Source organism: Haliotis cracherodii, unplaced genomic scaffold, assembly GCF_022045235.1.
Source record: "Haliotis cracherodii isolate W230 unplaced genomic scaffold, xgHalCrac1.p SCAF_14, whole genome shotgun sequence".
NCBI lineage: Eukaryota > Metazoa > Mollusca > Gastropoda > Lepetellida > Haliotidae > Haliotis > Haliotis cracherodii.
In genome coordinates this window covers 8882401-8953422 of record NW_027266269.1, presented here as the reverse complement: position 1 = coordinate 8953422, position 71022 = coordinate 8882401, and the positions used below count along the sequence as shown (strand labels likewise).

The window sequence follows — 71022 nt, the reverse complement described above, 5'->3', positions numbered from 1 at the left end:
CTGATATATTATTTATGTATGATATTCCTTTCACGCACGCACGCACGCACGCACGCACGCTCGCACGCACGCACGCACGCACGCACGCACGCACGCACGCACGCTCGCACGCACGCACGCACGCACGCACGCACGCACGCACGCACACACACACACATACATACATACATACATACATTATTGAGACTTTCAGCTAGCAATTCATAACCATAGAGGATACTTTGTATAGTACATGTACTTCCAGCTGTTATAATGTTAGTGAACATGATATTTCTGGGTATAATGTAATTGGGACATTCAGGAAAGAAGTGTACATTGTTTTCACATGGATTTCCAAAAGAGTAGGACAAATAATCAGATAAATTTACTTTGAAAAGATCTACATTCGGGGAACTGTAAGAGTGTCGTAGACGTGTATGTAAAGTGTTAGCTCTTCGGTTGCCGGTTAAGTAGTATGGAGACGAAGCTGCAATAGTTATTTTAATCATCTGTTCAAAATTTGACAATGTTGTTGTACTTCTGGGTTCAAGGGGTAACTCAATCCATAGATTGAGGTATGAATGAATGCTGTATGTAGGAAGGGTTGGTCTGTCAAGTGAATATTTAAAAGTTCTTAACGTCCAGATGTTTGTGTGAAATAGATGTGGTAAGAGCGGTATTGTTATAAATATTACCTGCATATCGATTTTACAATGAGTGAGCAATATAAATGTTGTTTTCAGGAGGATGCAGTGACTGCAAACTAATGATAATACGCAGTTTTCCGAGAACAATCGCTTAAGTCTGGATATAGATGTAACTGTGGTTAATAACAAGAAACAACAAGAAAAGAGAAAACCCAAAACTAAAGAACTTCGAGAAAAGATTTCAGCTTTACGAAACACAACCGGTGGTGTTCTGTTTATACATATCCGGAGAATTGCCGCGGATGACAGGTCATTGCACTATCTGAATGAATACATTGATCCAATATTGGAAGCACTTCTTAATGAAGATGAACAATTTGCTAATGATTATACAAAGAGTTGGTTAGATGACACTGAATCTGAACATAGAAATGCACATGAATTTGTGGCACTGAAGGTTGAAGCTACATCCATTATTTGCACAGCTGATTACAATACCTCAGTGAATACTGATTTCAGCATTAAGCCCACACCTCAAAGTGTGATTCAGGATTTACTCAACTCTGGTGACGCTCACTTTGAGGGAGGACACAAAGATAGTAGAGCAAATGCATCATGTCTTCAAGAAAGTAGATGCTTACAATTTAAGAAGTTGGAAACAAGACAGCTGATTGCTTCGTACCTGTGGAATGACCTTAAATTGAAGAAATATATAACATCCTTAACAAATTTGCCTGGAGGTGGTTCAGTCATATTTGGGATCGTCGAACGATATCCTGCAATATCACTGCGGGGGACATCTGAAATGGGCTTCACACATTGAACCCAAGTGGGAATCAAACCTGGATCTTTGGCGTGACGACGGAACGCTTTAACCATTAGGCTACCTCACCGACCATCAGGCAAAAGAAGAAACACTTACGTGCAAACAGTATCAGTGTTCAAAACTACGTTAAGAAATAAAAGGTACCCATGATCGGTACACAAATATTTATCATAAAAGCTTTGTGTATTTATTCCTTTAGATATTTGAACAACACGTATCACTAACTCATGTTCAGCAGCTGCATATTTGACTTTTGCTTCAGACGTGAGTCGGAGGATGCTGAATGTTCAAACCTGGCCTAGCAATCATCCTTTCCTTCCGATCCTGAGACAAAAAGATGATTCCTTCAGAAGGATTCGGGACAGTTTCCTCAATACAGGTCCGTTTCCATCTATACTTAACAAAACAGTTAGGGATCATGTTTATTTTGTGCAATAATTTTATGAAATTGCGTGCTCAGTCTTCGCTACAAAAATAATCCCCCAAAATATTTCTGATCCCCAACTTATTTTGTTCAATTGTGTAATATGTCGTCAAACAACAAACAAACAAAACATCATATGAAGCTAGAGAGATATTTTCAAGCCATAAGTTTGAAATAATCAATGACATTGGCCATCCAAATATTTGTATAATATCATGTATATGCAACATGATTTTAAAAGATGATTTCTGTCATTACTAATATTTTTCAGGGCTTACTGTTCGGTATGACAAAACATCTGTTCACCAACAATCAAAGGGACGTTTGAGACATAGACTGGAAACAACATTCAAGAATCAAGGAGATACAACGGGTTTATTGTACATGACTAACTCGCTTTCAGAACTACTGAATACAGAGACAGTCTCTGACGTTAAGATACCTAACAATCTTCTGTTTGAAGCCCTGTATGTTTCTTCGAGTCAAGCAGTGACGCTGCTATGTGTTGTCAAACACAAACATGAAAAAGAGGGGGAGAAGCAAAAGTACATCCTGCAACTGACGAGGAAGGTTACAATGAGGATTCGACAATTTACAGATGAACATATCATCTGCATATACGGACTTCTTGACGATGATGATCTTGCCAGTGGTGACACGTTTCATAAAGATTTGATGTCCATGGAGAAGAAGGCCCGCGCATACAATAACCACTTCTCTTTGAAAATGACCCGAGACAAATGTGAGAAAGTGCTCAATGCCTTCATCGTTGCTGTTGGAACAAGACAGCTTGTCCCTGGTGAGAAGGATGATGTAGAACTGTGGCTCCACTCAAAAGAACAGTTTTATGAGCGTATTGAAACTATTGAACGAATGCAGGATCGCTCTGAGGAGAAAAGCATTGAGCTGGAACAACTCGGGTGTAAAGTCTCTTCGCAAATAACTCTAGACAAATGTGAGAAAGCATCCAATGCAACCAACGTTGCATTTGGTACAAGACAACCGGTCCCTGGTGGGAAAGACGATGAGAAACTGTGGATCCCCCAAACCATTGAAGGAATGCAGGATCGTAGTGAAGAAGAAATCATCCAGCAAAAGAAACTCTGCCAGCAATTTTCAAGGTGACCATGAGAGTGAGTGAGTGAGTGAGTGAGTATGGTTTTACGCCGCTTTTAGCAATATTCCAGCAATATCACGGCGGGGGGCACCAGAAATGGGCTTCACACATTGCACCCATGTCTGGAATCGAACATGTGTCTGACTAGGCCACCAGACCGCCCCGGTGACCATCAAAAGGTCATTTTGTCTCTTAAGCAGGGGTATAAAGATGTCTCGTAATTTCTTTGGGGAATAAATGTTGTCGAGGGAGTGAGTGAGTGAGTGAGTTGTGAATTATGTTGTTTTGAACACTATTTCGGTTACATTGTATATCCCAGTTATTGGGACATGGAGCAAGCAGAGGCAATTCTGAACAGCAAATTCAAGGACATAAGTGTGTTTAATCCCCATAACAGCTAAATGGCAACTTTTACCTATTAAAATGAGCTAATTTAGAAGAAAACCTGTGACCATCCGTGTGTAACGTTTGGCAGCTAAGGGTAATGTTCTTTACCATGAGATTATATATCTATGTGAGAAGTGGTTAAACATATGTATAGTTAACCACTTCTCACAGAGAAATGATTCTATGAACGCATCAAAACTATATGTATATGATGATTTCAACACTTATTTTGTTTTGCAGAACGTTCATGACAGGAGACACTAATGTTGGGGACATTAGAGGCAATATGAAACCGAGACTTTCACAGGTATGTTAACATTATGTACCTTTTATCTATCGTCTACTTTACAACCAAGGTCATCTGACCACTGGCTATAAATGTAAGCACCGAGAGACAAGGTGCATGTGATTGTTGTCTAATTTCAACTTTGATTCAGCGGGAAGAAAACAGAGGAAGAAAATATCCTCGCAGTGAAGTGGAAATGGTAAATGCTCTTCGGGAGGAAACCTCACGTAAACTGCAACAAGACCGTGATGTCAACTTCCAGATTCAAGAATGTAAGAAACCTACAAAGATGCCGCTTTTCTATCCTTTTCTATCCAGAGTTCACGTGGACCAAATGACCATTACATTTGCTCAAATCATAGTTTATTGCCGATCCATTTGATACCTCAAAGTCATCAATGATCACATCAGAAGTGAGTCACCTCACTCTAATCCCACAAAATGTTCATTCCTTGAAGCCCATTTCTGGTGTTATTGCTGGAATATTACTAAACGCAATAATCACTCACTATAAATGATGCTGAGCCAAATAACAGTTCATCAATGCCGTTGACAAAATATGTTGTCTTTTCAGTCTGTGATTAATAAACTTTATTTAATCAAGTATTTTTATAAACCAAAAATAAGATTTCTATATGCAGTTAGGATTCCATAACATGGTTGTGAATATATTATACGCTCCAGTCAAAATTAGAGATGACTTTACAGATTTACCCTTATCTTTTACAGACGTTCCGGTTCTGAAGGCACACACCTCACTACAGGCAGCTCCACTGTGAAGGTGGAGACTACACACAGTGCTACTCAACGGTAGGTGTTCCTCTAATTGTTCTTGATAATCCGAAGGGGCATTCCTGTTCTGAATCACCATCAACCATCGTTTGCTGCAGATCAGTTGGAATATTGCTGAGTGTGCCGTTAAATATTAGTAACAGACAAGCATTAGCAGAATATAATTGATCAGCCATACGTGTCAGTGAGACACATCAGTGCCTCAATTGGCATTTACATCAATAACCTCCTGTTTTATCACAATTAAAGGATGTGACAAGAAAGAGTCAAAGAAAACGAACTCCCGATGTCAAAGGCTCCAGGGTAAGCCATTTTATTTAGACAAGTGAATGAGTGATTGAGTTGTGTTTAATGCTACGTAAAGCATCATTTTAGTGTCGGATTAATGTGAGAGCTAAGCCCGACGTGATGGAGGTCTCACGCGTTATTATGACATGTAACAGTAACGCTGTGAATGGAAATTCATTAGCTTGGGACAAAAACAATTCCTCAATGCCAACATTCAAATATATTTCCACCACTGAGCCTTCATGCCTGGTAGGTCATTGTGTAGATTTTCAGAACCATATAGCCATATTCCTGTACTCACTGGTACCTTCCGGCACTCTGTGGTCAAGGGAGTCAAACCCATCACTGTTATATGTGAATATAACATCGCCTTTAATTCAAGCCCATACTCTATGAATATATATGTTTATGGCATGATGTAATACATGTCCAAACATTGTTTCCTGTACCTGTTGCCTTATAATTTAATTATGAAATATAACAACCTGAGATTATACAGAGGTATTTTTTAATTATTCATGGATAGTATATGCAGATGACAATTTTGCTGATAACCACCTTCCAGTATTGTTTTCAGGGGTCAAGATCTACACAAGGCCGAAGATCAATCCCTACCTATGAGATCAAACCACGGATCCTAGATAGTATATGTATACAGGTGTATTAATGTATTTTTCCACTCATATTGATCTTTCAACTTTCCATTGAGTCTGAGAAAACAAACTTGGTATTGGGTATCTTCAGGAAAAGAAATACGGAATATATTTTTATCAAAATGAATGTAACAAAATAAAAAATAGCTGTTTCAGCCTTTGTTTCGCAACGTTTGTGCAATGCCGACAAACAGGACATGTTTTCGTCTCGATCCCTTCACACCACTTTGTGTCATCTGATGACATCAAAGCCGCCTTGCAGAGTGCAACCACGAGCCCAAACAAGTGTTTTTAATTGTGATTGGTCAGTTGGGACTGTCTGACTCAGAATTATGCGTAGGGCTTTAACAATATAATTATGTCTCAGGACGTTTCTGTGAGTTTATGTTAACGCAGGATCTCTGGAATGTATTGAGGGAGACGTATGCCAATGATATTCCTGTACAAATATAGTCTCATTTGGTTGTATGAGACATAGTTACTATCATTATGTATTTAGTCGTGTGGCAAAATTAACCTTTCGCTCGCGTGTCGTAGCACCTTATGCGACAAGGCCACTCCTGTGCTGGTGGATGAACAAATAATTTAAAGTATCAGATTGATTTACGGATGATAAATTGACATTCAATTAACATCAGTACACATAAACCTGATGTGTTTTTTTGGCAGAATATCCTCATTTTATATATTGTATAAAACAATTCGTACAGGACTTTTTGAACTTCACATTCACAAGTAAGGTCCTGAATCAAGTAATCATAGTGTCCTGTGTGTTTAATATACGTATTACAATCTTCTAATGTTAGTTGATACAGTTGTCTTGGAACATGAATATTTTACTTTTGATCTCTTTATCTTAATCCTTCTGATGTTTGTTCATACAGTTGTCAAGGTACATGCGTGCTTTAGTTTTGATCTTTTTATTAAATCAGTCTGATGTTTGTTCATACAGTTGTCTAGGTACATGTGTGGTTTAGTTTTTATGTCATCACTTCATCCTTCTAATGTTAGTTCATGCAGTTGTCATGTGTGAAGCCCATTTGTGGTGTCCCCTGCCGTGATATTGATGGCATATTGCTAAAGGCGGCGTAAAAACATACTCACTCACTCACTCATTCACTTACTCATACAGTTGTCTAGGTACATGCGTGTTTTAGTTTTTATGTCATCACTTCATCCTTCTGATGTTAGTTCATACAGTTGTCTAGGTACATGCGTGTTTTAGTTTTTATGTCATCACTTCATCCTTCTGATGTTAGTTCATACAGTTGTCTAGGTACATGCGTGTTTTAGTTTTAATGCCATCACTTCATCCTTCTGATGTTAGTTCATACAGTTGTCATGTGTGAAGCCCATTTGTGGTGTCCCCCGCAGTGATATTGATGGAATATTGCTAAAGGCGGCGTAAAAAGCATACTCACTCACTCACTCACTCACTCACTCATTCACTTACTCATACAGTTGTCAAGGTGCATGCGTGTTTTAGTTTTTATGCCATCACTTCATCCTTTTGATGTTAGTTCATACAGTTGTCTAGGTACAGGCGTGTTTTAGTTTTTATGTCATCACTTCATCCTTCTGATGTTAGTTCATACAGTTGTCTAGGTACATGCGTGTTTTAGTTTTTATGTCATCACTTCATCCTTCTGATGTTAGTTCATACAGTTGTCTAGGTACATGCGTGTTTTAGTTTTTATGTCATCACTTCATCCTTCTGATGTTAGTTCATACAGTTGTCTAGGTACATGCGTGTTTTAGTTTTTATGTCATCACTTCATCCTTCTGATGTTAGTTCATACAGTTGTCTAGGTACATGCGTGTTTTAGTTTTTATGTCATCACTTCATTCTTCTGATGTTAGTTCATACAGTTGTCTAGGTACATGCGTGTTTTAGTTTTTATGCCATCACTTCATCCTTCTGATGTTAATTCATACAGTTGTCTAGGTACATGCGTGTTTTAGTTTTTATGCCATCACTTTATCCTTCTGATGTTAGTTCATACAGTTGTCTAGGTACATGCGTGTTTTAGTTTTTATGTCATCACTTCATCCTTCTGATGTTAGTTCATACAGTCCACAGCAAATTAACAAGACGATTTATGATATTATTTCGTGAGTGTATGAAGCGCACATAAAATCCACCTGTTAAGAGTTAATGTTTGGAAGTCTTCTCCAAATTTCATCCTGCTTTAATGAGCCTCAAGATTAATGAGATGTATTTACAAGTACACCACACTGACAAAATGTGTTGTGCACATTGATGCAAGTAAATCTAACCGGCATGAGGACAGCTATTAGAGTTGACAAAGGAAGGTGGAGTTTGGAATCAATTCCCAACACACAGAGTTACTTCTCCTCAACTAAACCAGAAACAAACGCTTACCAAAATGCTGTTTAAAATAAAACCTTATATCTAAATAACACATTAACGTGAACAAAAGCAACACATTAATACAGAGGTTGCATTGTCTGAGATCTTTGAGGGTTCTCGAACTTGAAATACAGAAAGCATCATTTTGGGGGTATCCTAAACTAAACACTTTTTGGAAACTGAGTAGGGTGTACTTGGAAAAAGTCAGGTTCATAGATTTCTCTGTTTTTCACAATTATAACTCTGCTATCCAGTGCTGAGTGTTTACTCTAAAATTGTCTCCCCTGCGTACCGAATGAAATCCACATCTTTATGCTGCCTATAGAGCAAATATATAAAATTCTGTCTCGTTTTCCTTGTCAATAATCTTTACAAAGAGTGAACTGATAAATGCAGTGTCATCAACAGTGACAAATTTGCATGTTTGATCGGAAATAGAATATATGTTGAGTTATGTTTACAAGAAACCTGATTGAGCTGAAGTGCATGCAAGTAAAAATGATTGGTCAATAGCAGGGCCGTGTGCGAAATACGCATGGAGACGGAGAGCGCACGTAAAATCCCTCTCCCTCAGGGTTAGATATAAGTGAAACCTACCCTGAAAGGACTTTGATTCCCCCAACCCTCCCCCATTGATGACTGTGGTGAAGTGTGGGACAGACGTTCAGTTGACGGGTGATGTGCTCTGGCTGGTCGACCGGAAGAAACATTGAAACACAAGCGGCAGTCGGGGAAGAGTTGAAGTCACTTCAGATGAATAGTACTCCGGGAATAAGCATGGACGACATTTTGTTTTATTGGAAGAGGGTTTCTTTTGATATGGTTTCTAGTAAATAATATTTAGGTGTTTAGTGTTATATCTAATATTGAACATATGTGTGACGTAGAAATGTCCCTTTTCTCGCCGCTGAAAGTTGTCACCTACGAGGTCCACACTTCTACACATGTAGCCACCTTCTCCGCATTCTCACCCCCTGTGTCGTCTCCTCACATGTCCGAACTCACTTCTCACATCTTCAATTAAACTCAAATCTTAAACATAATATATTCCATAGGTCAATGCTGAAGTCCCTCAATGTGCCACTCGACCCGCAGACATAAACAATATTTCTGTTAAGAACGCTGTCAAATAAACCTACACCACCCTCATTATTGAACACTGCCAACACTCAAGAGCACAAGCCAACCCCCACTTAACATTACTGGCGTCCCAAGTCCCTTATCTCAACTACCTGTACCCTCACCCCAACTTTACCCAATAAAAATGTATATTCTTTTGGGTCATTACCTTTCAATATCTCTTAAGGGCCATTATGACTTTATATAATTCAGCCTACATACCTACCTACCAACCTACCTACTAGTATTGAACTGGCCCGACCCCAAAATTAGATATGCTAGAACCACAGCAAAAATACCTTCCCATTTTGGATCCGGCCCGGATACCTTCCGGAAACCTTCCGGAAACCTTCCAAAAAAAATGTCAAAATTTGGGGGGTGCATTTTGTTCACTTAAGTGTGAAACACATAAAAAAATTAACTTGAAAATACCAAGCAATTTGAAGGTTGTTGAAGGCATCTGGAAGGTTTCCGGAAGGTTTCCGGAAGGTATCCGGAAGGTATCCGGATGCAAATTTTCTTCATGACTTGCTTCTGGTAAATAATGTTAGCCTGTGCATTACAGGTACCTGTTGTAATATTCTGTGTTATTTTAATGGTAAATATCCTCCTAAAACATTTTTGGAGAAGAAAATTGTTCAATTTCATATTTTGTCCTTTTCGGATGTTAATGGTATTTAATGAACAAACATCAGTTCTTGTATAATGATATCCTTAAATTTCATGTCCAGACTTCCAGCTTGTACTGAGAAAAAGAAAAAGTTACAGGTACCTGTTGTAATATTCTATGTTATTTTAATGGTAAATATCCTCCTCAAACTGAGATATGTGGGCATGCATTGTTCACAAGTTGTTTTGCGACATGGGTCCAATGTGTGAAGCTTATTGCTGGTGTCCGCCACCATGATATTGTTGCAATATTGCTAAAAGTGGCAAAACAGCATTCTCACTCACAAAAAAATGGAAAGTCATTGGCTATGTGCTTTGGCATTTGGCCCTGGTGAGATTAACAGATTAGTTTGGAACGGTATCAGTACTTGTTATATCGGGACAGTGTAGTTTCATGGGAATATAAAACAGAATACAATTGTCCCAAATTGGTGCATAAGACTAATGGCATCCATAGAAAACACCTAAATAAAGTACAGAAAAAATAGCAATGCCATTTGTCTACTAAGGTGGAACTACAACTTTTGTTAAGTATTTATAGTAGGAAAACATTCAGGGCATTAGTACATTTCATATTTGTTCAGCACCTATGTTATGGCTGATCAGTATTATATATCTTTATGCTAATGAAGCAAAACAAATCATGTTTTTGGAAAAAAATATTATTTATTGATTATATGGCATTTCATTGGTACATATCACAAATTGAAATTTGATCAAGCAAGAAGAGGAACTAGCATAAAGTAACCAGTGGTGTTTGCAAGGCCTTACAGAACAGATGCTTCAATGCCATTTTCTAAATAAACAAATTAGTCAAATCTCAGAAGAATTTTATTGAAGAAAAATATCTAAAGTCAATTATGTTTCTGCAGTAAACCACAAAAGTCATTCAGATTTGTATGGTCAGCATCGGTGTACACAACCTGGACATAGTCACAGTGCTTTGGCATAAATTCATTCAGACTCCATTAGTGTCATAATAAACCACCTACAGTCACACTGATGTGGCATTATTCATTCAGAATCATCACTTTCTGAGGTGAATCTGTTGGTTGTTATCAGGAGTACTGTTCATCTTCCGGCGAGTCCCTTGTCTGAATTGTGTGAGCAAGATCTTCTTAAATGTAGCTGGTGTGAGATTGTGAAATCCAGGTACCTGAAACATTTCATAACATCTTTAGAAACTTGTTAGTCAAAAGTTATGAAACACACACATATTTACAAATGTTTAAAGTTGTTTTCTCAAACAGTGAGGTATTGACAATTTATCTTGCAACTGATATTTAACCAATCTTTGAACATGTAAATAAGCCATTGCAAACAGTAAAGTGTTCAGAAAATACAAAAATGTATCCGGTCTTCTAAAACAATACCACAAGGTTCACCTGAATTTTGGTTGAATGTTTGCATTACATCAAAATGTAAGGAAGGGTAAACAAGACTATGCAAAACTAAGTTACATAGGTTCTTATACATAAATACATAAATGCAACTATTCATAATTATCAAAACACATGTCATGTAAGTGATCTCAAAATACAACATAATGAGCGAGTGAGTTGGTATAGTTTCATGCAGCTTGTTAGCAATATTCCAGCTATGGGCTTCACACATTGTACCCATGTGGTGAATTGAACCCGGGTTTCAGAGACTGTTTCACCCACTAGGCTACCCTTGCACACCAAATACAAAAGAAAGTATATTAGGAATTCAGACAATAGATATTCTCACCAAATTCATTAATTCATTAATGGAAGCTATATTGAAATTCAAATTTTGACAAATTAGGATGAGACTGTAGAAGCATTTATCTAAGTTATTATGGATATTAAATATCTACCGTTAATTGGTAGTCCATCATAGACAGTGATAAGAAATTCAACTGAAAAGTACAACCTGAACCATCAACTAAAAACTATGTATATTACATTAAAGGGGCCGGTCATGTATTACCGGTATGTTCTCATTCATTTTTGACACAACCCTCCCTGAAAGAAAATGCAAAGCACTTTATATTTTATTGTCCATTTTGTCAAAGGTCTCCCCTAGAGACTCTCACATTTTAGGGTGACCCTCCCTGTTTGTTCTGATCTGAATTCAAATATTCATGACTCATTATCATATTTTATCATTCATCCTATCTTTTTTGAAAATTAACTAAATAAAGATTAACTATAACATGCAAATCTGCCAAAATATTGGCCTGGCAAAGTTTAAATTAATCATAATTACTGTTATAAAGTTTTGGATCCATCGTCTGTTTCTAAATACAGTGAAACCCAACTTTGACTTGTGTGGCATTGTTGAATCATCTACCCAATGTTCTTTATGCATTGATTTGCATCTGCACAGAGTGGTCAAAGTCTGTGTCTGACACATAGTGTGCTACAAGGGAGACATCAGTTTGTGTCTAGCCAAACTGTCTGATAATCTCAAGGGCTGCCTTGGTAGCATCAAGGGATGTAGCTAATCCTAAATAAACATAAAACAAGTGACATCATCTCTTCTACAGAACACATGATCAAAGCCTGCCCCACCTTTGATGTTTATTACCTTGCTACTCTAAAAACAGCTAATTAGCAAAATGAACTCAATGTCAACTCTTTGTGGACTAGGGATTAACAGGGCAATTAGTGTCGGGTGGGTATTAGTACTTGCAATTGTCTGTTAATTACTTAATTGAGTAGTGACGGCTTAGTCAGTTGTGCCTTTACAATTGTTATTCAACTTATCGAGTCAGTTTACTATGTACCATGCTTCTTGGGACCAAGGAAATGTATCTTGCTGGATAACAGTTTTTTTCTAATTTATCAGAGATCAGAAATAATAATAATGACGTTTTTGATGTGCATTTCTTTGTTGTGTTCACTAGGATGATGGTGATGGTGTTTGAATTATTAGACACTATTTATTCCAAAAGAGGAATAGGGTTGGTGAAGAGGCAAAGCTTATTTGAACAACATATATATTGATATACAGAAACTGTACAACAAACAGATTAACTGTATCTACAGTTGAAACTATCATAATGCAAATTTTCACTGAATCAAAGTCATATCTTTTCAAGACTCAGATCAGGTTGTAGTGATTGAAGGTCACATTAAACTTGCTAATTTCAAATCATTCATCCCACACTTATGATTTGGTTTGTTGTTTTATGCCGCACTCAAGCAATATTCCGGCTATATGTAAATAATCGAGTCTGGACCAGACAGTCCAGTGATTGACATCATGAGCATCGATCCACACAATTGGGATCAATGACATGCATCAACCAAGTCACCGAGCCTGATCGCAACCTGATGGCGTTAGTCAACTCTTTAGACGAGCATTGTCGCCCGTTACGGAAAGTATTGGGTTACAAATATCCCTTGTAAAACCTTTCAACATGTTCAAATGACACATCGAAAGGCCATTGTGAAAAATTGCACCATGTTAGGATTCTTAAATACAGTTTCAGCTTGACATTGAGTACTTTAAACTTTAAAGTGAAAAATACATTCACAACAGTCGGTGAGTAAATTGGAGTAGGGGAATAATTTCGAAGGTAAACTTGTTTCAACGTTTAACAACTACATGCATTTGTGTTTGTATGAGACGATGTGTGTTTAATTCCATATATTTTACTTCAAAGCATGTTATCACAATAAATTGAGTCGGGTATCGGATAAGTTGGAGTAGAGGCTAATTTCTATTGTAAACCTGTTTTAACATTTCACAATTATTGGTCTTTGCAAGTTATCAATCCTAGTTTAATTTCATTTATTTTACCAAGGTAAAAAAAAAAATAAGGTGTCATTTTCGTCAAGTAATAATCGCCGTTTTCGCTTTCGGCGAGTATTTCGCCAGTCAGTGCTGTTTTGCTAAGGTGTCGTTTCAGCTATAACCCGCTTATTGCACATTATTAGTTTCAATTTATATTTATAATCATTTTAACCACTGTAATAAGTAAAAAAATGAAATAAAAGTATATAGAAAATAAACAAGCACTTGTTATAAAATGTGCATCCGCAGGCAATATTTATAAGATAATCCTGCATGTAGCTGTGGCCATCACACTGAAGATGCACTTCACTTCTTTTTCATATGTCCAAATTACAATGATTTAAGACAGAATATGTACTATTATGTTAAGGGATATGATCTAAATTCAATTCTATTAGGTCCTGAAAGGACGTCAAAAATAAACTTAGAAATTCTTAAATCAGTAGAACACTACATTCAGCTATCCAATAGGTTTTGTGATTGTACATAGCATCTTAAATTTATAATACTATTCCTTGCCGCATATTGCAGTACACTATTACTACTAAAAATGCGACCTGACAGCGCCGACAACGTAGTTTCTATAATTAGAACATGTATATAATTGTATTCCTTGACTGTACTTTTGTCATATCATATTGTATTCTAATTCTGGAGCGGTATTCAAATAAGTTTTTGCTTGTTTACCCATCCAGTTCACATATAAATGTTTAAAACAATATTTAGTAAACAAATAATTTAAACTCATGCAACAACATAGCGTGTGAAGACGATAGACCACTGAAAAGAGCATATATATGCACATCCAATGACCCCTGACATCACAAGGCATTGTTTTGCCAGGGTGTCAGGCAACAGAATACTACGAATTACATCACAGGGTACTGAGACCTGTTTGAAAAGTTAGGTACTGTATTCTAAAGGTAGGCCCAAAATTCTAGACAATCCAGTGATTGATATTGTGAACATCAATCCACACTGTTAGATGGTCACTGTCAGATGCCATGAACCAGGTCACTGAGCCTGATCACCTGATCTATTAGGTTATCTCTTATGGGTGAGGCTAAAACGGCACCTCAGCAAAATGTCACTGATTTCTCAGACGAAAACAGCACCTTGATTTGGCAAAAAGGGCAACTAATTGTTGTCTGTTATCTGGAGAGACATGTTGATTCCTGGCCGAAATATATATAAATGAAATTTCTATAAAATTACTATTTATTTCCTACTTACTAAAATAAATATGACATATATAGTATACCTGTTGTCCAGTTTCTTGACATTTTCGCCAGACTCAGGTTCAGCTTGACATTGAGCTAATCTGAGTAAAGCTACTTAAAACTTCAAAGCATGTGATCTTTCAATGATAAGTTTAGTTGCACCTCCCAATCAGAATCATGAGTAAATTTGAGCAGAGGCTAATTTCTAATGTAAACTATTTTTAGGTGACTAACATTTAACAATTATTTGTGTTTGCAAGTTTAATTGCATTTATTTTACTTCAAAGAAATCAAAGCATATTATATTTTCACAATAAGTTTAGTTGCATCTCCAAATCAGAGTCGGCAAGTAGATGCTAGTTTTTAATGTAAACCTTTTTGAAAATTTCTCAGTTATTTGTGTTTACAAGTGACCATGCAAGTTTAATTTCATGTATTCGGGCATATTCAGACCCAAGGTAAAAAAAATAACAAGGTGCTGTTTTCACCAGGCAATAGTAGGCGAGGTACTATTTCCCTTTATAGTATTACCCTCTCTTACAACTAGCATAGGTTGACGGGGACCAATTCCAACCCGGAATCCCCAAATGAGTGGGTATGGTTTTACGCTGTTTTTAGCAATACCACAGCAAGGGACACCTGACATAGACTTCACACATTGTACCCATGACAAGAATCGAACCTTGGTCTTCAGCACTTCAACCACTATGCTACCCCAACGCCAAAATTCCCAACATGATAAAGTTGTCATCACGGTATTCTTCAACAAGTTCAAGTGAAAATATCCATACCTTTCAAATGTCTTATCTTCCACTTCACTATGTTCACTGTTGCAAAACTCCTGTCATTTAATTTGTTCTTGATTATTCACACCTGCAAAAGTAAGTTTAGTCGGTACGGTATGAACTAAAAAAATGAGTGACTATAGAGTATCTAGATAAAGGAATACAAGTAAGTAAACATATTTCTACATCATATACATTAGCAAGGATTAACATAAATTAGGTAGATTGCTTATCCTACAAAAATTAAATCACACATTTACTAACATATATAACACAGAATAAGTGGCTTACAGAAGATAAATAACTTTAATACGTGATCAATATGATTAACATATTCCTTACCTGAATCAGAGACCATATAACAGTCTATGTATTATGGTCTCTGTCTGAATATGTCACCTCTTCAGCTCCCTGCAATCGAGGTTGTGAAACATTTCTGCTGTAGGAATATTACATCCGCTGGGATATCCCTTGTCACACTGCCTGGCATGGTAGGCAAACGCATATTCCATACACCACATAGGTATACTTCCTAATACACACTGTCGAAATCCCCGCGGCTCCCAATATGGCCTGTATGAACTGTAATCGGCCAACCTCGTCTCTTTCCGTAACTGCTGCAGAAATGACCGCTCGTCATTCGTGACCAACTCGTGTTATTCCGGGACAAACAAGTCTACCCATAATTCCCTGAATGGCCGAGGGCGCCATTTTGGAACACAATTGTAAACAAACACTCAAACCTCGTGTACTCGATGTACACCGTGATGCTTGATTGCGATATGCTTACCTCGTGTATCGATACATTGTTCTCAATCACCCGTAACTCGGAAATCCCGGTCGAAATCCACCTGAGCCATCCACAACGAGGACGTCAAGTATTTCGAAAACTCGATTGACAGCCGAAGGAAGGAAGAGCAGCTTGCAGATGCCAGGTATGTAGCAGGGCTTCGAGACATAATGTTCCATGATTTCTATACAGAGATCTTATGGAATGGATTGATTTAGATATTTTCCTGATCTCCATGTTACTACTGTAAACGTCAAGGGCCTTTTAGTTTTGTTGTTTTCGGAAACCCTTTGTTATTATTATGATCAAGTGTTTGTTGTGACATGGTATTTCTATTTGGGCTTGCATAAGAGCTACAGGTGCAAGACTTTTAAGGGTCGTGTCCTTATTCTCAACATAACGCTGGGATTTGATGATGAGGGTTAGTTACCAAGGGTATAAATCTGGCAAAGTGCATGTCAAACAAAACGTGGCATTCAATTCCAATCATGTGTTGCCACCTGAACCACCTGAAAGTGAGATATGGATTACAATGAATAATGACAGCTTATCAATTTTCAACAAATTCACACTGAAACATTGAAAGGATAAAGACAACTTAGTTGTTTTCTGTTTCAGCATGTTCAGGGTTTGTTGGCAGGTTCACAGACATCCTCAGGGAGGATACCAAGTATTGAGTGAGTATTTTTGTTTGTGATAAATACAAACTACATGTATTCATCATGGTATATTTCAATGTAATGTGAAAAGTCACACTCACAATAGTCCAGCTCTGTGATGGCAGCCTGTAAATAATTGAACATGGACCAGGCAATCTAGTGATTGTTATTTTCAGCAAAGATCCATGCCCTCAGAGTATGATGACAACCTAGTCTGACCACTCAATTCATTAGTTGATTAGTGTTTGCAGCGGTAGAAACTAACACTTTCAGTCCACTAGTCCTAAAATGATAGCATATAGCAAAACCTTTAAAATGTCAAAATGACTAGTGCCAATTTCTAACCCTGGTGTTTGGATGTTGTGTTTGTGTGTGTATGTATGAGTGTATTTAGGTTGGTTTGTTGTTTAACGCCGCACTCAGCTGTATGACGGCGGTCTGTAAATAATCGAGTCTGGACCGACAACCCAGTGATTCATATCATGAGCATCGAGCCACGGAATTTAGATCAATGACATGCATCAACCAAGTCAGAGTCTGACCACCCGATCCCGTTAGTCACCTTTTACGACAAGCACAATGGCCTTTTACGGCAAGCATGGGTTGCTGAAGACCTAGTCTACCCCGGAATCTTCACGGGTCGAGTGTATTTAACTTAAATCATGAATCCTATACTTGTTTCTCTGTGCTTTTACAATGTAACCCAAATTTTCTCGGGAATAATAAAGTATTCTCTTATTTATATCATTTCTGAACAAAGTGTCATATCAAGGTTAGATCTCTGTCAAAACAGTGCCATGGAAAAGCCAAACAAATAGCCTAGAAATAAAAGTAAATACTGCATTGCATTAATCTGCATTTCAAGAAAATGTGGCAATAATTCATGGAATGATATTCACCTCGGTGAGGATCTCTCTGCATTGTCGAACAAGTTATTTCCTATGTAATGTATGTGTTGAATGACCCTGACTTTGTCGTCAAAATATTGTTTTAACATTTGTTAAATATGGGGATAAATGTCATCTCTGAATGTTTGACATGAATTATTATGATTAGGGTAGTTCTAAGTCGGAATCACAACCGGGGTCTTTTCATTTGAATCAAATGTACAACATGTACAGTTTGGACATTTCTGTGATGTGAATGCTACTTATGTTTGTAGAATGTCCGGATGAATAAAAGAGACAGTCATCCGTGCAGCATCAATGCAAAGAAAGACCATAGAAGAGCAACAGTGAGTGGTAAATATTTTGAAATTATTCTGTTTGGTTCATGTGGTTATTTTGCAAATATGTCTTCAGTTTGTTCCTTATCGCTGTAGGCACGGATGTCCTATTATCTAAGGCACTACAATTTTCTGTGCAGAGTTGCATCTCTTGGGCTTAGCAGAAACCTATAGTCATGGGTTCAAATCCTGGTTCTCCCCGATTATGTTGCTAGGTTTGTCAGCATTATACACATACTCGTGGGATTCATCAAAGACCTGCATCACTTAGGACTTTCTTCCCACATCAAACTAACATGCGGTGATATATCTGGAATACTGTTCAAAGCAGTGTTACAGCCAAATCATTTATTTAACACTGCATCCAGCAATAGTTTGGCTATATGACAAGGATTGTGAATATATATTTTTCCATGTTGATGAGTTGAAACAATCACTAAATGACATCTCTTAAAAAGATTCCCAGCATTCCAAGCCTAATTAATAGATAAGGTTGGGATTGAGTAGGCTCATTGATCACATGTAATCATACCACAGTGATGTGGGATATTGTCCATAATAGTTATCATCGGTTTGTCTGGACCGAGTTCATAACATTAGTCACTGGTTTGTCTGGTTGAGATTTGAGATGTGATTATCTTAAATGTTTAGCATATAGACTCACATATGACAACTTAAGTGATTTTGCTGCCTTCTATCTGTAAGTACATGTGGCAACAATTCTTTTTGATTGCTAAAATCTTTTTACATAATGCTGCAGAAACTGAAGTCCTGCTTGAGATCCCTGGATGAGTACTCCAGGTTGACAGTCTGGAAGGACCAGACAAGGGAGTCCTAAACAGAGGCTGCACCCCTTCAGATATCAGAGGTGATTTGCAGACAGCGATGATGAGGGTCCTGTTATTTCAATGGAGGCCGACCGAGAAATAGTATGCCAAATGGTACTGGGACACACAAAGGCTGGTCTGGCTAATGTGAGAAGACCAACCAATGCCAAGCTGGAGTGGAATTCTTCCAGGACATTCAGGAAATTCTTGTAAACACTTGAAAGGAATGATAAATGGGACTTATTGTCTTTAAATGTGGACCCAAACACCAAATGGAAAGTTCACAATTCTACTAACACAATGCAGCAGAGATAGAGTCTAACTGGTATCCCCTCATCCTGGTTCCTGTTCATCCATGGCAATATAGAAAGAAAAGGAGGATTGAGGGAAAGTAAGTCATCTGAACTGGTGAACATAATCCGTAGGTACTGTCAAGCGAACAGTTATCACACTCTGTTATGAGTATTGAAGAATAGGATGAAATTGCATACTGCATCAGGAACCATCATGTGAACACTGTTCAATGTGCGATATACTATAGGCATATGAATAAAAGAAATTGATAATTTGATTGTTGCTTATGTTTCATTTGCCAGCTGTGTAAATGGGGATGTTTCATGATTTTGCCTCAGTTTAATAGCCACACTTATCTTATGAAACCATGCATTGCTTGGGCATCTCAAGATAAATAACACATGTTTCCTTTGCTCTGAAAATGTCTGATGACACATTGATCTGTTATGTCAAAGGTTAAAGTCACAACCAGACAAAAAGTTTGTTTGTGGTCTAACTCTTCCTTTGGGCAGGGGTCGAAGTTGGAAAAAGGTCGTGTGTGATCTATAAATACTACATTTTCCCTTAAATTGCCTTTTCTACAGAAGTCTTAGTAACTCTTATACATTTACTGGTTACATTACTTCCATATTTTGGTCAATGATATGTTGAATTCTACCAAAGGACTGCATATTTGGTTTATGTGCTGGATAGCTCTTTGAAATGTTTTTGAAATATTTATCACTGATATTGAAGGTCAAATTCACACTCAGAAGTGATAACTCATGAGGGGTTGAAGTGTAAGATCAAGGAAACAGTGAAGGGGTCATTCATAAAGTATTTCTGCAGTTATAACTAAAATGCCTATTTCTGGAGATATTTGTGAAGTATTAAGCACATCGTTGTTATATTATTTGAATACACATATATGTGCAGTGGTTACAACTCCAGTGTCAAATTAACTGTCAATCCCTTTTAATAAAATAATTCACAGTAACTGAGGAAGAGCTTACTGTAGTACCATAAAACTAGGGTGAGGCAAATGTCAATGAAGTTAGTATTTTGGATATAACAAGTACATGTACCGTTACAAATAGTCTTATTATCATCTCACTAGGACCAAAGGCCCAAGTGAGCACATTGTCAATGACTTTTTCTTTTTCTCAGTACAAACTGGAAGTCTGGACATGAAATTTAAGGATATCATTATACAAGAACTGATGTTTGTTCATTAAATACCATTAACATCCGAAAAGGACAAAATATGAAATTGAACAATTTTCTTCTCCAAAAATGTTTTAGGAGGATATTTACCATTAAAATAACACAGAATATTACAACATGTACCTGTAATGCACAGGCTAACATTATTTACCAGAAGCAAGTCATGAAGAAAATTTGCATCCGGATACCTTCCGGATACCTTCCGGAAACCTTCCGGAAACCTTCCAGATGCCTTCAACAACCTTCAAATTGCTTGGTATTTTCAAGTTAATTTTTTTATGTGTTTCACACTTAAGTGAACAAAATGCACCCCCCAAATTTTGACATTTTTTTTGGAAGGTTTCCGGAAGGTATCCGGGCCGGATCCAAAATGGGAAGGTATCCGGAAGGTTTCCGGAAGACGGAAACCTACACTTTTTTTGCTGTGAACGTGGTGTTAAAACTAAGAAACTGACGGACATTGTAAAGCATACTTTACAGTACTTGTGTAGGTGGTGTGTGTGTTGTTTTTTTTTCAGTTCTACGAATGGAAGGGTCTTCTTGAAGTTCCCCGACTTCCGTCACCACTACCACGGATGTCTACAGGAGCTATTGTCACGGTGCAAATTGGTCCAGTAGGTACTGAGCCTGACAAGGATGTGAGGGTTGGAGTCGTCAGCCTGACCTTTCCCGGACAGCATAGATTCACTGTAGCAAGACCGTGAATATACAACTTTCTAACTTTACATTCTGACAAGGGATCACTTTCGAGAATTGCCAGGCGTGATAAAAGTTAATGGACGTTGTGTTCCCCTCTTTTAGGAAGAAAGATGCACAGTATATTCAGGAGGTAAAAGAACCAGGAAAGGAGGCTGGCCAGGAAGTTGATATTTACACCTTAGGTGTGGACTGGTCAGCCTCAAAGGGTGCAGAGGGGTCTCATTCCTTTTTCAAACCGGATGAGATGCCACTTTCCATGGACCAAGCAGCCTGCTGGAATCTGAAACGGTTGACCATTCAGAGGTTCATTTTTCAGCCATTCAGGCGATGATCGCAGATGGACATACTACTGAAGGGAGTGAGTGGTGCGTTAGTGGTACTGGTGTTCGATTAAACATGGCGTGTACAAAGGTCATCACACTTGGGCAATGGCGTTTTACGGACGATCATCAGTAGACAATGGCCCGATTCTTGTAAAAAATTGGGTGTTATGTTTACCAGCAGCACCACACCTGATGATAACTGGAGCAAAATGCTAAGATTATTCCACAGAAGGATAGGTGTGTATCGGTATCTGGTAAATCCATTGTTTGCAATGACAAGGCACTTTGGTATGTTGCACCTATTAATTCGTTTGTTGTTGCCGCACTCCGCAATATTCCAGTTATAGGGCGGCGGTCTATAATTAATCAAATCTAGACCAGACAATCCAGTGATTGACATCATGGGCATCGATCAACGCAATTGGTAAACGGTGACATGCATCAACCAAGTCAGCGAGTCCGACCCCCGGATCCTGTTAGTCGCCTCTTTCGACAAGCATAGTTACATATCCAGCACTACATGTACAACCCCAATCATGAAAATGTAATGTCTGACCAACAAGAAACACATTCATTCTTTAAGCATACCTAAGCGTCTGTACACTTGAGAGTTTCAGCTGAGCATGTTCGCCCTCAGCAGATACAGCATGTTCATATGATCCAGTATGTTATTACCTAAGTGGGTGTTCATATGGAGGGTTTTACGCCACTTATGCTTACCGGATCGCTGAATTGGATTGTGCATGTCATCGTAACCCCACTGCATAGATCGATGCTCATGATGTCAGTTCCAGGATTGTCTGTGCCTCGATTATTTACAGACGTAATGTAGATGTGGTGTTAACGACACACAATCAGTCACATTAGCTATGCTGATACTATGGCTCCCGTTTGGGTGACAAGCCTTCCAAACGTTCCTGATATTCTATTAATTGTTATGGCACAATGTCTACCTTGTTTTTCAATGTCAAATGTGTCGTGGTACATTAATGTCTTGATGAAAACAACAATACAAGAATGATAAGATGAGCCCTTTATTTGGCACAGCAGTACATCCGGTCTGTTTGCGTGTGATTTGTGAAAAAAGAAACATTAAAGTTCCTTTTCACAAATAAAATGCAATGGCTGATCACATACATAATCATTCTAGAGATGGTTACTCGCGGCCTTTGTTATCTCCAGACAGTGTTCGACAGCTCTGTAATTATCAGGCTGTCCAGGACCCCAGTGTGTGTAGTTCATACGACATTGTCCTTCCCACATCCACCTTCCCTCTATGTTCAGATCAGTAGCACCAAGCCAGTATATGGGAGCTGCGAACAGTGACTAGCTGAAGGCGTTCAGTATATACACGGAAACCAACAAAATATACTCTTCAAAAAAAGAAACTTGACACTGACTTTCAAAATGTAATATAATGCGATTGTTTCAAAATAGGACACAGAAACCATAATTGAAACACTGTTTGAAGATCAATGTGCACAATGTTCAAAACATTAATCGTGTCACCTAGACAGACACACGTACACGATACAGTTAATGTCACAGGGGTACAGAAAATGTCAGTATCGGTTATGCCCAACACGTGCATCAATCACCGCTTGACACCGAAGACCCATAGATGAAATCAAGTTGTCAATAACATGCTGTTGAATGTGCTGCCATTCATCCTGAAGTGCATCAAGAAGCGCCGGAAGTGTTTGGGGCGGTGGATTCCTTCTGCGAACGCGTCTATCCATCTCGTCTCAGAGATGCTCAATCGGGGACAAATCTAGTGACCGGGCTGGCCAAGGTAATGTCTGGATGTTGTTGTGGTGTAAGAAGTCCTGACAAACACGTGCAATATGCGGCCGAGCGTTGTCCTGCTGGAACTCTCCGCCATGAACGTTGCGTGAGGAAGAACGTAAGGCTGTAGGATCAAGTCTCTGTAACGCACGCCTGTCAATGCACCTGCCACATGCACGAGAGGCGTCCTACCACCATGATGAATTCCGGCCCATACCATGAAACTCCCGCCGCCAAATGGGACAACCTGCTGCACACAGTTGGGGGCGTAACGTTCACCCCGACGTCTGTAGACACGTTCGCGCCCATCAGCAGGTGTGAGTAGGAAACGGGACTCGTCAGTAAACAGTACATTTCTCCACCTTGCACGTGGCCATCTAACCCTCTCTTGGCACCAAGGCAGACGGTCCGCCAGATGACGTGGAGACAGGTCTTTGTGCAAAGAGTCCAGCCTCCCTCAGTCTGTTGCGTACCGTTTGATCTGATATTATGCGTACCCCATGGATCTCTGTGGTTTTAGGCGTGGCTGTGGTAGTGTGGTCTGGAAGGTGTCGCAGCCGGATGTATCGATCTTGTACTTGGGTTGCCACCCTTGGTCTTCCTGACCTTGGTCTGTCGTCAACTCTGTTGGCGTTGTTGTATCGGGTCCACAGTGCGGGGATTGTCTGTCTGGATACGGCAAAGTGCCTGGCCACTTCTTGCTGAGTTGCTCCAGCTTGTAATCTCCCAATGGCGTTGTTCTGTTGAACTGCATACAGTCTTGGAATTCTGTCACCGCCTCTACTGCCTGTATAAGGACTGTAAGAACAGCCATTGATGTGGATTTTTATACCCATTCAGCAAGGGGTCCTGCATGCCTAAATGCAGGATCCTGTGCTGCACGTTTTTTACAGGCAGTTGCGTTTGGATGAAGCTGTAAAATTGATCCCCAAACGTTACGTTTATGTGCTTTGCATGTGTTTTCGCGAATTATAGACACGACATCTTTCTGTCTGACTTGTTTGGTTCTCATTTAATGTAATTATTTTGGCCAAAAGTGGTTTTACATCTATGTCAAGTTTCTTTTTTTTGAAGAGTATATATTATGAACTTGACATATGGCGTTTGGGGGAGTAGTTTCACATCAAATACCGTCTCATCTGACAACAATGCAATGGTAAAAAGACATTGCCACATAAATATGTATAACCCATTGTTAATTTTCTACGACCATTCTTTCTATCATTTTGACTTTTGAAGTGCTTTTGTCCAACATATGTATATGTTGAGATAAATATGAGTTATTTTCCAAAGAGTTTACTAAAAGTAAATGATTTGGTTTTAAGATTACAAACACATCTTGATAAATAGTCCCACCGCACTGAAGCTCACCTGGATATGTAGTAAACAGCATATAGTGTGAGCAAAGACACTAAGTTGATGTCAGAATTGATATTTAATTGTTTTCTAAATAATGATTTGAACAGAATATGATATCAACATAAAGTGATACTGACGTGCCTACATCTATTTCAGGATGATATATCTGTGTCTTCTAATAAGATTTAAATTGTCAACATAATGCAACTCAGCAGGTAGTATTAGCATCCAGCCACTTAACTGTTAACTGTAAGAGCTCCTGGCACTGATATTGGAAATGAATTACCAAACCTGGCAAACTGTAAACATCTGAAACGTGTACAGTAGCGGCCTCGTGAGATGAGGTACATGACTCTCTACAAGCGACCCTAAATGATAGTAAGCAAACCAAACCAAACAGGCGATCAGGGGAATGGACATGTAATATGAAAGACATCATTCAAGTGTCCATTGTCTCATGTGCGCCACAATACACAAACACCCGCAGTTTAAGTAAATGTAATGAAAACCAACGTTAAATGAAAGTATACCTTTACCACGGCGGATATCGTATCCTCTGATAAACGAATTTTCTACCGCGCTTGATACGACCACAAGGTGACTCTTCAAGTAACGGCAGTAGGCCTCAAAAATATATTTCACCATTCAATTAGTAAGAAAATCTGTTCGCATACATGCAAAACGGAACTATTCATTCCCCACTGGTATTATTCATCATAAACACTTTCGCCATTTCTGTTCCGTCTCTGACGCCTTTGATGTTGTGTAATGCAGTACATCACTACAGTATAAAGTCCAAGGATTATCACTACCTTAAGTAAACATTATTAGCACCATAGGTTTAATAAAGTTTTGGAAAGTAAGCCTGGTGTGGATCAGCCTTCAGGCATAAGTCAAAATTCACCGTACAACTTGAAAAGTTAGTCACAAGTCACATTAGTCACATAAAGTTATATACCCTTAAAAAGCGCGACCTATAAATTCAGCCATGAGCTGCCCAAACATATCAAACTGGAAGCATAAATGTCGTCATTGCACCTTTCCGCAAGTACAGTCTCTCATACTGATAACATGTTGAATGGCATTGACGTTTGACAGGATCTTGGGAAGTACGAAGGAAGTGTGCAAAGTGTGTTATCGGTCATTGAACATTTTTTTCTTATGACTTAAAACACTTAAATCTGTAGATTCGTTTGGGAGCTTTATCTTGGCCATGTGATCCACGTCAAGATCCACTACTTGAGGTGATTTCAAGTCATTTGGGAAACACTTTCTCTTTGCCAAAAGAACATGTTTTCTTCAATTGCATATTTACAGTTGATCAGAATTCACAATTTCCGAAAAAAACTTACAGCTGCCTCTGGAAATGAACCTTTCACGTTTGAGAACCAGTAGCAGGACCGTCTGTGAAGATGAAAGCCTAACGGACAGCCTGCTAACAGCAAATATAGCAAATCACATATCCAATGCAGAATATTGTTTGAAAAAAACTTCATTTGTTTTGAACTAACTTAATAAGAAAGTGATACTTGATACAACATGTGCGGCTCAACAACATCTGCTTTGGTTTTGAAAACATGTGTCCAATGCTGTGCAGCGTTAAACTGCAAGTTTCCTGCATGTAACTACAATAGATAAAAACGTTCTAAGCATTCCAACTTTAATGACATTTCTAAGATGCTTTGCTAAATGATCAAAGGTGCCGACACTACTTTATCCTGCGGTAAAGTACATATTGTTAGTTATGTCATAATGGACTGACGTCATGACGCTGTTGCCTTTCCTCCGCCATGTTCGTCCTACGTTGACGTCATATCGCGTCGGTTACGGTATCATGTAGCTCAGTAAGCACACCTTTTTCTGACGTTTCTCTTTGGCTGTTTTTAAGTCACAGCCGATTTTCGAATGTGATATAAAACGTCAACGCCAGAGGCAAACTAATGTTGAAAATTATAACAAAAGACATCTGAAAATCAATGATGACACAAGGTGTCCGCTAAAAGGGTAATCTCGCCTGTCCTCTGCTAGTAGCACCCGCAAGAGTTTGCTTGAAAGGTGTATTCAACCTTTTCAAATTGCATGTATTCTGGATGTCAGATATGTCAGAGACGTCATTCTTAAGCATGGTCTGCGTTAAATAGTCTGGCAGCGTAGCGTATGGCTAATACACTGAACGTGGTTGGCGTGCATGTCATGGATATCGAGGATTCTACCATGAAAGTGGAATTTCCTCGATTATGATTGGTCAATCAGAGGCTATTAAATCACAATAAACCCCCCTCTGATAAAACAGCTGGTTTGACGGCCGCATTACCGTGGAAGCTAATATTCATAGAATAGTACTATTTTCAGTCATTGTCGGAAGGCATATTTTAATACTTATATCTATAATAACTGGTTACAAAATGCACAGATGCGGTTACTACAATATTCAAAGGATGTGTGGCAATACATTTCGTGCAGGAAAACACGATAGAAATCTACAAAGGGAATGTTTTTACGTTTTGGAGACAACAGAGAGCTTGGAATTTTGGCGCTTTACTATATACGACTGTGACGTCATATGTTTTGCGTCACAATGAGCGATATGACGTCATAATGGTGACGTGCAATGTAGAACAAAACCCTTGCAAAGCTTGCTTTGTTTTCTTTAGGGAGGCCTACCTCATGTTAGCTTACCAAGTTGCCGTGCTTATATGCTTTCAATGCCTGTCATATGTTCGAATAAAGTATAACGGTGTAAACAAACTGCTTGAGTATATACAGCACCATATTTTGTTAGGTGATTCCGTAATTCAGAGCAATAACCCACTCAAAACACTTAACTCAACGCATGCTGCTTATACGCACTCAGTATATTAGCTAACACCAAAGAGTTCGCGTTTTATCTACTCATAGTAGAATGGAGATAAACATACTGCGTTTTCAATGTAGAGCTAGGTTACCTGTAGATTTAACCGCACTAAATTAAACATTTGAAACCTCGCGCTGCTAAATTCAATTTAGCAGGTTTAAATCTACAGGTAACCTAGCTCTACACTGAAAACGCAGTATGTTTATCTCCTGATTAACATGGTTAAGATTCATGCTGAAATAATAAGTAAGTATAAAAGTAGTTACCTCCAGACGCCGTTGCCAGAAAGCACAGAACTGCAGATAGGAGCTCGAGTCGCATGGTTGTTGAGTTCAGCTCTACACATACAGAGCTCTGTGTGTACGGGGGTTCGACAACTCGGCTTATATTTCTTACGACAGAAGTTGGTAGATCCGGGATACATGTATCTGTTACACATACGTTCCCGGACCTGACATGATGGTTAAACTATCCACTGGTGAAAGGTGTTTTGAATCATTTGCATATGAACAGTCATCTAGCTAGAGCAACAGTTCGTGATCAAGATACAGTAGCACATGGTGTGGGAATATGACTCTGTGAGCAAAGTGCCGAGTGGGTAGATTCAAACAGCACCCTCACACTGCTGGTGTTGGCAACATAATTCTGTAGGCCTGAGTAAAATCGATATATCCCTTCCCATAACAAGCTGTCGCGTCGTGATACAGCTGAATAAACCCATCATAAACTCAACTCATTCAATGAAGGTAACGCACGGGTTATTCTGATATGAATCTGTGTTTCAAAACACAGCATGCACCGTCCATGATCCTTGCCATCGATTAAACAAAGTTAATGCACGTTTCACACATTGGTTAAGTTCCTTCAGCATATTGCGTTATCTCCGTCATCGCTGTACTGGTGTCGCATCCACAATAAGTCCTGGTGTGTGTTACCTGTGCATGTTGAACTGATTGTTTTAAGTACACCAGGTATTATCATAAACACGTTATTTTACTCTCATCTAGATGTATGTGCATTACCTCGATTATTACGTACGTTTTGGTTTACTATTACCTGGTGTGAGTGAAGAACTATGTTTAACGTTGTTCAACTATACTCAACAGTACCACCGTGGCTAAGGTACTCATTTCATATGTTTCATCACGATCATTTTGCTGGTGTCCTACCCTCCGCACAACAAGTACATTATTCTCAATGGTCAGTCTAAGATATCAGACCAAAGTGAGTGGGTAAATGTCATATAATGCTTCAGTCAGTAATGTGCAAATAACGGCGGTCTATAAATACAAGCGTTTGGACCGGGCATGCGCAACGAGCTAAGGAGAACGATACACGTCACCGGACTTGACAATCCGACCCTCCGTAGTCGGCTAATACGACGAGATTAAGTCTGGGATACTAAGCCATATTCAACTGTCCTCCTGCATACACACCCACACGCAATCCACACCAACATGCATACGGATCTCGCCTACCTGTAGGATGTAGTTTACAGTACCCATCTACTTAAGGATACAGTCTCGACCTATTTGTAGGATACAGTCCCTACCTACATGGATAAGTACAACCTACAGTCTCTTAGTGCATGTAAGCAAAGTTTCCGGGTACCTGTAGGACACAGTCCCCATCCTCTTGTAGAGTACAGTTCCCGCCTACTTGTAAGGTACAGTTCCGATTTACATGTAGGATAAGTTCATCCTAGTTGTAGGATACAGTCACCACCTGCGTGTAGGTTACAGTTCCCACCTACTTGTGGGGTACAGTCCACATCTACGTGTAGGATACAGGCCCCAACAACCTGTAGGATACAGTCCCCACCTACTTGTAGGGTACGGTCTACACCTACTTGTTTGGTACAGTCTACATCTACCTGTAAAATACAGCCCCAACCTTCTTGTTGGGTACAGTCCCCACCTACTTGTAGCATACAGGCCCCACTCACCTGTAGGATACAGCCCCAACCTTCTTGTAGGGTACAGTCCCTACTTACTTGTAGAGTATAGTCCCAACCAGCTTGTAGGTTACAGTCTACACCTGCTTGTAGGATACAGTCCACATCTACTTGTAGGATACAGTTCATATCTACCTGTAGGATACAGGCCTCACCCACCTGTAGGATACAGTCCACACCTACTTGTAGATGAGATCCCACCTACATATAGGGTACAGTCCACATCCACCTTTAGGATACATACCTCACCTACTTGTAGGATGCAGTTCCCAACTACTTGTAGGATGCAGTCGTCACCTACATGTATGATACAGTCCCTACCTACATGTAGGATACAGTCCCCATCTAGATGTAGGCTACAGTTCTCATCTAGATGTAGGATACAGTCCCCACCTTCTTGCATCCTACGACGCATCCCCAATCGTATTACTAATACTGCTTTCAAGAAAGTTATCCTTTTCTAATAGATCATGGAACGCTACAAGAGACATGACACAACGGCTGGAGAAATGAGAGCATGGTCTGCGTATTTATTTTGCACATACGACACAGGTCAACTCCCCGTTCTGCTTGTATGGAGGGCAAGGGAGAGTGTCACATCTACTCTCCACAATGTACAGCAGTTGCCCAAACGTCTGTCGGTGGCCGCCCTCGGTGGTACCAGGGTCCTTGTCCACGCAGATGTACTCACTGGAGGCCCTATTGTAGTCACCCGCCATCAGGTAGCCCCAGTACGTCATCTTCCACCCGGGGTAGCACTCGTTCCTCGCCGGAATCATCAGGACTTGAGCCTCAGATTTCATTTGACACACGGCACAGGGGACGTTCTGGTGTTGAACTTTCTTGAAATCAGGAAATGTGTTGCGATCATTATATTCGGTGCCGTGAATGGTTGCCTGGTGTTGGAATGCAAGAGAGTAGGCTACGTACTGAGGCTGTTTGGGCAAACATAGGATAGTTGCTGGGCCAGACTTTGCACTGTAGTAACTTCCACCTGTATATCCTGCAAATGTATCAAAGGTTGATTAATATATTTCGAAAATGTGACATGTGTACAATCATACGCTTGCAGAGTCTTCGCATCACCGTGACCGTGTACGCTAAAAAAGGTTCTTACTGGATAATACATGCAAAGTTGTATCATACATTTGTTTTCATAGGGAAATCGCAAATGGAAAACTTAACTAAGGCTGATAGAAATTAGCCATATTAAAAACTCGCTTGATCGTTTGGCTCAGCTGAGTCTTATTGATTAAGCCGTTGACTATTTGCAGGAGTGAGGAAGGTTTTACACCATTTTTGGCAATTTAAAGCAACATGAATGATCAAAGTAGCACACATGTGCAAGTCTTAACTATGGAATACTGAAGAGTAAAATTCGTGATCTCGACGTTTGGAAATGAGCCAAATAGGCCAAAATTGCGTGAATGTGAGAACGCGAGATTTGGCCAGATTTGGTTTTACACGTTGTCCGTGTGCATGCGTTATATCATAAGGTCAAGGCTCATCCGCACGTTATTGGCCCTGTGGCCATGCTTCTTTCATGCTCTTCAGTTCTAAGTAGCATTTAGCAAAATTATGACTCAGCTTGAAAATACTGTTTATAATTTACACAATAAAATGCTATGTAATGAACACAAATCTTCTACCGTTCAGATAGTTTCGCGTGTACTTTAAATTAGAACCCCCCAACATACTCAATGTAAGCTGACAAAGAAGTTGTGTACACGAATGTTCAATGACAGTGAAAACAATCACAGAACGATTTTGACTGTTCAGCTAAAACGAGCTCGTCAGATGTTTTACACGACAACGTATTCGCTTCTCCAGGCCATAAAAAATAATTAATAGAATGTCATCCCCGCCCGCCTGACAACAAAACTACTTTCTTTACAAAACGTAGAATTCTCAAACACGCACGATCCATGTAAATCCCATCCTTTAACAGTAATTGTACACAGATGCCTTAAATAGTTCGATTAAAAAAAATACCTCTCGCTTCCCATTTAATAATCCAAATCAATCAAACTCCAACAATTACTTTATTGTGGCCTTAATATTCACTTTTTGGGCTTATATTGCAAATGCATCCCAATTCACAGCCTGAGGCACGTGCATGGCGCTGAATAAGTAAATCAGTTTGGCTTAACAACGCTTAGAAGAGTATTTATATTTCAGTTATATTACGGCATGTCAGCTTGATATGGGATGAAACCAACCATCATAGGTTTCTGGCACGTCCAAGGGACACAACTCTACACAGCGAATTTCGACGCCTCGGACGACTGAGCCACCCGTGCTCCCAGTCCCAGATGAGTCCACAGGCAATTGGCACAGAAGTGCATGAGAACGCAAGGTCGTCTGATCGCAACATTGAAATATCACGATCTCGAGTTCTCGTTTTCTCGCGTTCTCGTGTTTTAAAAAATATTTACATATAACTGTATAAACAATTGGAAGAAAAGCACGCTATCGCGAGAATCTCCATTACAGTATTCCATAGATAACAAAGACATATTCATGTTCCCATAGTGCAGCCATTTTGCTCCAGGTTAAGGATGATAATTTGTTACAATCAAATGAACATTCGCAACAACACTAAACTGACGAGCAAAAGAAATAATACCAAAATCCAATTATTAGAATTTGGATGCGAAAATATATTCCCAAAACATGTACAAACAATCACAAAAATGCTACAGACAAAGGTACAACTTGAAATACTTAATGCTCAACAAAATGCACGTGCTGCATGATCATAGAATACATGAGGGTATAAACCACAATATTGGACAGTAAATAGTCCAGCCACGTTTATCGGCAGAGCAGAGAGAAAGGACCATTGATCTACAGGAATTTTGAGCCAGTTAGGACATCGCTGCTGGACACTTTGGCGGCACTCGTGCAACAATCACCAGGGTGCTGTCACGATACACGCAGACAGGGCACAGGGTCATGCAGACCATGGATCATCACATCTAACGTATATTCTTTTTTGCGTATTATTTGTGTGAGGAAGCACTTCAGCATCAACTGTCCTTTGACATGTTGTCAAACGCTTCACTGCATTTAGACGCCCGCCCCGGGAAAACACGTTGACATGTCAACATCTGTGTCCCAGGTGGCAAAACAGGAACTGGCATGGAGCAGGCTGTATAACGCTCTGGGTCGTGATTTGTGAAACGGAAAAGACGGATAACGCTAATATCACTAAACAATGTAACATGAAAATACTGAATGGCGTGACGCGATGTCTAACGAAGTGTGCAAGACGTCGTGTATGGATGTGCCGTAGGGTCAGTGGGGAACACACGTGATATTGCATTTCACTGCCATTCATGCAGAGTAAGTTTAGTTTATTCTCAATCATATGGTGTTTACTTCAAACTGGCAATACCCCCCAATGTCCTTGTTGTCCTCGTAGGTTCCTATCGCCTCCGTGGCATAGAGGTAGATGGTCTGCCCGGAGAACGGAAGGTCGGGGGTTCGATCCCCGGCTGTGTCATACCAAAAGACGTTAAAATATGTGTTGTTACCCTGCCTGGCGCTCTACATTAAGGGGCTCTACATTTTCGGAGCAATGGCATTATTTCTCTGAATCCGTGCTGTCCATTTGCTTATTGCGTATTTACAAACGCTACATGTGTAATATCCTTTTGTCGTTTTCGTCAGGGCCGGTATTTAGCTTTGTGTAGTTTCTGTTGCTCGTCAGCTTAATTACACCCTCGGTCTTCACGCGAATATTGTAAATTAGGTGCTAAGATAGTACTTTCTAATTAAGATTGGATTGCACATTATACACAAACCTGAGTAGATGAGCGACGTCGTGTTTGGACACGTCGCCCGTCCCCAGTGAACAAATGTCGCTCCTGAGGCAGCTGAAAAAAAAGATAACACCTTAGTTGCATTCCTTCGTTATTTGATCATAACCTAGAATAATCTACACTCTATATGCAGTGAAACCTTTGACTGAAAACCCTGAAGAGAATATTTAAGGTAACAAGTGATCACAGCCGTAGGGTTGGTGGGTGGTTTAGTGTTTGAGTGATAAGGTTAGAGGGTGCGTGTTTGCGTGAGTGTTTCAGTGAATGTTTGCGTGAGAGTTTGAGCTAGTGTTTGAGTGAGACTTTGATTGAGTGACTGAGTGGTTTGGAGTGTTATTGGGTAAGTGAGTGAGCGTTTCAGTTAGCGTTTAAGTGAGTATTTTAGCGAGTAAGCGCTCTTTGTTGATTGGAGTTTTGTGAGTGGATGGATGACTGAGAGTGAGTGAGTGAGCGTCTGAGAAAACTTGTGAGTGATAAACAAGGGAGATAGTTCCATGGATATGCAACTTCATTATTACAATGTGATTTTTCGGAACAGATACTAACACCGTTACCAAGCAGGTGATGTACTGAAATGTGAAGTTGTTGTTGTTTCTAATATTGTGAATGATATCACACAAAATGATATCCAAAAGTGCAGTCTGGTTTGTCTGATACATGACACCTACACTTATCGGCGTTAAAGTCGCCACAGCCGAAGCTGAGGCGAATGTGGACAATTTGGCACCATCTACAACCATAGACTACAACCAAGTCTAAGTTATAGATAATCATAATCTGAATGATTAATTAAGGATTTAAAAATTTCACATAATGAGCGAGCTAGTAGATTGTTCCACAGCTTAACTCTATCCGAAAGAAATGATTTGCCATAGGTCTGGACTCTACATTTGATTGTTTGTAAGTTAGATCTATTTCTGAGGTTCTAAATGCTTTAATCAGAGACTTGACTACGGATACGATCGTTGAAATATTCAGGTGAAATACCGTTTTTTACTTTTTGTAAAAGGAATTTGTAGCTGTCTCTTCTGTCTAAGATCGAAAGTTTGTTTTCTTATAAATTTTAGTATGAGTGGTACCACAAACAGCCCCACCAATAGTTCTTAATACGTCAAAATGTTCGTTTATACAATTTCCCAAATTTGACAACAGTAGTCGAAGTGAGGCAGGATAAAAGATGTGTAGATAATCTCAAGCGTTTGACAGGGGCGAAGCCATGTGTGTTTGTAAACGCTGAATGTAGTCCCTACCTGACCTTTCATATTTGCATCTTTATTAATATATGACCCCAACGAATACGTTTTTTATCCGTTTGCTTGTCACGGAGAATTTCAGCTTGGGTTTCTTAAGTATGGGATAAAAAGTTGTTTCTAAAAGATATATTTTTTTATACTATTTTAAACAATTTAAGAAAAAAGAAGGCCTTTATTAGTTGGAACAGGCTTACGTTCCAGTAAAGGTGTAAATTACGCAGAAAGTGGAATAAATGTGAGACCCCACTGTCACTTAACAAGAATAGAGTAATAAGGAAAATGTGGTAATAGGTTCACAGGGTCATTACTGACATCTAATTGTACGAATAGAGGACAATAAAATGAATGAAATAACCCCATCTGCACTGACAAGGATCACTGTTGAATGAAATCAGTGTAAATCCACAAGCTCCTTAGCCAAGCATCTGCATTACAGTAACAAAATTGAGAGTAGCTAAAACAACACTTTGACAAGATATAGACAAGATGCATAGACAGCCAATTAAATCGGCTGCGATCAATTAACACAACTCAACACTCTAATAATTTAAAAACCTCAGCTGGGTTTAAATAACGGTAAATAAACACAGAGGGACTATCTCTAAAATAAGTTACATGAAGAATAAAACAGACGAGAACGTTAGAATATGAAACTCGTCTAAAAGACTAAAAATTCATTCACATTGACCGAACAAGAACATACTAAAATTCCCCAAAAGCTAGACAATCACCGGAGGGTTGTAAAACCACAGATTACTACGGATTATTTGAAATCCTGGCTAATAAGTTTAGCTCAAGAAAACCAGTGTAAGTCAGTACAAGATGAAAAGTGCCTGTATTCACTTACTTCTGAAAGCTGAGTTTCAAGCGACCACCCAGTAGTGTGCCAATCGTTAACGATCTTGACAAAGTGTATATATCCTTGCGCGCGGACCTCTGAGAAGAAATCTCTCCTGGACAGCTGGGTTAAGACAATAGTCTAGGGCGCTAAGCCAAATTGCTTTTCTAAAATAGCAAACTATTTCCATACGGAAGATGCAAGTATCAAATTAAAACGCTAATATAAGTTATCCAACGGTATCATTAAAATTTACAAGCTGTGTACATAAAGGATCCAAAATGACCATAAATACATGAGAAATATCTACGTGTACACATATATGCCCCTAATGTTTGAAAATCATAGTTACAAAAGCATTTTCAACACACGAATAAGGTAACGAAGATATAGGAGATAACAAACTTCAAGTCAATACATGGTAAGGTGGTGTCATTAAATAACAAGAGAACAAAAGATGAGGGTCACTAATTCTCAAACTTAGGATGCAATGGCAAAGCCACCGCGGAAGCTTATATTCATAGAATAGTACTATTTTCAGTCATTGTCGGTAGGCATATTTTAATAATTATATCTACAATTACAGGTTACAAAATGCACAGATGCGGTTACTAAAATATTCAAAGGATGTGTGGCAATACATTTCATGCAGAAAACACGACAGAAATCTACAATGGGAATGTATGTACGTTTTGGAGACAACAGAGAGCTTAGAATTTTGGCGCTTTTCTATAATATATATACGACTGTGACGTCATATCTTTTGCGTGACAATGACCGATATGACGTCATAATGGTGACGTGCGATGTAGAGCGAAAGCTTGCTTTGTTTTCTTTAGGGATGCCCATCTCATGTTAGCTTACCAAGTTGCCGTGCTTATATGCTTTCAATGCCTGTCATAGGTTCGAGTGAAGTATTACCGTGTAAACAAACTGCCTGAGTATATACAGCGCCATATTTTGTTCGGTAATACCGTAATTTTAGATCGTTAGCCCACTCAAAACACTGGACTCAACCCATGTTGGTTCACTCAGCATATTTGCTAACACAAAGGAGTTCGCGTTTTATTTAGTCATGGTAGAATGGAGAAAAATATACTGTGTTTTCAATGTAGAGCTAGGTTACCTGTAACCGCGATAAATTTAACATTTGAAACCTCACGTTGCGCGTTCAGTTCCAAATTCAATTTAGCGCGGTTAAATCTGCAGGTAATCTAGCACAGTACGTTTATCTCCTAAGTCTAAGTGTTAAAGAAAAGTCTAACTGAAGGTAAAGCAACAACGATGTTGAAGCACAACCTCCCAAGAGACATAGGTGTTAAAGTAAAGTCTACCTAAAGTCATACCTACAACGATATTAAAACAGAGCCTACCCGAAGACATAGCGACAACGACGTTGAAGCACAACCTACCAAGAGACATAGGTATTAAAGCAAAGTCTACCTAAAGGCATACCTACAATGATTTTAAAACGTCGTCTATTTAAAGACATAGTGGCAATTGTGTTAAAGCACGGTTTACCTGAAGACAAAGCTACAACGGTACTAAAGCAAAGTTTATCTGATGGCATAACTACATGGCGCTAAAAAAACAGTCTTCCCGCTACAACGTTTTTTCAGTAAATAAAGCAGTCTACACATGTATGAATTCCTCTATTTGAAGGGATTTTCAAGATATTGTCTTCGTCTGAAGTGGCTTACCTGCACTGCCTGACCCACATCCGGATCCATCGATACCACTTGTCTTCAGAAAAGTCTTCATTCTTTCAACCAGTGCCTCATTTGCCTGGATCAGTTTCCGGTATGATTCGTATATTGTGGCTGAGCGGTTTCCTTCCGATGAAGCTTTGGAACCTATGAAATGACAATCAATACATGAATAACATTTTATGATATGTATAAGTTAGCCTTATGTCTCATCGAATATACATATATTAAACAATATATAGAGACAGTTGGACCTTCTATTTGTACAACATTTGCAGTGTAAAAGAATGATTAATTTTAGAAAATAAGACGTGTACACACCTTGTAGTAGGATAATCCACACAGTGATTGTTACAAGAAGTGAGAATCTCCCTGTCATTGTTTTGCCTGCAGTGTTGTATGCCGTGTATTCACACACTGCTGTCATCAAGGCCTATATAAAGGTACCATGTGACCAGGATGTATCGTGTAAAACAACAGCCGCACCTGACAGATTGATGATTTTATGGAAATCGTGTTCATCGTTCGTGTTGTGTTCTCATTAGTACATGATTGCCTTCACACCCTATCCACCATAGCAGATATCATCAATGCAACAATGAACAAGTGGTGCACAACACGATAAAGACACCAGCTGCCAAATGCATACTCTGGATTTATACTCTTAAAAACAGGAGGTGAACAAGAAGTATATTTGTTAATAACAAGTATTGGAACAAAGATGGTATACAAGAGCGGTTATATCTGAAAAACATCACACCCCAAAAACATCAGCTATTTTGCACGTTCCGTATGCAGTAGAGCTAATCACGTGCGTAGGTTTTCATTTCTGATTTGACACTTTCAAGGAAAGTCGATTAATCTACCTGGACCACTATCTTAACGCAGGTTCAAGGTACAACATGGGTTTCAAGTAACTCGGGAACATGGCAACTTGGGTACCAGTTAACATAGGTTCAGGGTAATATGGATTCACTGTAACATGGGTACATGGCTACTTGGGTACCAGTTAACATAGGTTCAGGGTAATATGAATTCATGGTAACACGGGAACATGGCAACTTTGGTACCAGTTAACATAGGTTCAGGGTAATATGTGTTCACGGTAACTCGGGAACATGGCTACTTGAGTACCAGTTAACATAGGTTCAGGGTAATATGGATTCACTGTAACATGGGTACATGGCTACTTGGGTACCAGTTAACATAGGTTCAGGGTAATATGGATTCATGGTAATACGAGAACATGGCTACTTTGGTACCAGTCAACATAGGTTCAGGGTAGTATGGGTTCACGGTAACTCGGGAACATGGCTGCTTGGGTACCAGTTAACATAGGTTCAGGGTAGTATGGGTTCACGGTAACTCGGGAACATGGCTGCTTGGGTACCAGTTAACATAGTTCAGGGTAATATGGATTCACTGTAACACGGGAACATGGCTGCTTGGGTACCAGTTAACATAGGTTCAGGGTAATATGTGTTCACAGTATTACGGGACATGGCTACTTGGGTACCAGTTAACATAGGTTCAGGGTAATATGTGTCCATGGTAACTCGGGACCATGGCTACTTGGGTACCATTTAACATAGGTTCAGGGTAATAGGTTTTCACGGTATTACGGGAACATGGCTACCTGGGTACCAGTTAACATAGGTCTGATGTAACATTAATTCGCATTCTTACATGCTTCGCTAAAGCGCCGACTATACTTTTTACTGCCATAAATTACACTTTTTGAGTTATGTATAATGGACTTACGTTCTTTCATTACCGTCAAACAGGATGGTACATCCAGACCAATTTTCGGCAAAATAGTTTTTCTAAACTTGTCAATTATTTGAATATTATTACGTGGGAAGACATATGGCAGATGTTGTCAACCATCTCTCATGCTTCAGACTTCTCCCAAACATATTCAAACTGTGTCCGCGCCACAGCAGTCACAAAATTGTTCGAGGCAGCTTTGGTGCCCTAGAAATTGTGTCTGTCTCTGGACATAGGAATGAGTGAGTGAGTGAGTTCATGGTAACACGGGAACATGGCTTCTTGGGGACCAGTTAACATAGGTTGAGAGTAATATGTGTTCACGGTAACTCGGGAACATGGCTACTTGGGGACCAGTTAACATAGGTTCAGGGTAATATGGATTCATCGTAACTCGGGAACATGGCTAGTTGGGTACCAGTTAACATAGGTTGAGGGTAATATGTGTTCACGGTAACACGGGGAAATGGCCACTTGGGTACCAGTTAACATAAGTTCAGGGTAATATGTGTTCACAGTAACACGGGGACATGGCTACTTGGGTACCAGTTAACATAGGTTCAGGGTAATATGGATTCATCGTAACTCGGGAACATGGCTAGTTGGGTACCAGTTAACATAGGTTGAGGGTAATATGTGTTCACGGTAACACGGGGAAATGGCCACTTGGGTACCAGTTAACATAAGTTCAGGGTAATATGTGTTCACAGTAACACGGGGACATGGCTACTTGGGTACCAGTTAACATAAGTTCAGGGTAATATGTGTTCACGGTAACACGGGGACATGGCTACTTGGGTACCAGTTAACGTGGGTTCAGGGTAATATGTGTTCATGGTAACTAGGGTACATGGCTACTTGGGTACCAGTTAACATGGGTTCAGGGTAATATGGATTCATGGTAACACGGGAACATGGCTATTTTGGTACCAGTTAACATAGGTTCAGGGTAATATGTGTTCACGGTAACTCGGGAACATGGCTACTTGGGTACCAGTTAACATAGGTTGAGGGTAATATGGATTCATGGTAACACGGGTACATTGCTACTTGGGGACCAGTTAACATAGGTTCAGGGTAATATGTGTTTACGGTATTACGGGACATGGCTACTTGGGGACCAGTTAACATAGGTTCAGGGTAATATGTGTTTACGGTATTACGGGACATGGCTACTTGGGTACCAGTTAACATAGGTTCAGGGTAATATGTGTTCATGGTAACTCGGGAACATGGCTATTTGGGTACCAGTTAACATAGGTTTAGGGTAATATGGATTCATGGTAACATGTGAACATTACTACTTGGGGACCAGTTAACATAGGTTCAGGGTAGTATGGGTTCACGGTAACTCGGGAACATGGCTGCTTGGGTACCAGTTAACATAGGTTGAGGGTAATATGTGTTCACGGTAACTCGGGAACATGGCCACTTGGGTACCAGTTAACATAGGTTCAGGGTAATATGTGTCCATGGTAACTCGGGACCATGGCTACTTGGGTACCATTTAACATAGGTTCAGGGTAATAGGTTTTCACGGTATTACGGGAACATGGCTACCTGGGTACCAGTTAACATAGGTCTGATGTAACATTAATTCGCATTCTTACATGCTTCGCTAAAGCGCCGACTATACTTTTTACTGCCATAAATTACACTTTTTGAGTTATGTATAATGGACTTACGTTCTTTCATTACCGTCAAACAGGATGGTACATCCAGACCAATTTTCGGCAAAATAGTTTTTCTAAACTTGTCAATTATTTGAATATTATTACGTGGGAAGACATATGGCAGATGTTGTCAACCATCTCTCATGCTTCAGACTTCTCCCAAACATATTCAAACTGTGTCCGCGCCACAGCAGTCACAAAATTGTTCGAGGCAGCTTTGGTGCCCTAGAAATTGTGTCTGTCTCTGGACATAGGAATGAGTGAGTGAGTGAGTTCATGGTAACACGGGAACATGGCTTCTTGGGGACCAGTTAACATAGGTTCAGGGTAATATGTGTTCACGGTAACTCGGGAACATGGTTACTTGGGGACCAGTTAACATAGGTTCAGGGTAATATGGATTCATGGTAACACGGGAACATGGCTATTTTGGTACCAGTTAACATAGGTTCAGGGTAATATGGATTCATCGTAACTCGGGAACATGGCTAGTTGGGTAACAGTCAACATTGGTTTAGGGTAATATGGATTCATCGTAACTCGGGAACATGGCTAGTTGGGTACCAGTTAACATAGGTTGAGGGTAATATGTGTTCACGGTAACACGGGGACATGGCTACTTGGGTAACAGTCAACATTGGTTCAGGGTAATATGGATTCATGGTAACTCGGTAACATGGCTACTTGGGTACCAGTAATCATAGGTTCAGGGTAATATGGATTCATCGTAACTCGGGAACATGGCTAGTTGGGTACCAGTTAACATAGGTTGAGGGTAATATGTGTTCACGGTAACACGGGGACATGGCCACTTGGGTACCAGTTAACATAGGTTCAGGGTAATATGTGTTCACGGTAACTCGGGACCATGGCTGCTTGGGTACCAGTTAACATAGGTTCAGGGTAATAGGTTTTCACGGTATTACGGGAACATGGCTACTTGGGTACCAGTTAACATAGGTCTGATGTAACATTAATTCGCATTCTTACATGCTTCGCTAAAGCGCCGACTACACTTTTTACTGCCATAAATTACACTTTTTGAGTTATGAATAATGGACTTATGTTCTTTCATTACCGTCAAACAGGATGGTACATCCAGACCAATTTTCGGCAAAATAGTTTTTTCTAAACTTGTCAATTATTTGAATATTATTACGTGGGAAGACATATGGCAGATGTTGTCAACCATCTCTCATGCTTCAGACTTCTCCCAAACATATTCAAACTGTGTCCGCGCCACAGCAGTCACAAAATTGTTCGAGGCAGCTTTGGTGCCCTAGAAATTGTGTCTGTCTCTGGGCATAGGAATGAGTGAGTGAGTGAGTTGGGTTTAACGCCGCTTTTAACAGTATTACAGTCATATTGCGGCGTGTCAGCTTAATGTGGGAGGAAAGACCGAAGTGATGCAGGTCTCAGACGTTTACCACTTTGGTGAAACCCACGAGCTGGGTATGATGCTGACAAACCTAGAAACATAATCGTGGCGAACCGGGATTCGAACCCACAATCAAAGGTTTCTGGCGTGCCCAAGGGACACAACTTTGCACAGCGAATCGCGGCACCTTAGACGGCAGGGTCACCCGTGTCCCCGACAGAGGAATGAGCAATCCTTGTAAAAAATATTTCATAATCACATGTACATATGTTGCTTAGTGCCTGTAGAATAGGTCTTCAACAACTCATGCTTACCGTAAAAGGCGACTATTCTTGTCGTTAAAGGCGAATAACGGGATCGGGTGGTCAGGCTCGCTCAGTTGGTTGATGCATGTCATCAATTCCAATTGCGTGGATCGATGCTCATGATATCAATCACTGGATTGTTTGGTCCACACTCGATTATATACAGACCGTCGTCATATAACTGGAATATTGCTGAGTGCTGTGTAAAACGATAAACCAACCAAGCAACCAACATGTCTCATTGCGTATGGCATTTAGCGCAACATACATCAGTATATTACGACATATTACACCCCAGACCGTCGTTTCACGTCGGTTAGCGCAACGACCTCGGTGAGCACACTATTTCATGGCTTGCAGTTGCTGCAGTCTACTGACAATAGTTGCGAAAACATACGACACCAAAATTCTGCTATGTTTACATGTTAGCTCGGCCCCACAATGCACTTGTGGGATGTTTTGAGTCACGCTATTAATTTGAAGGAAATTAACATAAAAACCTGAATTTATAAATCCAACTTATTACTGTATTTGATTGTGGATGAACACACACTGAGCGGATAATGAAATGTGATCTATTTCGTTAATAAACTATCCATTTTAGTGCTGTTAATTGTCTATAAACGTAAGGGTTTAGGCAATTAGGTGGAAGAGTCCGTTGGTTAGCTCAGTTTGGGAATGTTCAAGTTCAGGTCATTACAGACTTGATATTAAACCACCTCCAATAAAGCGCAAGGTAAGTCTTAACTTCGGTAAAAGTAATTTAGTTTGCTCTACCCACATGTGTACTTAAGAACAAGGTAACACAACCACAAGGTAGCACGATTACAAGGTAACATAAGTACAAGGTAACATAAGTACAAAGTAACACGATAACGAGATAACATAAGTACAAGGTAATATAAGTACAAGGCAACAAAATTACGAGGTAACACGATTACAAGGTAACATAAGTACAAGGTAACATAAGTGCAAGGTAACATAAGTACAAGGAAACATAAGTACATGGTAACACGATTACAAGGTAACATAAGTGCAAGGTAACATAGGTACAATGTAACAACTACAAGTTAACAAAAGTACACGGTAACATAAGTGCAAGGTAACATAGGTACAAGGTAACATAACTACAAGTGAACAAAAGTACACGGTAAGACCATTACAAGGTAACATAAGAACAAGGTAACATAAGTACAAGGTAACATAAGTGCAAAGTAACGTAAGTTCAAGGCAACATAGGTACAAGGTAACATAACTACAAGTTAACAAAAGGACACGGTAACACGATTACAAGGTAACATAGGTACAAGGTAACATAAGTACACGGTAACATAAGTGCAATGTAACATAAGTACAAGGTAACATAAGTACACGGTAACATAAGTGCAAGGTAACATAAGTGCAAGGTAACATAAGTGCAAGGTAACGTAAGTACAAGGCAACATAAGTACAAGGTAACATAAGTGCAAGGTAACATAGATACAAGATAACAAATATTATGTTGTTAATTTCAATAACATAACATTTGAACCATTTTATATGAAGCACAGTTCCTTTTTTCAGGTAGTATATATCAATAACAGTAACACAACAGCAGATAGTTGTTCTCGGACAAAATATGCACCATTAACACGTAATGTTCTTTCGTTACTTGGTCTTTAGGTAGAATATATGCAACAGTAAGTATTCGTGACAAGCATGTGGGCTCGCATCCGGAAACATGATTTTCTATCCTAGACACACAGTGAGTGAAAGCTGTTGTATGCATCAGTCGGCAGGTCTGTACAAAATCGATTGTAGACCAGTCAGTCAAAACACACAGCATGGCCCACCAATTCAATTCTATTTGGTCGACTCAGACACGCACATTTTATGGGGAACCTATCATAATAAGAGGATGCTGCTTTTCACAACTACAAACGCTTAGTCAGCACCATGGTTCTTGTAACACAGGCATAGAATACCAAAACTGCTCCCGTGTAATAACAATTGATTGAAACAAGCGAATATTTGTGGTATCTTATGTTAAGTATTCTATTCATAACTTGTCATGTATAACTTTAGTAAAATTACACTGTCGTGTGTAAATAGGAAGACATGTACGCGATCCACAGCACATTCCTGCAGAATGCTTAATTAATAGAATAATAGTTTAATCACCTTAAACGTTTATTCGTATTAATTTGATACAACGGCCTACCTTTATATTTAATGGGCCCTTTCCACAAATTAGTCGTAGCGCTAACGTGATCATAACTGTCGCATTTTAACAGACTTACGACTATCGTTGCGGTACGATCGTTTGTGGAATGAGGCCATGCACCACAAAGTTTGCAATTGTGTTGCAAAAATAATCACATGTGACGTCAGCCTAACAACAGGGTGTGTCGGTATCATTGAGTGTGCTGACAACTAACATGGTTGTGCATGGGCTCCTCCCAGTGTTCTTTCATCTTTACATGCGATGTCAATGAATAAGCCCAGGGATGTTGGGAGTTTTCAATATTTATGAGTGTAACGTGCGAGTGAGTGAGTTGGGTTTTAACGCCGCTTTTAACATTATTCCAGTTATATCACGGCGTGACAGCTTAATGTGGGAGGAAAGCCCGAAGTCATGCGGGTCTCAGACATTTGACACTTTGGTGAAAGCCACGAGCAAGGGAATGGTGCTGACAATTCTAGAAACATAATCGGGTCGAACCGGGATTCGAACCAACAATCATAGGTTTCTGGCGTGCCCAAGGGACACAACTCTGCACAGCGAATCGCGGCGCCTTTGACGACTGGACCACTCGTGCCCCTATGATGTAACGAGATCCCGCAGAACTCGCGTCTTGTTATAAAAGAATGTCGTATAAAAACGTGATGTTATTAAACAATGGTATCTGGAACAGGCGAGTTTATAGTAAATTAAGTTATTTCCATTATATCCACCACAAAGAGATGAGAGACAGATGCTATTAGTTGAAATATACTATCACAAAATAGTACACACTGAATGATACAGCCATTTCAGAAACCGTTTGCAACACATAACTCCACCACAACATATCATCTAAAATACGATGATGATTCCAACAGAATAATTGTAATAGCGTTGTTCATCCTAGGTAGCTTGATAAGAACCTACACCGACACCTCACTCCTAATTGTAATAACGTTGTTCATCCTAGGTAGTTTGATAAGAACCTACACCGACACCTCACTCCTAATTGTAATAACGTTGTTCATCCTAGGTAGCTTGATAAGAATCTACACCGACACGTCACTCCTAATTGTAATATAGTTGTTCATCCATATATAAAAGGAAGTTTCGTTTGCGTCGTCTCCTACGAGTATGTGATATACCCTGTGCTTGCACCTACGGCTCGAGGTATATGGGCTCACACACAGGATGCATCACATCACATACCCCTCGAGATCGGTTGACTACTTATAGTGTATCCAATATGCCATACAGGGCCTAATCATCAATGCAAATAAATTCAGAAATATATTTTCATGTTTGCCCTTGGAAAGAAAAGGCGTCGAGTGACCATGGTAGGAATGACATAACAGTGTCACAAAAAATTGTTGTCCTTTTCAGTTGGTTGAAAGGAATAATGTGATTATGATCATATTGTGTTTATATCTTTTGATTAAAATGAAATTTGTGGTATTTGAATTGTATTTTATTGTCTTAACTATGCCTTGTAATAGAGCATTTATAAAACACTTCAAGACAGTAATAACGGGATATATGTTTACCTAAAGCCACTTCTTTCAAGGTATTGTACGTACGCTTTAGCAACTATATCAAGATATAAATGGGTAGTTAATTTTCGGGAAATGTTGAACAACCGTACAAAAATATTTCCCAGCAAAACACGTGTGGAAGTATATTCATGTGGGTATTTCTATTTATTATTTCAGTATTGTGAACGGTACCTGTGCATCATGGGCATCACTGTCAACAGTGCATCACGGACATCACTGTCAAGATTGCATCACTGACATCACTGTCAACATTAACATCACTGTCAACAGTGCATCATGGACATCACTGCAAACAGTGCATCATGGACATCACTGTCAACAGTGCATCACTGCCATCACTTTTAACAGTGCATCATGGACATCACTGTCAACAATGCATCATGGACATCACTGTCAACAGTGCATCATAGACATCACTGTCAACATGGACATCACTTTAAAAAGTGCATCACGGACATCACTTTCAACAGTGCATCATGGACATCACTGTCAACATGGATATCACTTTCAAAAGTGCATCATGGACATCACTGTCAACATGGACATCACTTTCAACAGTGCATCACGGGCATCACTTTCAACAGTGCATCATGGTCATCACTTTCAACAGGTCATCACGGACATCACTGTCAACAGTGGGGCTACATTAAATTTCAAAACACAATAGGTTTATCTCCTAAATGATGACACACAATATTGATAATTGATATTCTATTTTATTGTAAAGGTGATATCGTTTGGATGTTTTACAAAATATTCATAATATATAGTTTTACCCTGCATTACCTGAATTATCAAATACTTCATTCCCACGTGATTAAATATGTATTTATTATTATTTGAATTATGATGTCTAGAATTACAATTTGTAAACAATTAAAAATTGTCTATGAGCAAGATGAGTACGTTCGTGTGTGTAATTTGATGTTTTTTTCACAACCTAAATTATATGTATTCAATGTTCCCAGTTTAGCTGCCCCAAAACATATTTAAAAAAAGACCGACACCTAATTGCTGAATATCATTCATGATTTTTTGCGGGTTATATTTTCGTATTTCGAAACTAAATCTATTTAGTATACTGCTTTTCATTTTATGAGAAATAACTACATTATATCATTTATCTTCGATCATTATCTGTTTCAACCATTTGTTTTTGTGCATGGTTTTAACAAATTGGAAACCTAACGTGAATATACTATGACGCGTGCCTTTAAATGTACACGTGTACTAAGGTGTTAATGCAATCTGAAGGTCGTTTGGATTTATTAAATACAATACAGAATAAAACATTTTTTTACGGGAGGTGTATTATTAAGGGGGGTGATGTGATGAGGATAGGGTGGTAAGGAAATAGTGGTGAGTGTAGGGTGAGGAAGGTGTATTGCTGAGGCTAGGGGTGGGGGATGATGTGATGAGGATAGGGGTGAGAAGGGAATAGTGGTGAGTGTAGGGTGAGGAAGATGTATTGATGAGGCTGGGGATGGGGTAAGATGTGATGAGGATAGGGTGGGAAGGAAATAGTGGTGAGTGTAGGGTGAGGAAGGTGTATTGATGAGGCTGGGGGTGGGGGAACATGTGATAAGGATAGGGGTGAGAAGGGAATAGTGGTGAGAGTAGGGTGATGAAGATGTATTGCTAAAGCTAGGATATGAGAGAATGTAGTTGTGAGGCGAGGGGTAGGGGAAGATGTAGGGGTAAGGGTAGTGGCAGACGGCGGTGTATTATTTAGGCAAGGGGTTTGGGGATGATGTACTGTAAAGGTTAGTGGTAGGGTGTGTGTGTGGGTGTGTGTGTGTGTATTATTTAGTCGAGGAGAAGATGTATTAAGGCTGGTGGTAGGGGAATATTTTGGTTGGTTGGTTGGTTTGTTGTTTAACGCCGCACTCAGCAATATTCCAGCTATATGACGGCGGTCTGTAAATAACCGAGTCTGGACCAGACAATCCAGTGATTAATGTCATGGGCATCGATCCACGGGTGGCGGGTATTATTAAGTCAAGGAGAAGATGTATTAAGGCTCGGGGTAGGGGAAGATGTGATGAGGCTAGGGGTGGGAAAGAAATAGTGGTGAGGGTAGTGGTGAGTGAGATGAATTGATGAGACTGTGGGTGGGGGAAGATGTAGTGATGAGGAAAGGTCGATCAGTGTCTATGGACCATTATTTCTGTCAATCGTATTGATTCTGCTTATCATACAGTTGTGATTTATTTGATTTCATTCATTTGTTGTGCATGAACTAGCGATGCGGGGCCTGCAACGCGCGGAACGTCTACGGGCTTTTAGCATGCTGGAAACTGTCAGAAGTCATCGTGCAGTTATTTGTTTTACAGTCTGTGACTAGCAGACTATGAAGCAGGTACCAATAAACCCAAAATGTTGACGATCGAACCCGTTCAATGACAAGAGTACAGGATCGATTGATCCGAAACAAGGCTCTACTAAATCGAGACCAAATGGCGAATCAAATTGCTGTAAACATTCATCAGGCTACTTGAGTACGCATTACAGGTCAGACGATTAGAAATCGTCTACATGCAGCTCATCTCCATGCTTTAAGGCGACGTGTTGTGCCGCCCCATGCAAATCGTCATATTGCCGACAGTTGATATTTGGAAAATGCACAATACAAATTCTCAATATGGTTTAATTCAATTCAAATCAAAATCACCCTATACATTCGTGAATTTCACCGTCTAACTTCGCCCAGAATGCAATCATCCAGGAAAAAAATAATCAAACTTAAGTGTCCCTATCAGATATGTAGAGCTAGAAATGTACAATTATGCACTGTGGCATCAAAAGATATATATGTTATTCAATTTCAAGCTGATGCATTCAACCGTGGTCTGCTGTAACGTACTTGAACTATCTCGGTTGGTTGTTAAAACGAGTGTCACCTTTCTTTCAGATGACGCACGCAAGCCACCACCCAGTAAAATGAAACACAGACTCGCGACATGGAAAATGAAGGTATTTGCTTTCTATAGGGGTAGGGGAAGATGTAGTTGTGAGACGAGGGTTATAGTCCATGAGCCAGACCGAATATGAGTATCAAAAAGCTGAACAGATCCAATGTGGATTTTCAGTTAGCATGATGTCTTAAGTGTTCAAAAAGCCCACCCGGACATTCAGGATCGGTAGCTTAATACACTTTTGGCGGCCATCTTTAAAATGGCCGCCACGCCCATTCAGAAGAATACTAACATCAGAAAAACTCAAATAACTCACCACCAAGATGACCTATGAACATGCAATATGGCTTATTTTGTTCGCAACAAAGACAGTATATAACAACTTGATTTTTGAATTTATAATTTGTTCCAAAATTTGGAGTTTTTCAAAACATATAGGTATGCGTTGATGCTTTTTTCACAAAGTTCTTTCAAATGTCAACTCTGCTTTACAAACCAGCAAATTTATGCCCTAGATCACATTTGGCAACTCTCTGGGTGTGGATAAAATGCTTGGAGGCAGTTAAATGACCTTAGCATAAGTGGATATGTTTCTTAAAGTTTTGAATGTATGATCTGTTCCAACTACTGCGTTTTATTGAAAAAAAGTGTTTCTTTTTCATGAAGCACATTCATAAGTTGCCCACTTCATAACAGGACATTTTAAGGACACAGGCTTTCATGTAATATCTCTGGGATAATGAATCAAACTCTGTACCAAATGTGCTGTATCATAGGCGCTGTAGAGACGATTTCACGCATAAAAAAGGACTAGCAAAAATACAAAAGGTGACTGCTGCCAGTTCAGCTGAAGGGGAGAAGCCTGGGAGGCCGTCGCTATGTCAGCAGGGGTCTTCCCCGTCACGTGTATACGACAAAGTTTGTATCTTTTGTGAAAAAAATACAAAGTACTTAAAGAGTACACGCACCCGAGAACCATTGGTTCAAGCATTGGACCTCAAAGCTGATAAAACTATCCGTGATATAGCAACAGCCAAGTCGGACAGACGGATTCTAGCCATTACTTCACGCGACATTGTTGCAGCAGAGGCACATTATCACATTTCATGTTATAAACAGTACACGTGTGTCCCTAAGCCCTATGTGTCCGATCTCACTAGAACTCAAGCCGGGGATGACTATCAGCAGGCAGAAAAGGAAGCACTTCAAAGACTGTATGACTACATTCGCAGCAACGTATTTTCATCCCCACGCATAGTGTCTCTGCTTGACCTCACCTCAAAGCTTGTGTCTTGGTTAAGTGAACTGGGTGTAGAGGTCAAAGACTCAACAAAGAAAAATCTGCGCAGGAAGTTAGAATTGGTGTTTGGTGACACCTTGCGCTTCTTCCCAGTTGGCCGTAGGGTATACATTCGACCACACAATCTTTCAACGGATTCTATTGCCCGTGATTTTGTAAATCTCAAGGACAAATTGGAAGTTTTCACACAGGGAGAACAGTGTGAACAGTTGATTGAACGGGTAGCTCTTATTCTGCGTGATAACATTACAGATGGAATCACGGAGCAGGTCTGGCCACCAAAACCAGAAGAACTGACTGAAACGTACGTTGAACTTCCAGACTGTCTCCTGTTGTTCTTGAAAGTGCTCCTCGGTGGGAAGCAATCTGTGAACTCTGACCGGATAGACAGGCTGTCGTGGTCGTTAGCTCAGGATGTTGTTAATGCTGTGACGAATGCTCAGGTACTAACTCCCAAACACGTTCTACTCCCATCGGTGATCAAGACCCTTACAGGCAATGTTGAACTTATCCGGACATTGAATCGTCTAGGCCATTCTTGTTCATACACTCGGTTGGAGGAGATAGACACTGCCTTATGCATAGAGAAGATGAACTCTGGCAATGAAACTTTGCCTGCCTTTCCAGCTGGGATACACCCCGGCGCCCCAACTGTGCTTGCGTTTGACAATATAGACAGGCAGGAGGAAACCTTGAGTGGTGCAGGGACCTCACATCGTATTAATGGCATCATAGTTCAGCCAACATCTCTGACTTGTGCACCGTCCAGACTGGCTATTGTGGATAAGAAAGACAGGAGACGTACAGTAGAGCCTACTGAGCTGATGCTACCAGCTTATATCTCCTCTAGAAGGGAAGGTCCCCCACCATTGAAGTCTGCCAACCTTTACAGCCTCTCGTAGATGCAACCGCACGTGCAAAACAGCGTAATCTTCTTTGGATTATCACTCGCCTTCATGATCATGTGCAGCAAAATGTCTCCTCCTGGACAGGGTTCAACATCCAGGCCAGAGACCAAGTGACAGTTTCTGCTGATGTGGTAGGATACTTGCCAACTATAAATGCACCTGCCACTGCACTTTCAACTGTTCAGGAGATCCTTCTCCAATCAGAGGTAGTTCGTCAGAGTCTGCAGCTGGAGAAAATTGCTGTTGTTATGGACCAAGCACTCTATGCTAAGGCGACCGAAGTGGCATGGAAACATAAACTTGAATTCGAGAACATTGTACTAATGATGGGGAACTTCCACTTAATCTGCAATTTGTTGTCCATCATTGGAAAGATGTTCCATGATGCAGGACTTCGAGATCTTGCTGTTGAATCAGGAGTAATAGCTGAGGGATCCATTGATAAAGTGTTGGATGGTAAACAGTACAGCAGGGGTGTGAGTCTACACAAGCTCACTTATAAAGCCCTGATGCGCCGGCTCCTGAGATGGTTCTCTCCCTGATGGCTTGCAAGTGTCCACGTGTTTGTGCTGAAGACAGTTGTACCTGTATCCAGAATGGATTACCCTGCACCCCAGCATGCAAACTGCAGAACTGTGCCAACATGACAGCGGAAGATGACACCGACCCAGTCCAAGAGAGTGACGATAGTGACATCGATAGTGATGAAGACTAATGCGGACTTATGTTTTGAACCACAAGTCACCTGGAATAGCATTTTTCTTTCAGTCGATTGATTATTAGAAACAGACTATAATTCCAATTCACAAAACCCTACCCAAGTAGCAGCAGAGCCCATTTTCGATAGAGAGGCCAATTTGTGCATAAAGGCTTTTTTGGGTATGGTTTAACTGATTTCCTCTGATTCGTGGTGATAACCCACTCCAGAAAAGCGCCAAATGCAATAAATTATTACCAAAATTTTATTGTCTGCACTTATACTTAAGGGTCAAATAACTGCCCCAAACATTTTATCCACACCTGGAGAGCTGCCCAAGGTGATCTAGGACATACATTTGCTGGTGTGTATAGCAGGCTTGACATTTGAAAGAACTTTGTGAAAAAAGCATCAACGCATACCCATATGTTTGAAAAACTCCGAATTTTGGAACAGATTATAAAATCAAAAGTCAAGTTATTATATACTGTCTGGTGCAGAATTTTGTTACGAACAAAATAAGCCATATTGCATGTTCATAGGTCATCTTGGTCTTCATAAGACATCATGCTAACTGAAAATCCACATCGGATCTGTTCAGCTTTTTGATACTCAAACCTGAAATTTTGAGGTCTGGCTCATGGACTATTAGGGGAAGATGCATTGATGAGGTTAGAGGTGAGGGAAAATGCATTGGGGAGGCTAGCGTATGGGGAAGATGTCGTGGTGAGACTAGGGGTAGGGGAGACATTGAGTATCAACACACACACACACACACACACACACACACACACACACACACACACACACACACACACACACACACACACACACACACACACACACACACACACACAAACACACACAAACACACACCCACACATACATACGTACAAACATTCATACATATATATATATATATATATATATATATATATATCACACATTATATATATATTACATTTCAAAGTAGAACGTAAACGTACATAATATGCATAAATGAACACATAATATTTGTACATTCAGAAAAAATACTTAAACACAAATGAACATGTAAACCATCATATATAATTACACATCATTGCACATACAAACACATATACATACACTTCATATATATATATACATATACATATACACATATATGCATGCACGCACGCACGTACGCACGGACGCACGGACGCACACACGAACGCACGCACGCACGCACATACATACATACATACATTCAAACATACATACATACATACATACATACATAATACATGCATGCCTGCATGCATACATACATACATACATACATACATACATACATACATACATACATACATACATACATACATACATACATACATACATACATACATACATACATACATTGCCGGTAAAGTAGTATGGAGGTGAAGCTGCAATAGTTATTTTAATCATCTGTTCAAAATTTGACAATGTTGTTGTACTTCTGGGTTCAAGGGGTAACTCAATCCATAGATTGAGGTATGAATGAATGCTGTATGTAGGAAGGGTTGGTCTGTCAAGTGAATATTTAAAAGTTCTTAACGTCCAGATGTTTGTGTTCATGAAGATGAGCAATTTGCACAAAGAGTTGGTTAAATGACACTGAACCTGAACATATATATGCACATGAATTTGTGGCGTTGAAGGTTGAAGCTGCATCCATTGTGAATACTGATTTCAGCATTAAGCCCACACCTGAAGGTGTGATTCGGGATTTACTCAACTCTGGTGACGCTCACTTTGAGGAAGGACACATAAATAGTAGAGCAAGAGCATCATTTTTTCAAGAAAGTAGATGCTTACAATTTAAGAAGTTGGAAACAAGACAACTGATTGCTTCGTACCTGTGGAATGACCTTAAATTGAAGAAATATATAACATCCTTAACAAAGCTGCCTGAAGGTGGTTCAGTCATAGTTGGGATCGACGAACGCCTGGAAGAAGTCCAAATAACAAGAGGAAATACATATAATCGCATGACAATAGATCGGACTGGCTTTGACAGGCTTTCCCCTGATGAATTTAGGAACTTGAAAACAAGTCTAAAAAAACTAATTAAGGATGAAATTGTGATTTCTCCGGAAGTCCAAAGAGAACTACCCTGGGATATTCTTTCATATGAAATACGACCAGGAAAATGTATATTAGAGATCAAAGTTGGATACTTTAGTGGGTGTGTTTTCTATGACTCAGGTCCAGAATCCTATAGCATAACGAGAAATGGCAATATACAGAAACTCAGTTTTGATACCTGGCAACGAAAGTTCCGAAATAGACGGTAAGTACCATTGTTAAAAAAACATTGCCAATTTATATGCTGGCGCTGTGTGTGTATAAAATCTTCCTTTATGGTATTTGTTATATCAAAGAGTGAGTGAGTGAGTTGGGTTTTACATCTCTTTTAGCAGTATTCCTGCAATATCACTGCGGGGGACATCTGAAATGGGCTTCACACATTGTACCCAAGTGGGGAATCGAACCTGGATCTTTGGCGTGACGAGGGAACGCTTTAACCATTAGGCTACCTCACCGACCATCAGGCAAAAGAAGAAACACTTATGTCCAAACAGTATCAGTGTTCAAAAATACGTTAAGAAATAAAAGGTAACCATGATTGGTACACAAATATTTATCATAATTACTTTAGATTTATTACTTTAGACATTTGAACCACATGTATCACTAGGTAATGTTCAGCAGCTGCATATTTGACTTTTGCTTCAGACGTTAGTCGGAGGATGCTGAATGCTCAAACCTGGCCCAGCAATGATCCTTTCCTTCTGATCCTGAGACAAAAAGATGATTCCTTCAGAAGGATTCGGGACAGTTTCCTCAAAACAGGTCCGTTTCCATCTATACTAAACAAAACAGTTAGGGATCATGTTTAATTTGTGCAATATGTTTATGAAATTGCGTGCCCAGTCTTCACTACAAAAATAATCCCCCCAAATATTCCTGATCCCCAAATTATTTTGTTCAGTTGTGTAATATGTCGTCAAACAACGAACAAACAAAACATCATATGAAGCTAGAGAGATATTTTCCAGCCATAAGTTTGAAATAATCAAAGACATTGGCCATCAACATATTTGTATAATATCATGTATATGCAACATGATTTTAAAAGATGATTTCTGTCATTACTAATTCTTTCAGGGCTTACTGTTTGGAATGACGAAACACCTCTTCACTATGAATCAAAGGGATTTCTGAGACAGAGAGTGGAAACAACATTCAAGAATCAAGGAGATAAAACGGGTTTATTGTACATGACTAACTCGCTTTCAGAACTACTGAATACAGAGACAGTCTCTGACGTTAAGATACCTAACGATCTTCTGTTTGAAGCCCTGTATGTTTCTTCAAGTCAAGCAGTGACGCTTCTATGTGTTGTCAAAAGCAAAGATGACAATGGGGGAGAGAAACAGAAGTACATCCTGCAACTGACGAGGAAGGTAGCGATGAGGATTCGACAATTTACAGATGAACATATCAGCTGCATATACGGACTTCTTGACGTTCATGATCTTGACAGTGGTGACACGTTTCATAAAGATTTGATGTCCATTGAGAAGAAGGCCCGCGCATACAATAACCACTTCTTATTGAAAATGACCCGAGACAAATGCGAGAACGTGCTCAATGCCTTCATCATTGCTGTTGGTACAAAACCGCTGGTCCCTGGTGAGAAGGATGATGTAGAACTGTGGCTCCACACAAAAGAACAGTTTTATGAGCGTATCGAAACTATTGAACGAATGCAGGATCGCTCTGAGGAGAAAAGCATTGAGCTGGAACAACTCGGGCATCAAGTCTCTTCACAAATAACTCGAGACAAATGTGAGAAAGCATCCAATGCAACCAACGTTGAGAAAGAGTGGATCCCCCAAACCACTGAAGGAATGCAGGATCGTAGTGAAGAAGAAATCATCCAGCAAAAGAAACTCTGCCAGCAATTTTCAAGGTGACCATCAGAGTGAGTGAGTGAGTGAGTGAGTGAGTGAGTGAGTGAGTATGGTTTTACGCCGCTTTTAGCAATATTCCAGCAATATCTCGGCGGGGGCCACCAGAAATGGGCTTCACACATTGCACCCATGTCGGGGATCGAACATGTGTCTGACTAGGCCACCAGACCGCCCCGGTGACCATCAAAAGGACATTTTGTCTCTTAAGCAGGTGTATAAAGTTGTCTCGTAATTTCTTTGGGCAATAAATGTTGTCGAGGGAGGGAGTGAGTGAGTGAGTGACTGAGTGAGTTGTGAATTATGTTGTTTTGAACACTATTTCGGTTACATTGTATATCCCAAATACTTTGACAAAAAAGAAAGTTTAGGGACATGGAGCAAGCAGAGGCAAATATAAACAGCAAATTCCAGGACATAAGTGTGTTTTAGTCCCCATAACAGCTAAATGACAACTTTTACCTATTAAAATGAGCTAATTTAGAAGAAAACCTGTGACCATCCTTGTGTAACGTTTGGCAGCTAAGGGTAATGCTCTTTACCATGAGATTATATATCTATGTGAGAAGTGGTTAAACATAAGTATAGTTAACCACTTCTCACAGAGAAATAATTCTATGAACGCATCAAAACTATGATGATTTCAACACTTTTTTTTCAGAACATGCATGACAGAAGACACTAATGTTGGGGACATTGCAGACACTTTGAAACAGAGACTTTCACAGGTAGGTTAACATTATGTACCTTTTATCTATCGTCTACTTTACAACCAAGGTTATCTGACCACTGGCTATAAATGTAAGCACCGAGAGACAAGGTGCATGTGATTGTTGTCTAATTTCAACTTTGATTCAGCGGGAAGAAAACAGAGGAAGAACATATCCTCGCAGTGAAGTGGAAATGGTGAATGCTCTTCGGGAGGAAACCTCACGTAAACTGCAACAAGACCGTGATGTCAACTTCCAGATTCAAGAATGTAAGAAACCTACAAAGATGCCGCTTTTCTATCCTTTTCTATCCAGAGTTCACGTGGACCAAATGACCATTACATTTGCTCAAATCATAGTTTATTGCCGATCCATTTGATACCTCAAAGTCATCAATGATCACATCTGAAGTGAGTCACCTCACTCTTGTCCCACAAAATGTTCATTACTTGAAGCCCATTTCTGGTGTTATTGCTGGAATATTACTAAACGCAATACTCACTCACTATAAATGATGCTGAGCCAAATAACAGTTCATCAATGCCGTTGACAAAATATGTTGTCTTTTCAGTCTGTGATTAATAAACTTTATTTAATCAAGTATTTTTATAAACCAAAAATAAGATTTCTATATGCAGTTAGGATTCCATAACATGGTTGTGAATATATTATACGCTCCAGTCAAAATTAGAGATGACTTTACAGATTTACCCTTATCTTTTACAGACGTTCCGGTTCTGAAGGCACACACCTCACTACAGGCAGCTCCACTGGACATTGTGAAGGTGGAGACTACACACAGTGCTACTCAACGGTAGGTGTTCCTCTAATTGTTCTTGATAATTTTACATACACGTATTCAAATGTTCTGAAACTCATCAAGTTTCTAGTGTACCTATTGATGACACACACTGTCCAGTCTGGCATATTACAGCTGCATGATATGACCTCCGAAGGGGCATTCCTGTTCTGAATCACCATCAACCATCGTTTGCTGCAGATCAGTTGGAATATTGCTGAGTGTGCCGTTAAATATTAGTAACAGACAAGCATTAGCAGAATATAATTGATCAGCCATACGTGTCAGTGAGACACATCAGTGCCTCAATTGGCATTTACATCAATAACCTCCTGTTTTATCACAATTAAAGGATGTGACAAGAAAGAGTCAAAGAAAACGAACTCCCGATGTCAAAGGCTCCAGGGTAAGCCATTTTATTTAGACAAGTGAATGAGTGATTGAGTTGTGTTTAATGCTACGTAAAGCATCATTTTAGTGTCGGATTAATGTGAGAGCTAAGCCCGACGTGATGGAGGTCTCACGCGTTATTATGACATGTAACAGTAACGCTGTGAATGGAAATTCATTATCGTGGGACAAAAACAATGCTTCAATGCCAACATTCAAATATATTTCCACCACTGAGCCTTCATGCCTGGTAAGTCATTGTGTAGATTTTCAGAACCATAATAATAGCCATATTCCTGTACTCATTGGTACCTTCCGGCACTCTGTGGTCAAGGGAGTCAAACTCAACACTGTTATGTGTGAATATAACATCGCCTTTAATTCAAGCCCATACGCTATGAATATATATATATATATATATATATATATATATGTATGTCATGATGTGAAACATGTCAAAACCTTGTTCCCTGTACCTCTTGCATTATAATTAATTATGAAATATAACAACCTGAGGTTATACAGATGTATTTTGTAATTATTCATGGCTACTATATGCAGATGACAATTTTGCTGATAACCACCTTCCAGTATTGTTTTCAGAGGTCAAGATCTACACAAGGCCCAAGATCAAGCCCTTCCTATAAGATCAAACCACGGATCCTAGATAGTATATGTATACAGGTGTATTAATGTATTTTTCCACTCATATTGATCTTTCAACTTTCCATTGAGTCTGAGAAAACAAACTTGGTATTGGGTATCTTCAGGAAAAGAAATACGGAATATATTTTTATCAAAATGAATGTAACAAAATAAAAATTAGCTATTTCAGCCTTTGTTTCGCAACGTTTGTGCAATGCCGCCAAACAGGACATGTTTTCGTCTCGATCCCTTCACATCACTTTGTGTCATCTGATGACACATCAAAGCCGCCTTGCAGAGTTGCAACCACGAGCCCAAACAAGTGTTTTTAATTGTGATTGGTCAGTTGGGACTCTCTGACTCAGAATTATGCGTAGGGCTTTAACAATATAATTATGTCTCAGGACGTTTCTGTGAGTTTGTGTTAACACAGTATATCTGGAATGTATTGAGGGAGACGTGTGCCAATGACAATCCTCTACATATATATTCTCTTTTGGTTGTATGAGACATAGTTACTATCATTAAGTATTTAGTCGTGTGGCAAAATTAATCTTTCGCTCGCGAGTCGTAGCACCTTATGCGACAAGGCCACTCCTGTGCTGGTGGATGAACAAATAATTTAAAGTATCAGATTGATTTACGGATGATAAATTGAAATTCAATTAACATCAGTACACATAAACCTGATGTGTTTTTTTGGCAGAATATCCTCATTTTATATATTGTATAAAACAATTCGTGCAGGACTTTTTGAACTTCACATTCACAAGTAAGGTCCTGAATCAAGTAATCATAGCGTCCTGTGTGTTTAATATACATATTACAATCTTCTAATGTTAGTTGATACAGTTGTCTTGGAACATGAATATTTTACTTTTGATCTATTTATCTAAATCCGTCTGATGTTTGTTCATACAGTTGTCAAGGTACATGCGTGCTTTAGTTTTGATCTTTTTATTAAATAAGTCTGATGCATGTTCATACAGTTGTCAAGGTACATGTGTGGTTGAGTTTTTATGTTTTCACTTCATCCTTCTGATGTTAGTTCATACAGTTGTCAAGGTACATGTGTGTTTTAGTTTTTATGTCATCACTTCATCCTTCTTATGTTAGTTCATACAGTTGTCAAGGTACATGCATGTTTTAGTTTTTATGCCATCATTTCATCCTTCTGGTGTTAGTTCATACAGTTGTCATGTGTGAAGCCCATTTGTGGTGTCCCCCGCCGTGATAGTGATGGAATATTGCTAAAGGCGGCGTAAAAACATACTCACTCACTCACTCACTCACTCATTCACTCACTCATACAGTTGTCTAGGTACATGCGTGTTTTAGTTTTTATGCCATCACTTCATCCTTCTGATGTTAGTTCATACAGTTGTCTAGGTACATGCGTGTTTTAGTTTTTATGCCATCACTTTATCCTTCTGATGTTAATTCATACAGTTGTCTAGGTACATGCGTGTTTTAGTTTTTATGCCATCACTTCATCCTTCTGATGTTAGTTCATACAGTTGTCTAGGTACATGCGTGTTTTAGTTTTTATGCCATCACTTTATCCTTCTGATGTTAGTTCATACAGTTGTCAAGGTACATGCATGTTTTAGTTTTTATGCCATCACTTCATCCTTCTGATGTTAGTTCATACAGTTGTCTAGGTACATGCGTGTTTTAGTTTTTATGCCATCACTTTATCCTTCTGATGTTAGTTCATACAGTTGTCTAGGTACATGCATGTTTTAGTTTTTATGCCATCGCTTCATCCTTCTGATGTTAGTTCACACAGTTGTTTTGGTAAATAAATGATTTACTTTTCTGTGTGTTTTTTTGTGGAATGTGGAATGTGATATTCACCTTTCTGTCTTCCTGAATGTTAACTCATTGGTTTCCTTAACTATTAGTAAATATATATCTTGACATCCGCAGGGCGTCCACAGCAAATTAACAAGACGATTTATGATATTATTTCGTGAGTGTATGAAGCGTACATAAAATCAACCTGCTAAGAGTTAATGTTTGGAAGTCTTCTCCAAATTTCATCCTGCTTTAATGAGCCTCAAGATTAATGAGATGTATTTCAAGTACACCACACTGACAAAATGTGTTGTGCACATTGATGCAAGTAAATCTAACCGGCATGAGGACAGCTATTAGAGTTGACAAAGGAAGGTGGAGTTTGGAATCAATTCCCAACACACAGAGGTACTTCTCCTCAACTAAACCAGAAACAAACGCTTACCAAAATGCTGTTTAAAATAAAACCTTATATCTAAATAACACATTAACGTGAACAAAAGCAACACATTAATACAGAGGTTGCATTGTCTGAGATCTTTGAGGGTTCTCAAACTTGAAATACAGAAAGCATCATTTTGGGGGTATCCTAAATTAAACACTTGTTGAAAACTGAGTAGGGTGTACTTGGGAAAAGTCAGGTTCACAGATTTCTCTGTTTTTCACAATTATAACTCCGCTATCCAGTGCTGAATGTTTACTCTAAAATTGTCTCCCCTGCGTACCGAATGAAATCCGCATCTTTATGCTGCCTATAGAGCAAATATATAAAATTCTGTCTCGTTTTCCTTGTCAATAATCTTTACAAAGAGTGAACTGATAAATGCAGTGTCATCAACAGTGACAAATTTGCATGTTTGATCGGAAATGTAATATATGTTGAGTTATGTTTACAAGAAACCTGATTGAGCTTAAGTGCATGCCTTTTAAAATGATTGGCCAATAGCCGGACCGCGCGCGAAATACGCACGAAGACGGAAAGCGCACATAAAATCCATCTCCCTCAGGGTTAGATATAAGTTAAAGCTACCCTGAAAGGATTTTGATTCCCCCAACCCTCCCCCATGGATGACTGTGGTGAAGTGTGGGACAGACGTTCATTTGACGGGTGATGTGCTCTGGCTGGTCGACTGGAAGAAACATTAAAACACAAGCGGCAATCGGGGAAGAGTTGAAGTCACTTCAGATGAATAGTACTCCGGGAATAAGCATGGGCGACATTCTGTTTTATTGGAAGAGGGTTTCTTTTGATATGGTTTCTGGTAAATAATATTTAGGTGTTTAGTGTTATATCTAATATTGAACATATGTGTGACGTAGAAATGTGTTGTTGTCTGATCTTTGTTTCTACCTAGTGTCCCTTTTCTCGCCGCTGAAAGTTGTCACCTGCGAGGTCCACACTTCTACACATGTAGCCACCTTCTCCGCATTCTCACCCCCAGTGTCGTCTCCTCACATGTCCGCACTCACTTCTCACATCTTCAATTAAACTCAAATCTTAAACATAATATTCCATAGGTCAATGCTGAAGTCCCTCAATGTGCCACTCGACCCCGCAGACATAAACAATATTTCTGTTAAGAACGCTGTCAAATAAACCTACACCACCCTCATTATTGAACACTGCCAACACTCAAGAGCACAAGCCAACCCCCACTTAACATTATAGGCGTCCCAAGTCCCTTATCTCAACTACCTGTACCCTCACCCCAACTTTACCCAATAAAAATGTATATTCTTTTGGGTCATTACCTTTCAATATCTCTTAAGGGCCATTATGACTTTATATAATTCAGCCTACATACCTACCTACCAACCAATCACTACTATTGAACGGGCCCGACCCCAAAATTAGATATGCTAGAACGTGGTGTTAAAACTAAGAAACTGACGGACATTGTAAAGCATACTTTACAGTACTTGTGTAGGTGGTGTGTGTGTTGTTTTTTTCAGTTCTACGAATGGAAGGGTCTTCTTGAAGTTCCCCGACTTCCGTCACCACGCCATACAGGAAGTCTACAGGAGCTATTGCCACGGTGCAAACTGGTCCAGTACGTACTGAGCCTGACAAGGATGAGAGGGTTGGAGTCGTCAGGCTGACCTTTCCCGGACAGCTTAGATTCACTGTAGCAAGACCGTGAATATACAACTTTCTAACTTTACATTCTGACAAGGGATCACTTTCGAGAATTGCCAGGCGTGATAAAAGTTAATGGACGTTGTGTTCCCCTCTTTTAGGAAGAAAGATGCACAGTATATTCAGGAGGTAAAAGAACCAGGAAAGGAGGCTGGCCAGGAAGTTGATATTTACACCTTAGATGTGGACTGGTCAGCCTCAAAGGGTGCAGAGGGGTCTCATTCCTTTTTCAAACCAGATGAGATGCCACTTTCCATGGACCAAGCAGCCTGCTGGAATCTGAAACGGTTGACCATTCAGAGGTTCATTTTTCAGCCATTCAGGCGATGATCGCAGATGGACATACTACAGAAGGGAGTGAGTGGTGCGTTAGTGGTACTGGTGTTCGTTTAAACATGGCGTGTACAAAGGTCACCACACTTGGGCAATGGCGTTTTACGGACGATCATCAGTAGACAATGGCCCGATTCTTGTACAAATTTGGGTGTTATGTTTACCAGCAGCACCACACCTGATGATAACTGGAGCAAAATGCTAAGATTATTCCACAGACTTCTAAATTTATGTTTGAAGGATAGGTGTGTATCGGTATCTGGTAAATCCATTGTTTGCAATGACAAGGCACTTTGGTATGTTGCACCTATTAATTCGTTTGTTTTTGCCGCACTCCGCAATATTCCAGTTATAGGGCGGCGGTCTATAATTAATCAAATCTAGACCAGACAATCCAGTGATTGACATCATGGGCATCGATCAACGCAATTGGTAAACGGTGACATGCATCAACCAAGTCAGCGAGTCCGACCACCGGATCCTGTTAGTCGCCTCTTTCGACAAGCATAGTTACATATCCAGAACTACATGTAAAACCCCAATCATGAAAATGTAATGTCTGACCAACAGGAAACACATTCATACTTTAAGCATACCTAAGCGTCCTGTACACTTGAGAGTTTCAACTGGGCAGGTTCGCCCTCAGGAGATACAGCATGTTCATATGATCCAGTATGTTATTACCTAAGTGGGTGTTCATATGGAGGGTTTTACGTCACTAATGCTTACGGGATCGCTGAATTGGATTGTGCATGTCATCGTACCCCCACTGCATAGATCGATGCACATGGTGTCAGTTCCAGGATTGTCTGTGCTTCGATTATTTACAGACGGTCGTAATGTAGATGTGGTGTTAAACAACCCGTCTTTGGGTGACAAGCCTTCCAAACGCTCCTGATATTCTATTAATTGTTATGGCACAATGTCTACCTTGTTTTCCAATGTCAAATGTGTTGTGGTACACTGATGTCTTGATGAAAACAACAATACAAGAATGATAAGATGAGCCCTTTATTTGGCACAGCAGTACATCCGGGATGTTTGCGTGTGATTTGTGAAAAAAGAAACATTAAAGTTCCTTTTCACAAATAAAATGCAATGGCTGATCACATACATAATCATTCCAGAGATAGTTACTCGCGGCCTTTGCAATCTCCAGACAGTGTTCGACACCTCTGTAATTATCAGGTTGTCTAAGATTCCAGTGTGTGTAGTTCATACGACGTTGTCCTTCCCACAGCCATCTTCCCTCTATGTTCAGATCAGTAGCACCAAGCCAGTACATGGGGGCTGCGAACAGTGACTAGCTGAAGGCGTTCAGTATATACACGGAAACCAACAAAATATACTCTTCAAAAAAAGAAACTTGACACTGACTTTCAAAATGTAATATAATGCGATTGTTTCAAAATAGGACACAGAAACCATAATTGAAACACTGTTTGAAGATCAATGTACACAATGTTCAAAACATTAATCGTGTCACCTAGACAGACACACGTACACGATACAGTTAATGTCACAGGGGTACAGAAAATGTCAGAATCGGTTGTGCCCACCACGTGCATCAATCACCGCTTGACACCGACGACCCATAGATGCAATCAAGTTGTCAATAACACGCTGTTGAATGTGCTGCCATTCATCCTGAAGTGTATCAAGAAGCGCCGGAAGTGTTTGGGGCGGTGGATTCCTTCTGCGAACGCGTCGATCCAACTCGTCTCAGAGATGCTCATTCGGGGACAAATCTGGTGACCGGGCTGGCCAAGGTAATGTCTGGATGTTGTTGTTCTCTGAGAAGTCCTGCTGGAACTGTCCGCCATGAACGTTGCGTGAGGAAGAACGTAAGGCTGTAGGATCAGGTCTCTGTAACACACACCTGTCAATGTACCTGCCATATGCACGAGAGGAGTCCTACCACCGTGATGAATTCTGGCCCATACCATGACACTCCCGCCGCCAAATGGGACAACCTGCTGCACACAGTTGGGGGCGTAACGTTCACCCCGACGTCCGTAGACACGTTCGCGCCTATCAGCACGTGTGAGTAGGAAACGGGACTCGTCAGTAAACAGTACATATCTCCACGTGGCCATCTAACCCTCTGTTGGCACCAAAGCAGACTGTCCGCCAGATGACGTGGGGTCAATACATGATGTCGAACAGGTCTTCGTGCAAAAAGTCCAGCCTCCCTCAGTCTGTTGCGTACCGTTTGATCTGATATTCTGCGTACCCCAGGGATCTCTGTGGTTTTAGACGTGGCTGTGGTAGTGCGGTCTCGGAGGTGTCGCAGCCGTATGTATCGATCTTGTACTTGGGTTGCCACCCTTGGTCTTCCTGACCTTGGTCTGTCGTCAACTCTGTTGACGTTGTTGTATCGGGTCCACAGTGCGGGGATTGTCTGTCTGGATACGCCAAAGTGCCTGGCCACTTCTTGCTGAGTTGCTCCAGCTTGTAATCTCCCAATGGCGTTGTTCTGTTGAGGTGCATACAGTCTTGGAATTCTGTCACCGCCTCTACTGCCGTTATAAGGACTGTAAGAACCGCCGTTGATGTGGATTTTTAATACCCATTCAGCAAGGGGGCCTGCATGCCTAAATGCAGGATCCTGTGCTGCACGTTTTTTACAGGTGGTTGCGTTTGGATGAAGCTGTAAAATTGATCCCCAAACGCTACGTTTATGTGCTTTGCATGTGTTTTCGCGAATTATAGACACGACATCTTTCTGCCTGACTTGTTTGGTTCTCATTTAATGTAATTATTTTAGATATTTGGACAAAAGTGGTTTTACATCTATGTCAAGTTTCTTTTTTTGAAGAGTATATATTATGAACTTGACATATGGCGTTTGGGGGAGTAGTTTCACATCAAATACAGTCTCACCTGACAACAATGCAACGGTAAAAAGACATTGCCACATAAATATGTATAACCTATTGTTAATTTTCTACGACCATTCTTTCTAACATTTTGACTTTTGAAGTGCTTTTGTCCAACATATGTATTATTTTCCAAAGAGTTTACTAAAAGTAGATGATTTGGTTTTAAGATTACAAACACATCTTGATAAATAGTCCCACCGCACTGAAGCTCACCTGGATATGTAGTAAACAGCATATAGTGTGAGCAAAGACACTGAGTTGATGTCAGAATTGATATTTAATTGTTTTCTAAATAATGATTTGAACAGAATATGATATCAACATAAAGTGATACTGACGTGCCTACATCTATTTCAGGATGATATATCTGTTTCTTCTAATAAGATTTAAATTGTCAACATAATGCAACTCAGCAGGTAGTATTAGCATCCAGCCACTTAACTGTTAACTGTAAGAGCACCTGGCACTGATATTGGAAATGAATTACCAAACCTGGCAAACTGTAAACATCTGAAACGTGTACAGTAGCGGCCTCGTGAGATGAGGTACATGACTCTCTACAAGCGACCCTAAATGATAGTAAGCAAACCAAACCAAACAGGCGATCAGGGGGATGGACATGTAATATGAAAGACATCATTCAAGTGTCCATTGTCTCATGCGCGCCACAATACACAAACACCCGCAGTTTAAGTGAATGTAATGAAAACCAACGTTAAATGAAAGTATACCTTTACCACGGCGGATAGCGTATCCTCTGATAAACGAATCTTCATCCGCGCTTGATACGACCACAAGGTGACTCTCCAAGTAACGGCAGTAGGCCTGAAAAATAAATTTCACCATTCAATTAGTAAGAAAATCTGTTCGCATACATGCAAAACGGAACTATTCATTCCCCACTGGTATTATTCATCATAAACACTTTCGCCATTTCTGTTCCGTCTCTGACGCCTTTGATGTTGTGTAATGCAGTACATCACTACAGTATAAAGTCCAAGGATTATTACTACTTTAAGTAAACATTATTAGCACCATAGGTTTAATAAAGTTTTGGAAAGTAAGCCTGGTGTGGATCAGCCTTCAGGCATAAATCAAAATTCACAGTACAACTTGAAAAGTTAGTCACAAGTCACATTAGTCACATAAAGTTATATACCCTTAAAAAGCGCGACCTATAAATTCAGCCATGAGCTGCCCAAACATATCAAATTGGAAGCATAAATGTCGTCATTGCACCTTTCCGCAAGTACAGTCTCTCATACTGATAACATGTTGAATGGCATTGACATTTGACAGGGTCTTGGGAAGTATGTAGGAAGTGTGCAAAGTGTGTTATCGGTCATTGAACATTTTTTTCTTATGACTTAAAACAGTTAAATCTGTAGATTCGGTTGGGAGCTTTATCTTGGCCATGTGATCCACGTCAAGATCCATTACTTGGGGTGATTTCAAGTCAATTGGGAAACACTTTCTCTTTGCCAAAAGGACATGTTTTCTTCAATTGTATATTTACAGTTGATCAGAAGTCACAATTTCCGAAAAAAACTTACAGCTGCCTCTGGAAATGAACCTTTCACGTTTGAGAACCAGTAGCAGGACCGTCTGTGAAGATGAAAGCCTAACGGACAGCCTGCTAACAAATAATATAGCAAATCACATATCCAATGCAGAATATTGTTTGAAAAGAAACGCATTTGCTTTGAACTAACTTAATAAGAAAGTGATACTTGATATTTTAAAACTAAATTAGTTGTCAAAGCGGACGCTGTTCTCTATATCAACCAATTTGGCAATGACACTTTTCTCCGATATCAACAAGACATATACCGAGACAAGGCAAGATGTCAGCAAAGGTTTCTGTAATTAGTTAGATAAGACAGGTACACGATGGGTCAAAATGACACCTAAAAATACATGGTTTCAATATCAATATACTAGTATGTGTAGGACAAAACAAACATTTACTGTCCTGATCTAAAACAAATTCTTACAAGAAACCCAGTGCCAAGTCTTGTTCTATGCATGGCGGAGTAATGTCCACTTTTTTCTCTTTGACTGTTGTTATGTCAGAGGTCAGCCGATTTTTGAATGTGATATAAAACGTCAATGCCAGAGAATGACCAGTCTCGATTATCTGACGAAACAGATTCCATTAGGCAAAGTAACGTTGAAAATTATAACAATGAATCACTGAAAATCAATGATGACACCAGGTGTCCGCTAAAAGGATTAACATCGCACCCAACACTGCCCCTAACATAGGATGGTAAATAAATAGGGACTGGTCCAGACAATCCAGTGATCAGTATCATTAATTAGTATAATAATTAACATATTCCTTCCAAGTCTACCATAAACGTTCGTGGTGAAACCTTGATTAAACAGGTTTTATTGATGTAGGATTAAACATCAAAATTCTTCAACAAACCCGTCTGGTTTTGAAACTGTTATCATATTTGCAATTCATATTACACTTGCAGATAGTGCTTGCTATATTATACATATGTGCAATTTAGAAATCACAAGTAGACAACGTGAAGCGTAAGCAGAATTCTCACACGCTCACTTTTCAAAGTAAAAGCAAACGTGCATCAGAAATCATACACGGAATTAATTTGTATTCAACCTTTTCAAATTGGATCTATTCTTGACGTCAGATATGTCAGAGACGTCATTCTTAAGCTTGGCATGCGTTAAATAGTCTGGCAGTGTAGCGTATGGCTAATACACTGAACGTGGTTGGCATGGATGTCATGGTTATCGAGTATTAACATGGTCAAGATTCATGCTGAAATAATATGTAAGTAGGAAAGTAGTTACCTCCAGACGCTGTTGCCACAAAGCACAGAACTGCAGATAGGAGCTCGAGTCGCATGGTTGTTGAGTTCAGCTCTACACATACAGCGCTCCGTGTGTACGGGGGTTCGACAACTCGGCTTATATTTCTTACGGCAGTAGTTGGTAGATCCGGGATACATGTATCTGTTACACATACGATCCCGGACCTAACATAATGGTTAAAATATCCACTGGTGAAAGGTGTTTTGTATCATTTGCATATGAACAGTCATCTAGCTAGAGCAACAGATCGTGATCAAGATACGGTAGCACATGATGTGGGTATATGACGCTGTGAGCAAAGTGCCGAGTGGGTAGATTCAAACAGCACCATCACACTGCTCGTGTTGGCAAAATAATTCTGTAGGCCTGAGTAAAATCGATATATCCTTCCCAAAACAAGCTGTCGCGCCGTGATACACCTGAATAAAACCATCATAAACTCAACTCATCCACTGATGATAATACACGGGTTATTCTGATATGAATCTGTTTTCAAAACACAGCATGCACCGCCCATGATCCTTGCCATCGATTAAACAAAGTTAATGCACGCTTCACACATTGGTTATATTCCTGCAGCATATGGCGTTATATCCGTCATCGCTTTCACAATTTCAAATCCAATGTATATGCATAGAGCACTACAGAGGAGACATAAGAGAGAGAGAGAGAGAGAGAGAGAGAGAGAGAGAGAGAGAAAGAGAGAGAGAGAGAGAGAGAGAGAGATACATTGTTGAATGAACAGTTTTTTACACAAATCTTTTAGTTGTACATATATATTGTTGTACTGCATTATGTTATGAACAATATGTTTAAGGCTGTTTAACATAATTTCACGCTGATGACTAAACAATGTACATTCCATGAGATAATGATATGCATTTTCACATGTATTTGAACATTTTCTTGTTCCATATGCAAAGTACGCAGGTGACGTGGGAGGGTGCTTTTGTAACGAATTTTTCAAAAAACAAATCGTAGAATTTCGATCTGATAACGGAATAGAGTTCCACAATCGGATAGACGATGGGTAGAAGGATTCAAACGAATGTCTTAGTCTTGTGAGAGGAACACTGATGTTTTCAGAGTTTCTGAGACTGTAAGAGTTTTTTGCAGCAATGGTTTTGGGTAGAATATCTGTTAGGTAGGAAGGGGCCATGTTGTGATTAATTTTGAAGAAAAGACAAAGTTTACGTTTCTACGATCAACTAAGGGTTCCAAACCGGTTTCGTAATATAATGAATGCCAGGGGGCATATGTAGGTAGACCAGTTACAATGCGTACAGCTTCTAATTGTAATTGTTCTAATTTCTCACTTTGTCCTTCGGTGCAACCATCCCAAACCTCACCTGCGTTTTCAGTGTGTGGTCTTATGAACATTTTATATATATTGTTAATAGTATTTCTGTGAAGTAGATGTTTGAGTTTTCTCATTGAGTAAATCATCTTGGAAGTTGTTTTAATTATGGTATCTATATGACAAGACCATTTGCCACTGGCTTCAAGTGTAACACAGTGTATTTACAGAGCTGATTTCTTTTCCGTTGAAATATAGTTTTAGACCTCCATTGTTCTCTTTGCGAGAGAATAGAACAGATTTAGTCTTTTCGGGATTGTAAGTTATCAGCCAAAGTTTCGCCCATTCACTTAAGATTGCTAAATTTGTGCTTTAGGAACGTTCCAGTACACTGTTATCATTGGATGACATGCCAATCGATGTATCGTCGGCAAACAGTCTTGTCATACAGTCTAATATATCAGCAATGTCATTTACATAAACAATAAAGAGTAAAGGACCAAGCACGGACCTCTGTGGCACGCCAGCCTTCATGTATCTTGGTTTGGATATTTCCCCATTCACAAATACGCTTTAGCTACGATTACTTATGTGACTGGTAATCCATCTTAACAATTGACCTTTTATACCATTCCTCTCTAATTTATACACAAGCCCACTGTGCCATACACGATTAAAGGCTTTTGATACATCACAGAATACAATACAATAGTTTTCTTTGTTATCTAACGCTGTAAAAATTTGGTGATAAAGCTCTATTAGTTGATGGACAGTTGAGTGACCAGCCTGAAACCCAGATTGGTACTTATACAACAATTTGTTCTCATGAAAGTAATTATACACATGTTTGAACACAACTCTCTCAAACAATTTTCCTAAACAGCTAATGAGTGATATTGGTCTATAATCAGAAACGATAGTGTGATCACCTTTCTTAAATAATGGCATAACGTTTGCTTTTTTCCACACTGATGGAAATATACTTGATTGCTGTGACATATTGTACAGTAAACACAATGCTTCGCTAATAGAATATACAGTTTTCTTTAATAATTTTTGGCAAATTTTGTTAGAACTGTTTAACGTTGTTCAACTATATTCAACACTACCACGCTTTCGACCGTAACCACTTCATATATTCAATTGCAATCATTTTGGTGGTGCCCTACCCGCCCCACAACAAGTACAATATGCTGCATGGTCAATCAGAGATATCAGACAACAGTGAGTGAGTAAACGTCATATAACGCTGCAGTCAGTAATGTTCAAATAACAGGTGTCTATAAATAGTAACGCTTGGACCGGGGATGCGCAACGAGCAAAGGGAGAACGATACACGTCACTGGACCTGACAATCCGACCCTCCGTAGTCGGCTAATACGACGAGATTAAGTATGGGATACTAAGCCATATTCAACTGTCCTCCTACATGCAGAATCCACACCCACCTGCATGTGGGATACGGTCACCACCTACTTGTCAGACAAGTGCCAACCTACCTGTGGGATACAGTCCACATCTACTTGTAGGATGTATCATAAACTCCCTTTAGCTGAGTCTTATTGATTAAACCGTTGACTATTTGCCGGAG

At 39.6% G+C, this 71022-nt stretch overlaps 4 protein-coding genes, 2 long non-coding RNA genes and 1 pseudogene across 7 annotated transcripts; 3 read left to right on the top strand and 4 right to left on the bottom strand.

Moving 5' to 3' along the window:
* Positions 1-1719: 1719 nt before the first annotated feature.
* Positions 1720-4480, top strand: LOC139460519 (uncharacterized; annotated as a pseudogene).
* A 5874-nt stretch (positions 4481-10354) lies between these two features.
* Positions 10355-15910, bottom strand: LOC139460518 (uncharacterized). Its single transcript, XR_011652802.1, has 3 exons — positions 15671-15910; positions 15335-15416; positions 10355-10714 (listed from the first exon to the last, which is right to left on the bottom strand). It is a non-coding gene; the product is annotated as an uncharacterized lncRNA (long non-coding RNA).
* A 124-nt stretch (positions 15911-16034) lies between these two features.
* On the top strand, positions 16035-19432 carry LOC139460517 (uncharacterized). Of its 2 annotated transcripts, none has more exons than XR_011652801.1 (4): positions 16035-16263; positions 16737-16795; positions 17940-18011; positions 18763-19432. It is a non-coding gene; the product is annotated as an uncharacterized lncRNA (long non-coding RNA). The 2 variants fall into 2 exon arrangements; XR_011652800.1 differs by having other exon boundaries at positions 17940-18018.
* A 3062-nt stretch (positions 19433-22494) lies between these two features.
* Positions 22495-27765, bottom strand: LOC139460516 (perlucin-like). Its single transcript, XM_071241988.1, has 4 exons — positions 27613-27765; positions 25845-25924; positions 25023-25116; positions 22495-22661 (listed from the first exon to the last, which is right to left on the bottom strand). The coding sequence occupies exons 1-4, from the start codon at positions 27665-27667 to the stop codon at positions 22495-22497; spliced, it is 396 nt and encodes a 131-aa protein (XP_071098089.1). The 5' UTR covers positions 27668-27765.
* A 2065-nt stretch (positions 27766-29830) lies between these two features.
* On the bottom strand, positions 29831-37355 carry LOC139460514 (uncharacterized). Its single transcript, XM_071241987.1, has 4 exons — positions 37243-37355; positions 36916-37068; positions 33107-33178; positions 29831-30303 (listed from the first exon to the last, which is right to left on the bottom strand). The coding sequence occupies exons 1-4, from the start codon at positions 37346-37348 to the stop codon at positions 29831-29833; spliced, it is 804 nt and encodes a 267-aa protein (XP_071098088.1). The 5' UTR covers positions 37349-37355.
* Positions 37356-53855: 16500 nt separating this feature from the next.
* On the top strand, positions 53856-57125 carry LOC139460513 (uncharacterized). Its single transcript, XM_071241986.1, has 6 exons — positions 53856-53913; positions 54360-54476; positions 54792-55599; positions 56259-56325; positions 56456-56576; positions 57034-57125. Exons 1-6 carry the CDS (start codon positions 53856-53858, stop codon positions 57123-57125), a joined length of 1263 nt encoding a protein of 420 aa, XP_071098087.1.
* Positions 57126-63423: 6298 nt separating this feature from the next.
* LOC139460512 (perlucin-like) lies at positions 63424-68259 on the bottom strand. The gene is made up of 4 exons (XM_071241985.1): positions 68114-68259; positions 66844-66923; positions 66022-66115; positions 63424-63698 (listed from the first exon to the last, which is right to left on the bottom strand). Exons 1-4 carry the CDS (start codon positions 68166-68168, stop codon positions 63478-63480), a joined length of 450 nt encoding a protein of 149 aa, XP_071098086.1. The 5' UTR covers positions 68169-68259; the 3' UTR covers positions 63424-63477.
* Positions 68260-71022: the final 2763 nt, after the last annotated feature.

Coding starts and splice junctions, on each gene's coding strand:
- LOC139460516 (XM_071241988.1), bottom strand. CDS start 27,667: ATGCGACTCGAGCTCCTATCTGCAGTTCTGTGCTTTCTGGCAACGGCG. Junction 25,925..27,612: donor TCTGGCAACGGCGTCTGGAG/GTAACTACTTTT, acceptor TGCTGTTAGCAG/GCTGTCCGTTAGGCTTTCAT. Junction 25,117..25,844: donor GTTCATTTCCAGAGGCAGCT/GTAAGTTTTTTT, acceptor TATATTTTTGAG/GCCTACTGCCGTTACTTGAA.
- LOC139460514 (XM_071241987.1), bottom strand. CDS start 37,348: ATGACAGCAGTGTGTGAATACACGGCATACAACACTGCAGGCAAAACA. Junction 33,179..36,915: donor ATGTGGGTCAGGCAGTGCAG/GTAAGCCACTTC, acceptor CTTTTTTTTCAG/CTGCCTCAGGAGCGACATTT. Junction 30,304..33,106: donor GACGTCGCTCATCTACTCAG/GTTTGTGTATAA, acceptor ATACATTTGCAG/GATATACAGGTGGAAGTTAC.
- LOC139460513 (XM_071241986.1), top strand. CDS start 53,856: ATGGCAATATACAGAAACTCAGTTTTGATACCTGGCAACGAAAGTTCC. Junction 56,326..56,455: donor TGAAACAGAGACTTTCACAG/GTAGGTTAACAT, acceptor ACTTTGATTCAG/CGGGAAGAAAACAGAGGAAG. Junction 56,577..57,033: donor CAACTTCCAGATTCAAGAAT/GTAAGAAACCTA, acceptor TATCTTTTACAG/ACGTTCCGGTTCTGAAGGCA.
- LOC139460512 (XM_071241985.1), bottom strand. CDS start 68,168: ATGCGACTCGAGCTCCTATCTGCAGTTCTGTGCTTTGTGGCAACAGCG. Junction 66,116..66,843: donor GTTCATTTCCAGAGGCAGCT/GTAAGTTTTTTT, acceptor TTTATTTTTCAG/GCCTACTGCCGTTACTTGGA. Junction 63,699..66,021: donor CGCTATCCGCCGTGGTAAAG/GTATACTTTCAT, acceptor CACTGTTCGCAG/CCCCCATGTACTGGCTTGGT.